At 39.4% G+C, this 72,089-nt stretch overlaps 2 protein-coding genes and 1 long non-coding RNA gene across 5 annotated transcripts; 1 reads left to right on the top strand and 2 right to left on the bottom strand.

Annotated features, from left to right (window-relative positions):
* Positions 1 to 1,307: 1,307 nt before the first annotated feature.
* Positions 1,308 to 3,003, bottom strand: LOC137223802 (growth-regulated alpha protein-like). The gene is made up of 4 exons (XM_067736260.1): positions 2,746 to 3,003; positions 2,528 to 2,651; positions 2,342 to 2,425; positions 1,308 to 1,604 (listed from the first exon to the last, which is right to left on the bottom strand). Exons 1-4 carry the CDS (start codon positions 2,834 to 2,836, stop codon positions 1,589 to 1,591), a joined length of 315 nt encoding a protein of 104 aa, XP_067592361.1. The 5' UTR covers positions 2,837 to 3,003; the 3' UTR covers positions 1,308 to 1,588.
* An 8,696-nt stretch (positions 3,004 to 11,699) lies between these two features.
* LOC137223801 (growth-regulated alpha protein-like) lies at positions 11,700 to 13,600 on the bottom strand. The gene is made up of 4 exons (XM_067736259.1): positions 13,361 to 13,600; positions 13,143 to 13,266; positions 12,957 to 13,040; positions 11,700 to 12,378 (listed from the first exon to the last, which is right to left on the bottom strand). Exons 1-4 carry the CDS (start codon positions 13,449 to 13,451, stop codon positions 12,363 to 12,365), a joined length of 315 nt encoding a protein of 104 aa, XP_067592360.1. The 5' UTR covers positions 13,452 to 13,600; the 3' UTR covers positions 11,700 to 12,362.
* A 17,864-nt stretch (positions 13,601 to 31,464) lies between these two features.
* Positions 31,465 to 60,806, top strand: LOC137223800 (uncharacterized). 3 transcript variants are annotated; one of them, XR_010943071.1, is made up of 7 exons: positions 31,465 to 31,564; positions 37,554 to 37,706; positions 54,124 to 54,205; positions 56,478 to 56,585; positions 57,954 to 58,012; positions 59,131 to 59,282; positions 60,513 to 60,806. It is a non-coding gene; the product is annotated as an uncharacterized lncRNA (long non-coding RNA). The 3 variants fall into 3 exon arrangements; XR_010943072.1 differs by lacking the exons at positions 31,465 to 31,564; positions 37,554 to 37,706 and adding exons at positions 42,992 to 43,120; positions 45,011 to 45,101; XR_010943073.1 differs by lacking the exons at positions 31,465 to 31,564; positions 37,554 to 37,706 and adding an exon at positions 53,125 to 53,198.
* Positions 60,807 to 72,089: the final 11,283 nt, after the last annotated feature.

Here is a 72,089-nt window from a genome sequence, read left to right as displayed (position 1 = left end):
TATTTGCTGGCCCAGGCAGAGACAATCGGGCACAAAGTAGACTCTGATTTTTAGGCCCTGCTTAAAGAGTTTCCCTCACCACCCCTGCCTCACATTGTTTATAGATATCTCTGGTGATACCTCTATTCTAGGAGCAGGTGCTTTATCTAAATTCTTTCAGGCAGTTAAGAGAGAGGTTACAAGAAAAACTTTTTGAATCTTCTGTTTGTTAAAAATAATCAGCAAAGAGACACATTTGTTGGGGTAGGGACAAAATTTGCTGCCCTAGAAAGAGATCTGAAGAGGTTAGGTTGATGGCTTTGCTATGTTGATGGCTTTGAAGACACAGGAAGATGGCCATGAGCTATGATATACAGATGCCCTCCGGAAGCTAAAAGGATCAAGGCAATGGCTTCTCCATTGACTCCAGAAGAACCTCCTAGGGCGTCCAGAAGGAGACAGCCCTGCGGACACCTTGACCTTAGTCCAGTGGAACTAATTTTGGTCTTCTGACTTCCAGAACTGTGAGAGAATAAGTTCGTATGCTTTTAAATTACTGAATTTGTAATAATTTGTTACAGCAGCAATAGAAAATCCAAGTGCTGGGTACGCAGGAGGGGAATAAAAGTTCAAGAAGTACAAAAGAGAGCTTCCCTGGTGGCGCAGTGGTTGAGAGTCCGCCTGCCGATGCAGGGGACACGGGTTCGTGCCCCGGTCCGGGAGGATCCCACATGCCGCAGAGCGGCTAGGTCCGTGAACCATGGCCGCTGGGCCTGTGCGTCTGGAGCCTATGCTCCGCAATGGGAGAGGCCACAGCAGTGAGAGGTCTGCGTACCGCAGGAAAAAAAAAAAAAGAAGCAGTACAAAAGAAACCTAAGCAAAAAATTTTTGTAAAGGGCTTTATTTTCATGATATTTATAAAAATACGTTAATAAATATTTAAACTTCTCTATTCCAAGACAAAGAAAAATACTGCATAATTAACACGAAACAACGCATTATGCCTAACAAGGAAGACATAAAATGTCCAAGGGATATTTAGAACATTGTCATTTTTAAAGTTTCAGCATCAGAAATGTTGACGGTGAAACGATTTCCGTAAATAGATCGTCAGCAACTGACCATCTTCTCATCAGTGCACAAAGTAAATGTACACATTCATTCCCCTACCTTAACAGTGATCTATTTATTTGGATCCCCCGCTACTGTCTCCAGCTTTTATCACCATGGATGGTACAGTGTGGTATCCGGCCAAAAATAAACCACAATAGTTTTATGAATGAAAAACATTTAAAACACATCACCTTCAAATAAATAATAGTCAGCACTGAATTAACTTTGATTTAATGTAAAAATGACCTTTTAAAATAACAGTACAGAGAATTGCCAAACACATTCATACCTTTTAGATAGAACAGTAATATACAGGCTTTGAAAAATAGATAAATAAATAAATACATATGTAAATAAATAGAAGAACTCTCATAAGAAACAGGCAAAAACATTAGACGCAGTCCAGGTGGCCCCAGGAGCTATTTGTTTTTCTTCTTTCACTTTGATTCCACTAAGGCTGCAGTAGTAGCCAGTAAGCTCTCTCCAGCTCTCTAGATCAGTTGGCACTGTCCCTGTGATGAGAAAATGGGTAGTTAGTAGGACCCAAAACGTTGACCTCACAGCCCTGCACCAAGTGGTTGCTACCTAAACCACTGCTGCCCTGTGTGGCAGAAAATGCCAGGCTCTTAGATGCTGTTTAATTAGGAATAAGGAGCCTGTGGTCACAATCTTATTATTATCTTCAAAACGCCACAACATAATGCCACATTGGGCTGAAAAAAGTACATGCATGACATCACTTAAGCCTCATAGCAAACTCCATGAAGTAGCTATTATTATTTTCCCCATGTTATTGAGACTTAAAGAGATTAAGTACTTTCCCCGAGGTTATAGGAATATAAAGGGTGGAATCTAGATTCGCATTGGGGAGGAAGGGGTTGGTCTCACTACAAATTCCCTGCTCTTCACCCTCAGAGGGCGCATTGTCCAAAACCAAGGGTTCTATTTTCAGGGCTGAAGGCCATGAGAGACTGAGGTAAACAATACCTGTTCCTTAACAGGTAGGAAGCTTTTTCGCATCGTTGGCTAAATCTACTTCATCTTTTAGGAACATACATTTACCCAGACTCATGACAGGCGGATGAGGATGGAAGGCACTAGAAATATCCTTCTGACCTTAACAGCAAATTTAATGGTGAAATTATAATGACTTTCAGTCCTGCAGCTAAACCGTGGGTTTCTCTGATAGAAAAAAAAGGAGGCAGATGACTGACTCTAGTCACACGTGTGAATAAAACCCATAACTCACTTGTTTAGCATCTTGTTGATGATTTTTTTAACCATGGGAGCTTCAGGGTTGAGACAAACTTCCTGACCAGCCTTGAGAGTGGCTCTGCAGAGAGAAGGGAGAATCCACGTGAGGTCGGGCTGGGGGTCGGGGTGGGGTCGTCGGGAAGGCGGGGGTGACAAGCACAGCAACAGCGGCGGCACTTACACGACTTCCGTTTGGCCGCAGTGGGGTCCCGGGGGCGTCACCTTCACGCTCTGGATGTTCTTGAAGTGAATCCCCTGCACGGTCTGCAGGCACCGGCAGCGCAGTTCGGTGACCACAGGCGCCCCTGCGGGGAGGACAGACTCGGTTAGGGGGCTGTCCCGGGATGGGCCCCCACCCGCCCCCGTCCCGCCCTGGGGGTGCCGGGCGCCGGGTCGCACCTGCTGCGTGCCGGCCGGCGGCCACCAGGACCAGAAGCAGTAGCGCGGCGCGGAGGAGCCGGGCGGCGGCGGGGTTCGCGGCGCGGGCCATGGGGTTCAGCTCGGAGGGTCGCTGCCTGCGGCGGGAAGGCGGGCTGGAGGGCTGGCGGAGCGGATTCTGTGGCTCCCCGAGCCGGGCGAAGCCCTTTTATGCCGATCGGACAGGGGCTGGCAGCCCAGGGCCAGGGAAATTCCCCGACGCACTGGCGTTCCCGGGTCCGGAAGGAGGGTGCGGCCCCGCGGGCCTCCCGCGTAATCCGCGCCCTCGAGGAGGACGTGGGGTGTCGTCTCTGCGCCGAAATCCCTGCAGGGGGAGTGAGTCGTCTTGCAGGTGGTGGTGTCACATCTTAGAGGAGAACAGGCATCATGAGGGAAGGTAGTTAAGACTGAGGGGATTAAGGCGACGGAGGAGGGAAGCTGAGAGAACTGGTTTTTCTTTTTTTTTTTTAAGTTATTTCTGAGATATACATTTCAAAGTCAGAACTGATTTTTCATGTGTTACGCATACGTATCTTGGGGCTTGATGATTTTATTTACGTCTGCATAAATACACTCTGTTAAAACACGTCATCTCAAATTATTCATAAGAATGTTCCCTTATTTCCTGGTATTTACACACAAATCAATCAAACTTGGTGTCATATCATCCCGCAGTGGTGAGGGGATGACCAGGATCAAAAGTTTAATTCAGTGTTTAAATTAGAACAAAGTGTCACAATGCTACAAAGCTGCTTTCCCCTGTGAAATTTTGGAACTTCCAGAGCTCGAGTAAATCCATGAATACCACCTTTTTTTGTGTAGAGGGTGTTAATTAATCCATGAAATAAGGAGCGGGTGGTCATTTGGAGCTGTTGCAGGGAGGGAAAGCTGCGTGGGGCTCACAGGTACACAGTTTCTAGTTTTATCCAAGAACAAAATAGGTCATAGGAATCAGGAGGGGATGCCTAGTGTGAGTCGCACCCTTTGCTCATCTAAGCACAAAAAACATGTGTTCCTGTGAAGTATCTAAGAGCTAGATCGTGAATTTAATACCATTTACTTGTTTTACGATCACAAATCTCATTTCATTTCCATGTTATATGGACTTTTCTGCTTCCAGCGATTTGATTTCCCTCTAGAGAAGTAATTGCTGTCATATTTTATTTTTTTCTAATTTCTAATAAGACATTTCAACCTGTTAACTGGAGAGTTTATTATTGTGTAGTTTATTTTTCACCCTTAGTTTTAATGCCCTTAAAGACATTTCAACCTGTTAACTGGAGAGTTTATTATTGTGTAGTTTATTTTTCACCCTTAGTTTTAATGCCCTTAGTTGGATTATACTCAGGTAGGTTTCATATGTGAGAGGTGTGGGGATACCCAGTGGGAAGCAAGAGCAGGGAGGGGATGCTCCAGGGGTGGGTAGAGGCACAGAGCAGAACTCTGCTCCAGACTGCCTGGTGCATGACATTTAAACTGCCTGTGCCTCAGTTTCTCATCTGTAAAATGGAGATTAAGGGTAGTATCTACTTCAGCGGGTTGTTATGAATAAATGTGTTAGCATTTGAACACACCAGTACATATTAAATGCTATAAATAATTTTTAAATAAATAAAATAGAAATTGCTTTTTCTGTATTACTAAGCTGAAACTAACCTAGGGATAAAATCTTTGTACAAAGAGAAAAGAATTATTGAAAAAAACAAAACAAAACAAAAACTCCTCCAATATAAAAGGTTGTTTTTTTCTTTTTGTTTTTCTTAAGAGAAAACTTAGAATGAATTTTTTTGTATCATCTAGTTTAATTGCTGGGTAATTTCATAATTCTAGTTTTAGTCATTTCAACTACAAAATGTGAATAAAAGTAAAGATGTCCCATCTTGATTATTAGAAAAGAATATGAACAAGTAGATTATAAATAAAGATTTGTCTTTACATTTATTTTTTGTCAGTAATCATCTGTACAGTCCTGAGAAAAAGGACAGGAAATTAAAAAAATTTTTTTTAAAGAGTAGGGAATGAAAGATGATCTAAAGTTTATAAAATATGAGTAACTCAACAATAATTGAGAATCTGTTTAGATATTATTGTTATTTTTTATTTTCTGAGATTCTAATTGGAATACAGTTGACGCTTGAACAACATGGGCTTGAACTGCACAAGTCCACTTATATGCAGATGTTTTTCAATAAATATATTGGAAACATTTTTGGAGATTTGTGACAATTTGAAAAAAACTTGCAGGCTAACCGCATAGCCTAGAAATGTCAAAAAAATTAAGAAAAAGTTTGGTATGTCAAGAAAGTATAGAATATATGTACATGTTAGTCTATTCCTACATAGGCATAAGGTGAGTGATATTTAATATAAAGTTAATGTGTTAGTTTTCTTCCTGTTTTATAACTTTGCTTTCATTACATTACCTTCATTGCATTACCATACAGTATGTCTTTCTCTTTCTTAATTGGGGAAACTATGTATAAGGCTATCATCACAGGTAAATTTTTTTTAATTTAACAATATTTCTAATACTATGTTATGAATATGACTGTAATACTGTAGGCCATAAGATTGTTATAATGGTTCATTCATTAGTGTATAGGCTAGGCAACTGTGAAGCAATTGTAACAATTACACTAGGCTACCACAAAGCAATCACATTGCTTCTTCATTATTAGTGAATTAATTATTATATCTGAAGTAAATATGAATTTCTTTTTTACATTATCTTTCATTTTTGATGAATCATGTTAGTAATACGTATAACATCTATAGTGTTTTGTATTAAATAAGGCAATATTGATGGAGGTACTGACAGATGATTCATCTTATAAACATGACTTAAACTTACAGTATCAATAAATACAGTACAATAATGTAAATGTATTTTCTCTTCATTACGATTTTCCTAGTAATATTTTCTTTACGGTAGCTTACTTTATTTTAAGATACAGTATATAATACATATACAAAATATGTGTTAATTGACTGTTACACACTTTCCGCACTTTCACTGCCAAGGGCGCGGGTTTGATCTCTGCTTGGGGAATTAAGATCCCACAAACAGCAGGCTGTGGCCAAAACAAAACAAAACAAAATTTAAAAATTAAAAAATAAAAAGCAATAGTGTTCTGAAACCTACTAAAATAATCCAGTTCTTTCTTGTTTTAACAAGCATCTTCCCTAACTACTTGTTTTATAAGCTGAATGGCAGATGTATATGCCCAAACTTTCAACTAATACAATCACCAATTTAAAAAATATAGAGCCAACCCTAAAATAAAAACACAGGTTGCTAAATTTTATTTTGAGCTACCGTATTTACCGCATCTTGCAGATTTGATTGGCAGTATATAATCTGCCTTTAAAATCCAGAGTTGCTGCTGTATCCCGAGATGGTGGAGCAGCAGGAATGGGCAGTACCGTCCTGCTCTCCCCACGCTGGCCTTGGGAAGTTGTGCCTACAACTGCTAACGCTATTTTGTCACAATTACTACTTTGAGTAGAATGAGTCTGGCTCCGAGGGGAGAAGAGGGAAGATGTTGGAGCAGTAAATCCCTGGATCCATCCCTTCTTCACTCCAGAGCGTTTCACCCAATGTCAATGTCATCCACCTGGTCCAGTCTCTAGTGCATTTGTCACTTCTGCCTGCCTTGAGCCCCTTCCCACTGCTCCTGGTTACAAAACCTTGGCTTTCCTGTGGGAAACATCTTTTCTTCCTCCCAATCTGGGTAGCTCAGGTAGGGTGACCCTGCTCCAAAGCTCCAGAAGTGAGCTGATGACTGAAAGTAGTATTGGTCAGTCCTTCCAGTTTGGGTCCAGCCCCCAGCCACTCTATAGGTGCAGGGGTGGGTGAGTGACCTAAGCCTAGTCAAGTCGGAAAAATCACTGGGGGATTTCCCTGGTGACACAGTGGTTAAGAATCTGCCTGCCAATGCAGGGGACACGGGTTCGAACCCTGGTCTGGAAAGATCCCACATGCCACAGAGCAACTAAGCCCGTGCGCCACAACTACTGAGCCTGTGCTCTAGAGCCCGCGAGCCACAACTACTGAGCCCATGTGCTGCAACTACTGAAGCCCCCACACCTAGAGCCCATGCTCCGCAACAAAGAGAAGCCAACGCAATGAGAAGCCCGCGCACCACAACGAAGAGTAGCCCCTGCTCGCCGCAACTAGAGAAAGCCCGTGCGCAGCAATGAAAACTCAACGCAGCCATAAATAAATAAATAAATTAGAAAAATCCCTGGGGTCCTTTTTGTCAAGAAATTGCTTTTAAAAAAAAAAAAGCGCTTGCTTCCTGTTGGGTTATATCTAGTAGAACAGAAGCTTAGAGCTTTGCCAGTGGTTGAGAACAGGTTGCCTAAAATGAAGCCAGCATAGAGAAAAGCAACCTAATCTGGAGTGAGATTGTTACTGAAGAGAATTTTTGAACTGCAACACCAAGCTTTATCGCATCTACTCATCAGTCTTTTAGTTTCATAGGTCAAATGCTTCTCCTCTTCATTAAGCTAATTTGAGTTAGGTTTTTGTTACTGACTCCACTTATGCTAGTTATCTTACTTATCTTACACCTAGGAGGGTGTTTCAACTCACATTTAATGTCTTTCTTTCTCCATTTGTTTCAGCATTTTCAACGATGATTTTCTCAGCATTTATAAGGTGGGAATGAAGTTTGGTGCTGGGAATATAAAGAGGAATAGGAGACTCTGCCACCCTCTAACTCTCAATGCAATAAGGGAAATGAATGTACAAATAGAATTTTTTTTTTTTTTTGGCCCCACAGCTTAGTTCCCTGGGAGAGGGATTGAATTCGTGCCCCCTGCAGTGGAAGTGCAGAGTCCTAACCACTGGACCACCAGGGAAGTCCCAACAGATAGAAAATTTTTAGGAAAGCTTGATAAATACCATGGCAAACCATTCCCAAGGTATCAGGAGTGAGGAGGGACACCCAGTGCAACTCTTATATAGAGTGGCTTTATGAGAGACATCAGACAAGTTTTCCTAAAAGAAGTGCTCATTCACATTAGTCTTAAGGATAAGGAATTTTCCAGGTAAAGGGGGAACACTGAGGGGTGGAAAACATTCCAGGACAGGGCCAAATGGGCAAAGGCATGGCTATTAAAAAGAGCATGGGAATACTGGGAGAGCAAGTGGCTCATGCAGATGGAGCTCACTCTGCGAGCAAGGAGAGGGGAGAGACTGAGGCAGGAGCAGGTGGGAGGGCTCAGACACTGGAGGCCACGTGCCCATAGGATTCTGCTTGTCCATCAAGACCCAGTTTGGTGTTGCCTCCATCGGGAAGTCTCTACATGCACCTCATAGCCCTCTTCCATAGCCCTCTTGCACGGACTACACCATGACCTTTATCAGCTCTCTACCACGGGGAGGGGGAAAGGCTAGGGTAACCTAAAGCTTCACAGAGTGTGTGGAAAATGAGGGGTGGTAGATACTGGAAAAGATTAATAAGCAGAAACCTCAGTTAAATAGAGTTGAGAGACCAGAAGGGGGAGCTCTCACACCCTGGGACAAGAGCAGAGCCCAAGAGGAAGAAAAAAGACTCCTTTCCTGGCAAGGACATGATCAATGACAATCCGTGGACTCTGTTTACCATAGCCCCCCAACTTCCTTCTCCTATCTATAAAAGTGTTCCTTTTTTTTTTTTTTTTTTTGCCGTACGCGGGCCTCTCACTGTTGCGGCCTCTCCCGTTGCGGAGCACAGGCTCCGGACGCGCAGGCTCAGCGGCCATGGCCCACGGGCCCAGCCGCTCCGCGGCATGTGGGATCCTCCTGGACCGGGACACGAATCGTGTCACCTGCATCGGCAGGTGGACTCTCAACCACTGCGCCACCAGGGAAGCCCAAAAGTGTTCTTCTTTTGCCACGTGGGGACTTGCACGCAGCTTGCCGTGGTTACAGATCCCCAATTTGCAGTTCTCTGCTAATCTCAAGTAAACCCATCTTAGCTGAAGAAATATCTGACAGTCTATTTGTTTGACGTCAAAAATATTAAATCAAAAGACATTTATGAAGCACACACAATATACAAGAGACTGTGGTCAGTTTTGCAAAAGACATGTAGTGGGTAAAGCTGAAACATGAACTTCTTCATGCATACTTTCTTCTGCAATAGAGCTAGTCTTACCTTCTGTTCCTATAGTAAAGACAGCCTGGTGGTTTCAAAGTCTATGATTATTTAAATTCATTTCAACTAACTCTGAATACCAACTAATATATTAGATTTGGGCGTTATTCCAAGGCTTCTAAAGAATCAATTTCAATATAAGCTTTGTATTTCCATTTTCTTAAGATTGCTTTTTAAACTTTTAGAGAAGTAATTAAATTACATTACATATAGTATAAGCCAAAGAAAGACAGAAATGCCAAAATTACCAAAGAATACGTCAAGAAATAGATATAGGAAATGAGGAAATGTCTCTGTGGAAATGTTTTTTATCACACTTGGCTGTGATGGGCATGAAACAGCATGATGACCCTGCTTTGATGCTTCCTGTATTGTGGAAGCAAAATTTAGGAAGTTGAGAAATTAGTTATAAACCACAGCACGCACATCAAGTACAGTGATATGTTACATATTTCAGCTAGGAAAGTTACAGTCTTCAAAAATCTTGATGATCGGAGAATATCTTCTGTAACCTTTCAGAATTTAAAAATCTGTTGATACATTCTTTATGGCTCATATATGCTCCCTTTTAGAAAATGTTATCTGTGTGTTGGAAAAACAAATGTGATTTATGCAATTGTTAGGTGAAGCATTCCTATGTGTTTTCTTCAGGCCAATTTGGTTGGTCATGTTGTTTAACTCTTCTATACTGTTACTGATTCTTTACTGCTTTGTCTATTAAGTATTGACAGAGGTTTGTTAGAATTTTTAACTATGACTGTGGTTTCATCTATTGCTTCTTTTAGTGTTTCTCTGTTTTGCTTTATATATTTTGATAATATGATATTAAGTTCATAAGATTTTAGAATTATTTTTGTCCCTTGTAAAATTGCCACCTTTTTATTTTATATTTTTGGCCATGCCACAAGGCATGTGGGATCTTACTTCCCCAACCAGGGATCAAACCTGTGTCCCCTGCTTTGGAAGCATGCAGTCTTAACCACTGGACCACCAGAGAAGTCCCACCATCTTTTTATTTTAAATCAGCCTTCTTTGTCTCTGACTACCTCTTTCCTTAAGTCTTAACGTATTAATTTGGTCTTAAGTATTCATTCATTAAGTATGTATTCATGCCAAGTTTCTTTCAGTTGGTTTTTACATGATATAATACTTTCAATTATTTTCATTTCAAGCAATCTGGGTCTTGATATTTAAAGTATGCCTCTTTTAAGCAACATAGATTTTTTTGTCTTAATTACACAGCCTGGTAATTTTTGACTTTTAATTGGAGTGTTTATTCCATTTAAATTTACTATAATTCTTAATATAGTTGGATTTAAGTCTACTATCTTGCTCTTCTAGTTGTCCTATCTTTTTAAAAATAAACTTTCAATTTGGAATAATTTTAGATTTACAAAATATTTGTATGGATAGTACAAGGAGTTCCTGTGGACCTTTTGCCCAGTATTTCCTAATGTTGATATCTTACATGATTATAGTACACTTGTCAAAACTAAGAAATTAACATTGGTACATTACTGTTGACTAAACTCCAGTCTTCCTTCAAATCTCGTCAATTTCCATTAGCGTCTTTTTCCTCTTCCTGGATCCAGTCCAGCACACCACGTTGCATTTAGTCCTCATGTCTCTTTTTTCTCCTCTGACCTGTGGCAGATTCTCAGTCTTGTCTTGTCTTTCATGACTTTGACGGTTTTGAAGAATACTCGTTATTTTGTAGAATGTTCCTCCATTTGGATTTTTAGGATGACTTTTTTCACGATTATACTGGGGTTGTGGGTTTGGGGTGAGAATATCATGGAGATGAAGTGCCCTTGTCATCAAATCATATGGGGGAGGGGTAACATGATATTCACATGACATAAGCGGTCATAATAACCTTGAGCTCTTGGTTAAGGTCTGTCTGCCAGATTCTCCACTGAAAGGATATTGTTTTTCCCTTTTCCTTATCTCTTTTTTGGAGGTAAGTCACAAAGTCCAGCCCAAACTCACGTGGGGAGGGGAATTAAACCCCACCTTCAAGAGGCTTTACTTATATTATTAGGCATTCTTCTGAAAGGAAGCCATCTCTCCCTGTGCCATCTGTTGTTTTGTTCCTTTATTCCTTAATTTTTGTCTACTTTTGTATTATTCAGGTATTTTCTTTTATCCCATTTTATCCCCTTTTCAGAGTTTTAATCCAAAATTTTGCATTCCCTTTTAATGGTTGCCCTAAAAAATTACTATATGCTTGCCACAGTATAATTTTCCTTAATACTTTCTCTAACAGTTGAAGAGATGTATCATATTCTAAATCCATTTATCTCCCTACCTATCATTTGTTATTTTTGTCATGTATTTTACTGTACAGTATGTATTTATCTCCATTGGTCATTATTATTGTTCAATAGCACAAACTGTTTGAGTTCTTAGGAAGAATCCATTTTTCTATCCTTTGCTCCCAGCTTCATTAAAAGGAAAAGAATTGCATAATTGTTTGAAAAACCACTACCATAACCATTTAATAGGAGCTCTTGTTGAAATATTGATAAAAATTCAACAGTTTATGAAGAAGTAGTTTTGAATAACAAATTGGTCAGTGTGAAAAACAGCAATATTTTATATAAAACTAGGATTCTCAAGGTGGTTGGGGAGGGTAGAGTGCCAAGTACTCTTTCCTGAGTAACAGAAAAGTAAGGGAAGTAACAGCCAGAAGCAGGCATAAAGTTAGGTAGAACCTAAGTCTAACTGTATAATACCTTGGGGGCACCTAGGAGGAACCAAAGATCAAGATGAATAAAACAAAACCTAAGCATGTTATTTTTTTTTGCAAAACCTTTATTTTCGTGGCATTTAAAAAAATTTAACAATAGTTTTAACTTCTCTGTTCCAAAACAAAGAGAAACACTATATAATGAACATTAAACAAGGCATTATGCCCTACAAGAAAGACATAAAATGTCCAAGGGAAGCTTCAACATAAAAATGTTGACCACATAAAGAGATCATTTCAATAAATAATAACTGACATTTGTTTTAAACAAGTACAAACATAGATGTGCACACACTTTCCCTGATTCTCATAGTGATCTCACTGTCCAATTGCGTGGATCCCCTCTTGCACCCACCCCCTCCACCTCTATCACAGTGCCTGGCACTTTATGGTCTCCCAATAAATATCAGTTTAATGAGACATTTAGAACCCGTCATCCTCATATTAAATAACAATCAGGACTGAGTTAAGTTTGATTAAACACATTGAAATCTTTAAATACTAACATGTAAAATATTAAAATGAGCTATAAAAATAAATAAATACATGTATAAATAAATAGAACTCATAATAAAAAATAGTCCAGCACATCAAGTCCCTTCTTGGTGTCCCCAGAAGCCAGCTGTTCTCTTCTTCATTTTCAGTTCCTACAAGAGCAGAGACCACTCTTCAGGAAATGCCCTATGAGCTTCTTACTTCTCTCTAGGTCAGTTGGTGCTGCCCCTGTGATGAGAAAAGGGTTAGTGTTCAGATGCTGAAGAAAGCTGCTTTTCTCTTTCAGGCCCTTGAGGCTCGAGGGACTTCTGCATGTAGACCCTGGCCCAGCTCTGCACTCAGAAAAGGTTCCTGCTCAAAGGGGTTAAAGACCTTTCACAGGTATCCTAGACTTGACCTCAGGGAGGTCTCACTGAAAAGTCCCTGCTCTTCACTAGTAAGCTTCGGAGGCCCATGTTGCCCAAAACCAGAGGTTCCACATTCAGGTAGAAACCATTGAGGAATGGAGGTAAACAATGTTTGTTCCTTAATGGGTCCGAAGCATTTTACCATCCCTGGCTAAATCTACTTTATCTTTTAGGAACATACCCACACTCATTTGAATAGGGATGGAGAGGGGGATAAGGACAGAGAGCCCTGGAAATACCCTTCTGACACAGAGCACATCAAATTTAATGGGGAAATAATAATGATTTTCAGTCCTGCAACTAAACCATACGTTTCTCTAATAATATTTTCAGGAGGTAGATGCCAGTATTTGTGACCAATGGCTCTAGTTGCAAGTGGGAATAAAATCCATAACTCACTTGTTTAGCATCTTGTTGATGATTTTTTTAACCATGGGAGCTTCAGGGTTGAGGCAAACTTCCTGACCAGCCTTGAGAGTGGCTCTGCAGAGAGAAGGGAGAATCCACGTGAGGTCGGGCTGGGGGTCGGGCTGGGGTCGTCGGGAAGGCGGGGGTGACAAGCACAGCAACAGCGGCGGCACTTACACGACTTCCGTTTGGCCGCAGTGGGGTCCCGGGGGCGTCATCTTCACGCTCTGGATGTTCTTGAGGTGAATCCCCTGCACGGTCTGCAGGCACTGGCAGCGCAGTTCGGTGACCACAGGCGCCCCTGCGGGGAGGACAGACTCGGTCAGGGGGCTGTCCCGGGATGGGCCCCCACCCGCCCCCGTCCCGCCCTGGGGATGCCGGGCGCCGGGTCGCACCTGCTGCGTGCCGGCCGGCGGCCACCAGGACCAGGAGCAGTAGCGCGGCGCGGAGGAGCCGGGCGGCGGCGGGGGTCGCGGCGCGGGCCATGGGGTTCAGCTCGGAGGGTCGCTGCCTGCGGCGGGAAGGCGGGCTGGAGGGCTGGCGGAGCGGATTCTGTGGCTCCCCGAGCCGGGCGAAGCCCTTTTATGCCGATCGGACAGGGGCTGGCAGCCCAGGGCCAGAGAAATTCCCCGACGCACGTGGAGTTCCCGGGTCCGGAAGGAGGGCGCGGCCCCGCGGGCCTCCCGCGTAATCCGTGCCCTCGGGGAGGGGGTGGGGTGTCGTCTCTGCGCCGAAATCCCCGCAGGGGGAGTGAGTCGCCAGCACCTCTGGGGTACCGCCTGCGAGGGCGGCCGTGGGCTCCTGGCCACCCCTGGTCGTGGGCGGTGAGTGTCAGACTGGTTAGACCAATATAGGAACTGCAGCACAACTTTAGGGCGAGAGTTAACTTCTTTTTTTTTCTAAATTTATTTGTTTATGGCTGTGTTGGGTCTTGGTTGCTGTGCACGGGCTTTCCCTAGTTGCGGCCAGCGGGGGCTACTCTTTGTTGCGGTGCGTGGGTTTCTCATTGCGGTGGCTTCTCTTGTTGAGGAGCATGGGCTCTAGGTGCGCGGGCTTCAGTAGTTGTGGCATGTGGACTCAGTAGTTGTGGCTCACGGGCTGTAGAGCGCAGGCTCAGTAGTTGTGGCGCACGGGCTTAGTTGCTCCGCGGCATGTGGGATCTTCCCGGACCAGGGCTCGAACCTGTGACCCCTGCATCCGCAGGCAGATTCTTAACCACTGTGCCACCAGGGAAGTCCAAGAGTTAACTTCTTCTAAAGACACTTCTGTTTTGGAGAGTGGAAGAGTTGACGCTGGAATGGCAGCCTTATTTTGTCTCTCTTCTTCCTCTTTAAGTTGGGTTTTGTAGATTTTATTTATCCCTGGAATAAACACACTCTTTAAAATTACATCTGTCATCTCAGTTTGTGTGTAAGAATGTTTGTCGAATTCTCGGAGTTTTAGGGTCTCAAATAAATCACACTTCATGCCATTGTTTTTACCAGGTTGGGCCTGGGGGTAGGCCATTGAACAGGTTAATTCACTGTTTATTTTAAGATACAGTGTTGTAATCTCTTATCTGCCCTCTCTTTGAATTTCTGGAATTTAGTCATTACAGGAGCGCCACTTTTTGTTCTAAAGGAGGCTGTGTTTTCACTCATGACAGTTACTCGGGTGTTGAAAGGGACTCAGGAGGTCCATTCCCCTTTTCTAGGCTTGTCCGTGGACAGAAAAGATCATAAACATCAGAAAGCTAGTACCTAGTGGTTCCTGACTTTACTATTGATGCAAGCAGCAAACAGATATGGTTTTCGACATACATAAGCACTAGCTTACTAGTATATTTCACTCCAGGTTGCCTGAATTTGCCTGTTTCCTGGGATTGATTCTCTCTTGAGTATCAGCTATCAATGTACTTACATTTCAGATTCTATGTAACTGAGGCCTTCTCACTTTCACCATCAGTTCCAATATCCCTTTTGGATTAAACAGCAGATGGTTTAAGTTGATCCTCCTGGATCAATGAGGACCTCGGGGATGTGTGTGACATTCTGTGGTTGCTGTGAGAAGGATTGGGGAGCTGAGGGAGTGGGTCTGCCTCAGGAAGAGCTGAGAGTTTGTCAGGCAGTCAGGGCTGAAGTCTCAGCTGTACACTTACTTGCCACATGGCCATGGGACCACGGGGAATTATTTAATCTCTCTCTGCTCTCGCTTTCCCTCTGTTTAAGAGAGCTAATGATAGTGCCTGCCTCACAGAGTTGTTATGAGTATTAAATGTGTTAACGTTTGTAGAAGAGTAGCACATACTAAATGCTGTATAAATATTTATTAAATAAACAAAATAGAAGTGTTTTACAACCTTAATGTTATAGACTAGATGTTTGGTTCCTCCAAAATTCATATGCTGAAGCACTATATTTCATTGTGATGGTACAAGAAGTTGGGGCCTTTGGGAGGTAATTCAGTTTATATGAGGCCATCAGGGTGGGGGAAGGTCAGAGTAAATAAAAGGTTCAGGATAAGACAGAAAATGAGGAGATAGTTGATATTCAATTCAGTAGACCTTTATTAACCACCTACTGTCTATAAGGTGCTAGGACAGGATTTATAAGAGATGCAGAATTGGATAGACTCCAAACTCTTAACTTGGCATTCATTAATATCTATCCAATATACTCCCCTCTGCATGTTAGGTAACTTCAGTTGTTGTTATATTTATAGTAAAGATTTGAATGATTTGAGCAATTTGCAACAATTTAAAATGATTTCAAGTTACACTAAGTACCCTTCAAAAATATTGGCTTTGGGCAATTTTTTAAAGATTTTAAAAAATTGCTTCAAATTAGGTTTTCATCTTTATTTTCTTAAAATTGTTTCCTAAATGTTTATGGAAGTAGTCCTGATTAAATAAATGCTACCATGTTCAGATAACGTAACATGAAGAAACAGTGCTATGACAACTTTAGAAAAGGGAACTCAGCACAGAGAAAAGGGAAACTTCTCCACGGAAATACATAGTTTATGTTATAAGATGTTTTTGGAGAATAAAATCATGATGACTATGGTTTTATGGAAGCAAAATTTAGGAAGTCAATAGATGAGTGTATAAATCACAAATAAAAGTATCACACACGTGGTGTCACAATATGGGTTTTAGCCAGAAGAATTATGAATAAAGAATCAAAAACTTGATTTTTAAATGTTGTCAATAGTATATTTTCCAATGATTTTTTTTACTGCATTCCACATATTTTTTTCATCAGAAATACTTTTATTTTTGATTTTAGTCTTCTTGATTCTGTCCATTTGTACATGCATTGTTTTCAAAGAGGCACACAGAACATATGTCACAAGTAACTGAAGCCTTATAAAAAAAAAATAAGCAAAATAAAAGCTCTGTGTGAGGGGATGGCAATGGTATTAGCATTTATTTGGTACTTGCAGAAGCCCAGGAAAGAAGACAATACATGGCCAGGGCAGGAAATAGCCACACTTATTACTTGAGGCTGGAATGGATAAATAGAAAATCAGGAATAGAACTTATTCTCTGTTTTTCCTGTACCATGTGATCTCTTGTTACAGCTTTTCTCATGGTATCTGCTTCATTTTTATCCATTCTGCGTTCCACCAGCTTATAGCCAACCTAAACATTTTTACTTCTTTCAAAGTCCTGAAAACAGTTCTCATATGATCATTATGAAAACCAAGTAAGTTCACATTTGCAAAATGTGCTTGAAAGTAAATTCTATATAAAATATTGTTAAATAAAGGAAAATAATAAAATAACAAAAATTAAGATAGCTTTTAAAAGCAAAAGGAAAATAAGTCATGCATGAATTTGTACTTCCATAGTTGAGGTTAAGTGATCAGTTTTATTGATTGCTTAAATTTAGCAAATGCGATCAGGCTGGGGTAATTATTTCTCAATATCAACAAAGTAAAAGGAGAAAAAGGGGAAGATACAGAGATTTTGAGGATGAAGGGAGGTGAGTTTAGATGTCATCACAGTAAAATAGGAGGACAGAGCAGGCTGAGTGATCAGGGCTAACAACAGAGCTGGGTGTTTGAGGGAAATTGTGAGGATTTGGAACAACAGTTTCTGAAAGTGCAAAGGTAGTTGATCTTTTAATTTTTTTCCATTTTTGACCACTATTTTATGTTTTTTTTTTCCTTAACATCTTTATTGGAGCATAATTGCTTTACAATGGTGTGTTACTTTCTGCTTTATAACAAAGTGAATCAGCTATACATATACATATGTTCCCATATCTCCTCCCTCTTGCATCTCCCTCCCACCATCCCTATCCCACCCCTCTAGGTGGTCACAAAGCACCCAGCTGATCTCGCTGTGCTATGCGGCTGCTTCCCACTAGCTACCTATTTTACATTTGATAGTGTATATATGTCCATGCCACTATCTCACTTCGTCCCAGTTTACCCCTCCCTCTCCCCGTGTCCTCAAGCCCATTTTCTACCTCTGTGACTTTATTCCTGTCCTGCCCCTAGGTTCTTCAGAACCTTTTTTTTTTTTTTTTTTTTTGGCTCCATATATATCTGTTAGCATAGGTATTTGTTTTTCTCTTTCTCACTTACTTCACTCTGTAGGACAGACTCCATGTCCATCCACCTCAGTACAAATAACTCAATTTCGTTTCTTTTTATGACTGAGTAATATTCCATTGTATATATGTGCCACATCTTCTTTATCCTTTCATCTGTTGATGGACACGTAGGTTGATTCCATGTCCTGGCTATTGTAAACAGAGTTGCAAAGAACATTGTGGTACATGACACTTTTTGAATTATGGTTTTCTCAGGGTATATGCCCAGGAGTGGGATTGCTGGGTAATATGGTCGTTTTATTTTTAGTTTTTTAAGGAACCTCCATACTGTTCTCCATAGTGGCTGTATCAATTTACATCCCCACCAACAGTGCAAGAGGATTCCCTTTTCTCCACACCCTCTCCAGCATTTATTGTTTGTAGACTTTTTGATGATGGCCATTCTGACTGGTGTGAGGTGACACCTCATTGCAGTTTTGATTTGCGTTTCTGTAATGATTAGTGATGTTGAGCATCATTTCATGGGTTTGTTGGCAATCTGTATATCTTCTTTGGAGAAATGTCTATTTAGGTCTTCTGCCCATTTTTGGATTGAGTTGTTTGTTTTTTTGATATTGAGCTGCATGAGCTGCTTGTAAATTTTGGAGATTAATCCTTTGTCAGTTGCTTCATTTGAAAATATTTTGTCCCATTCTGAGAGTTGTCTTTTCATCTTGTTTATGTTTTCCTTTGCTGTGCAAAAGCTTTTAAGTTTCATTAGGTCCCATTTGTTTATTTTTGTTTTCATTTCCATTTCTGTAAGAGGTGGGTCAAAAAGGATCTTGCTGTGACTTATGTCATAGAGTGTTCTGACTGTGTTTTCCTCTAAGAGTTTTATATAGTGTCTGGCCTTCAACTTAGGTCTTTAATCAACTTTGAGTTTATTTTTGTGTATGGTGTGAGGGAGTGTTCTAATTTCCTTCTTTTACATGTAGCTGTCCAGTTTTCCCAGCACCACTTATTGAAGAGGCTGTCTTTTCTCCACTGTATATTCTTGCCTCCTTTATCAAAGATAAGGTGACCATATATGTGTGGGTTTATCTCTGGGTTCTCTATCCTGTTTCATTGATCTATATTTGTTTTTGTGCCAGTACCATACTGTCTTGATTACTGTAGCTTTGTAGTATAGCCTGAAGTCAGGGAGCCTGATTCCTTCAGCTCCGTTTTTCTTTCTTAAGATTGCTTTGGCTTTTCGGGATCTTTTGTGTTTCCATACAAATTGTGAAATATTTTGTTCTAGTTCTGTGAAAAATGCCATTGGTAGTTTGATAGGGATTGCATTGAATCTATAGATTGCTTTGGATAGTAGAGTCCTTTTCACAATGTTGATTCTTCCAATCCAAGAACATGGTATATCTCTCCATCTGTTTATATCATCTTTAATTTCTTTCATCACTGTCTTATAGTTTTCTGCATACAGGTTTTGTGTCTCCTTAAGTAGGTTTATTCCTAGGTATTTTTTTCTTTTTGTTGCAGTGGTAAATGGGACTGTTTCCTTAATTTCTCATTCAGATTTTTCATCATTAGTGTATGGGAATGCAAGAGATTTCTGTGCATTACTTTTGTATCCTGCTACTTTATCAGATTCATTGATTAGATCTAGTAGTTTTCTGGTAGCATCTTTAGGATTCTCTATGTATAGTATCATGTCATCTGCAAACAGTGACAACTTTACTTCTTCTTTTCCAATTTGGATTCCTTTTGTTTCTTTTTCTTCTCTAATTGCTGTGGCTAAAACTTCCAAAACTATGTTGAGTAATAGTGGTGAGAGTAGACAACCTTGTCTTGTTCCTGATCTTAGAGGAAATGTTTTCAGTTTTTCACCATTGAGAACCATGTTGGCTGTGGGTTTGTCCTATATGGCCTTTATTATGTTGAGGTAAGTTCCCTCTATGCCTACTTTCTGGAGAGTTTTTATCATAAATGGGTGTTGAATTTTTTTGAAAGCGTTTTCTGCATCTATTGAGATGATCATATGGTTTTCTCCTTCAATTTGTTAATATAGTGTATCACCTTGACTGATTTGCATATATTGAAGAATCCTTGCATTCCTGTGATAAACCCCACTTGATCATGGTATATGATCCTTTTTAATGTGCTGTTCTATTATTTTTGCTAGTATTTGGTTGAGGATTTTTGCATCTATGTTCATCAATGATATTGGCCTGTAGTTTTCTTTCTTTGTGACACCTTTGTCTGGTTTTGGTATCAGGGTGATGGTGGCCTCCTAGAATGAGTTTGGGAGTGTTCCTCCCTCTGCTATATTTTGGAAGAGTTTGAGAAGTATAGGTGTTAGCTCTTCTCTAAATGTTTGATAGAATTCGCCTGTGAAGCCATCGGGTCCTGGGCTTTTGTTTGTTGGAAGATTTTTAATCACAGTCTCAATTTCAGTGCTTGTGATTGGTTCATATTTTCTATGTCTTCCTGGTTCAGTCTCAGAAGGTTGTGCTTTTCTAAGAATTTGTCCATCTCTTCCATTTTGTCCATTTTATTGCCATATACTTGTTTGTAGTAATCTCTCATGATCCTTTGTATTTCTGCAGTGTCAATTGTTACTTCTCCTTTTTCATTTCTAATTCTATTGATATGAGTCTTCTCCTTTTTTTTCTTGAAGAATCTGGCTAATGGTTTATCGATTTTCTTTATCTTCTCAAAGAACCAGGCTTTAGTTTTATTGATCTTTGCTATCATTTCCTTCATTTCTTTTTCATTTTTTTCTGATCTGATCTTTATGATTTCTTTCCTTCTGCTAACTTTGGGATCTTTTGTTCTTTCTCTAGTTCCTTTAGGTGTAAGGTTAGGTTGTTTATTTGAGATGTTTCTTGTTTCTTGAGGTAGGATTGTATTGCTATAAACTTCCCTCTTAGAACTGCTTTTGCTGCATCCCATAGGTTTTGGGTCATCGTGTTTTCATTGTCATTCGTTTCTAGGTATTTTTTTATTTCCTCTTTGATTTCTTCAGTGATCTCTTGGTTATTTAGAACTGTATTGTTTAGCTTCCATGTGTTTGTATTTTTTACAGATTTTTTCCTGTAATTGATACCTAGTCTCATAGCATTGTGGTCAGAAAAGACACTTGATATGATTTCAATTTTCCTAACTTTACCAAGGCTTGATTTGTGACCCAAGATATGGTCTATCTTGGAAAATGTTCCATGAGCACTCGAAAAGAAAGTGTATTCTGTTGTTTTTGGATGGAATGTCCTATAAATATCAATTAAGTTCATCTTGTTTAACGTGTCATTTAAAGCTTGTGTTTCCTTATTTATTTTCCTTTGGGATGATGTGTGCATTGGTGAAAGTGGGGTGTTAACGTCCCCTACTATGATTGTGTTACTGTCGATTTCCCCTTTTATGGCTGTTAGCATTTGCCTTATGTATTGAGATGCTCCTATGTTGGGTGCATAAATATTTACAATTTTTATATCTTCTTCTTGGATTGATCTGTACTCTCCAAGTACCTTGAAAGGCACTAATAAGGACATAGACCCTATCATGGACTGTCAAAGCTTGGCTCTGTCATGAGACACTAGAGCAATGCTTTTAGACTACAAGTTGTGATGCATTAGTAGATCATAAAATCAATTTTGTGGGTTATAACTATTATTTTATTATATAACAGAATCGAATACAATAGGATAGAATAAAAAAAGGAAAATACTATAATACATCACATATAATTAGTTATCTTGTGAAAAAAATTTTCTTATATACATGAGTAACTGTGTGAAATTAAGCCCTTGATGCACAAAATGTAGAAAACGAATTTCCATGGGCCAAAATATTCTTTCAGTGATTTTGTTTCATTGATCAAAGTTGTGACTATAAGTTCCTGGTTTGTAGACATTACCTGCTGAGAATTTCCAGTCAGAAAAAAACCTTGAAGTAATGCCATTTCAATTTCATCACTCCTTTAAACTTTGCACAACAGGTAACCACAGTGAATTACCGTACAACCTGTGCTTTTCCTGACAGGAATGCCTGCTTGTAATGTTCTTGCAGATAAGGGTGACAGCTTCACAATGTTCTCAGCAAAGTTAATCTAAAAGGTTAACATGGAGCAAAATTTGTTTTGGTTCTTTGACCTGTTGGGTCATATTTGCTAATTATTATATCCAACTAAGGAAATTGTTTGTGGCTGGCATAAAAAGGGAAATAAAGAAAAAAGTAAAACCATAAGATCTTACCACCTGCACTCCACTTTCTAATGTGTTAATTTTTCAAAAAAAAATTGAAGTACTTGTATTTCAGTTTCAACATTCTTTTTTTTCACCAAAACATCTCTGCTAAATGTCTGATTTGACTCACTATACTATGATAGCACAAAGAATAGCAATAATAATTATTATTATTAATAATAATCACTAACATTTAGTAAAAACATACCATTTTATATGTTATAAAAAACAGGGCTGAGACTGTATGTGTGTGTGTATAAAATCTCCTTATAGTAACTGAGGAAATAGATATTCAAAACATACCCATTTCAAAGATTAGAAAAACAAGGCGCATGTGCCATCAGTGCTAAGAAATATGGACCTTAAGCTGGAGAAAAAAAGAGAAACCTTAAATGCTTATACATAGGTGACTGACATCATTCTATTTTAGCAGGATAATTCTTCTGGCATTGAAGGTGAAATATGAGGGCGAAATTCAAAAAGGGAGCAAAACTCTTTGAGAAATGACTATCTACTCTCTGTCCAATGTATCTCTGCCCCACCCTTCTGTATTCTACTTGTTTAGAACAATAAACTCTTCTCTAAATGTGCAATGATCATTCTGGTTTTAATGTTTTTGTACCCATTTTTCCTTCTTTTTTCAGTTTAGGTCTTCCCTTGACCATTAGTAAATTCTCTTTTTTATTTTTCAAGATCAAGCTCATCTATTGGTACCTCTAGAAAGCAATTACTTACATGTTATTTCCCTTTGAAAATAGCATGATATGGTAGAAAAATCAAGGGGTTGGGAATCAGCCAGGTTTTCTCTGCCTCTTAACCTTGAGCAAGTTCCTTAAGGTTTTTGAGATTGTTTCAGTTGTAAAATGGGAATATTACCTGCCTTGAAGAGTTACTGGGAGGATTAGAAATGATCCTTGACATTTAGTAGGGACCTATGAGATGGTACCATTTAGAATTATGTTTTTTCCACAGTCCCCCAGACATCCTTTTCTACATCTTCTTATGGTACTTCATTTAATCTGTATAAACATTTGCTACATTAGATTGGAATTATCTTAGTTTGTGAGCAAGGGCAGAGACTCATTTTTGAATCCCAATAAATAACACAATTTCTGGCCCAAAGCAAGATGCCCTTCATAGAATATTTGTTGACATGAATGATGTGGGGCTATCCTGGGGGTAATGATAGAGAGAATATATATCTGAAAGTTATACAGGGAGAACTATGGGAGTTGATGATTGCAACACTCATTATCCAATCAGCAGTAAGTAGTCTGATGCTCAGAATGAAAATCAAACTGATGAGACACAGTACTGAGGTGGAGTGCCTATATTTAGTAATTGTTGATTGGATGTCAAATATGAATTTCATGTTGGTTATAAATGTAATTATATATTTTATATCACTTTAAATATTTTTTCATTTTGTTCTGGAATGCAGTTAGGTTATTTGGAATCAATTTGACTTTCGAGGCTTGATTTTAAACTTTCTTAGTGTGTGTTCAAAATACCCTTTAGGGGAATTCTCTGGCAGTCCAGTGGTTAGGACTGTGCTTTCACTGCAGTGGGCCTGGGTTCAATCCCTGGCAGAGGAGCTAAGACCCCGCAACCAATGCGGTTGAGCCAAAAACAAACAAACAAAAAACAAAAAACAAAAATTCCCTTTAGGCAAGGATTAATTTGACCCCACTACTGACGCAATACCCTCCTGAGAATTCTACCTTTTAGCTTGAAGTGTGCTTTGAACCAGGACAATTTTCAATCCCATAACAGATTGATGATACTCTTTATTTTTGTAGTAGAATTTGGTTAAATCCAATATAATTATACATTAGCTGGTCATTAAACAAATTGAAAAATCTTTAAATTGCAAAGAAATTTATATTTCTTAAATTGCAAAGAAATTTAAATTTATAAACATATAGTAATATATTTATCTAGGGTATAATCTTTTTGTCATAGTCTTTTTTTCTCTATCTTGCATAAATATCCATTATAAAAATAGATAAAAATAGGCAGAGCTTTATGAAAGAGGCAGTCAGCTCTGTTGTATGCCTTCTAATAGTTACAGTTAAAAGAAAAGCAAAGTCAGTGGCTATATTTTAAATCCTGAGCTTTCAACCTGCCCTTATAAAAGTTCAATCTCTACTGTCCTCCAGATCACTTTTTTGAGTCTTCCAACGTTGGGTGGTGAGTCTGAATTTGCTCCATACACTTGAGTGTGCAGGAAATTTTAAATTTCTCTGTTTTCTTTAAAACAGATTAAAGTTTGCTCCTCTTTCACCAAAAAGAAAATTATTCAATCTCAGTCATTATTGTGGTTCCCCGATCACACCCCTTGGTACTGCAAAGGTCCCAAGCGATTTATGCAGAGTGAAACATTCAGGAATGTCCCTCTGGACTTTGGCTTAAGCTTGTCTTCCTTAAAAGGATAAACATTGGCACGGTCATCTGAAATGCAGCACTGTGCAGATTTTCCTATTCTGTAGCACAGAAGTCATTTCTATTGTTGGTAATACCAGTGCTTACGAGTCTTCTAAGTACAGAATGCAGGCTTTCTTCCATAGTCATGTTACTTCCCTGGAAGGAGAGAGCTGAGGAAAAAACCAAAATTGTTCATCTTGGCAGTATGTATAACTCTGTGACAGCCCCCTTTCCCTTCCTACTTTTCCATCTCTGTGGTATCCAGCAGGGAACTAGGTGAAGATAAAGGGATGATCATGAGTTCAAAAAAAAAGGGGAGACCAAGAGAGCCGTGCGAAAAAGGGAATGAAAGAATGAAAGATCCTTGAGAGAGGGAAAAGAGAAGTAAGTCCAAGGGATATGAAGTTCTTTGGTCAACCTTGAGGCTTTGGCCAAATGGTGGTCCAAGATTCAGGAATCTTTGGAACAGAAAGTAAAATTAAGCGTAGCCAAAAGAACACAATGGAGACAGGAGCCACTTCTGTGTTCTAATGCCATTCTTGTTCTATTATTCTCTTCTTGCTTCTTTTGGATGTTTACCAAACTAACATTAGGACCATGTGGGACATGGATTACACTGTTTCTTCCTTTCCACAGTAGGAGTAGAGTTCTAAGGATACACATACATTAACCAATGAACTCATTGATTAAACAATGACCATGTTTCCAAGATTGGGCGAGGCACTGAGATCCACAAACCAAAATATCTGTTCCTTCCTCCACAAGAGTCACAATTTGGTTGAGCAGACAGGGTTGTCAACAGCTAATCCTAACACAGTATTTATGCCAGACTTTATCTACATAAGGAACTGGGAATAAAAATAGCAAGAGTGTGCCTGTTCTTGCAGGGCTTAAATTCTAAAAGATAGAATAGACGAATAAAGGGGGAAAAAGTGTATTGTGTTATGGCCAATTTCACATGAGGTCCAGTACTGACCTTAGTCTCAGAAAATAATGGCCCCCTGTTCTTAACCAAAGGCTCAGAAGGCCTTCCTCTCAGAAACAGGAAAAAGCAACGTACCAGAGAACACACTGCCACATAAGGAACCAGAGCCCAGTATGGGCATTGAATCACCTTTAACATCCTAAAAATCCTTAACCTTAAATGTCCACTCTTTTGACTAACAGACTTTAGTCCCAAAGCTGTGTTATCCCAGGATAGCACGGTGGGGAAGCTAATGAATAATAAAGGTGAGAGTCGGACCCCCTTCCATTTTCTTCTGCCCTGGAATGCCCATGAAGAGCTGGAGGTACGTTTGAAAAGACAGAATTTTCACAGAGGACTTGACCTAAAAATCTTGCGGGAACTCAAAAGGGCCACGTACCCTTATGACCAACAATTTCCCCATACTCTCAATAAACACAACCTGAAGGAATCTGTTCATTGTGTGTTTTCTCATTTATTCTGGAAGCTCAGTGTCTAGGTAATTTATTGTAAGCAACCCATTACAATGTGTGAACATGATATAAAATTCACAGTTCAGGGCTTCCCTGGTGGCACAGTGGTTGGGGGTCCGTCTGCCGATGCGGGGGACGCGGGTTCGTGCCCCGGTCCAGGAAGATCCCACATGCCGCGAAGCGGCTGGGCCCGTGAGCCATGCCTGCTGAGCCTGTGCGTCCAGAGCCTGTGCCCCGCAACGGGAGAGGCCACAACAGTGAGAGGCCCGCGTACCGCAAAAAAAAAAAAAAAAAAAAAATCATGGTTCATTTTTGAATCCAAGTAATACTTTAGAAATCTAATTGACCATTCAAGTCACTGCATTAGCAGAGTGAAACCTCTAATTAAAATTAATAACAAAGCTATCTAAAGATTATTAATTCAGGTAACATCTAATTTGGCATGACTGGGAACACAAACTATGTGAAAATTTCAATTATAAAAAGTTAAGAATTAATTTTGCTGAAATGTAGCCAAGAAAAATAAATTTTAAACCATTAATATAGCATAACTCATAAATTATGTATCTCTTTACTTTGCATGCATCCAAACATGGCCGTACAACAGAACACCCAGATTTGTGAAATAATTAAATCTGTTATCTTTGCTATTTTACTGACTCTCATCATGTAAAATCCATAAGCTTTATTTATTTTTAAAATGTTTTTGATATATATTTGTCAAAGTATATTTGTCAAGGTAGGAGGATAGAACTATTTCATTTAACATTCTGTTAGCTTGTTTAGAAAGTTTCAAATATTTAGGCAGGGGAATATGGGCCTCTCTTTGAACCTTCCCCCAAGACCCCACTATTATTAGAGATGGGCCTGAGGGCATAGATATTGGAGAAGTGTATTTCAGGATGGATTTCTGGAAAGCATCCTAGGACTAATGACTGAGGAGATGACTTTTGGAAAAGTTGAGTAATATAATAATGTATTTAAATTTCTGCTCATTTTGATACCCCCTCAGAGAACATATTGCTTTCTGGAAACAATAATTATTTATTTTCTACTTATGTTTTTATCTACACACAGGGTTCATGTTACAGTGCTTGGAATGCAACAGTGCTTAATGACTTGAAATAGGACATTCTTGGGAAGGAAGAGGAATGTAGAGTAGATAATAAGTTTTAATGGTTAAGACCTCAGATGGGAAAGCTATACTAAGGGATATAATAAGTGTTTTTCTTTCAAGTATAGTTTCTTGGCTAATTAACAAATGCTATTTTAACTATAATCAATTCTTGATGACATAATGCAATAAGGCATTATTAGGAAAAACAGAATTATTGTCTTCCTTTCAATGATTCCTCAAAGTATTCTTGAAAACTTGTGCAACGGGAGACAGGCCTATTTTTTAGTGGTTTAGAATATAACCTACTCTACACACTTATTCTAAGTTAATTTGGTCTGGTTTTAAGCAAATCTCTTTCATAATTAAATTTAACATGCTAATTTGTTCCATTTATTGAAGTACTCCAAGATGTAGAAATTTCAACCGCAGGAAGGAAGTTTATTTCTCAACTTGCACTTATTACACAAGAGGCATCAAATTGCTCATGAATTAACAGCAGGACAGCAATTGTCATTTCCTGGTGTGAGACTATCACAGTTAAGGCAGAAGTCTGACCTGGTCATCATGTGTCTTGGGATATGTTCTCAGAAGGCTAAGCCTCATGTTCAGTTTATACAAACAATGTGACTATTAAGTAGAGGGGAATCCAGATCTTAGAGCAAGAATGGTAAAGTCGGACGGCCTTGCCAAGTTCATCTTTGGAGCTTAACTTTGGACTACCGCTTCTCACGTACTGGCATTGCCACAGGAAATGCTGCTTTGTGGTTCAAAGAACTTGTTGGACTCATGACTCAACAAACTAACATATCAGCAGAAGGAAATAGTATTGTGCAATATGCATTACTTAGAGCACACACTATTGGGGGAAAAAAGTCAGCAGGACTCAGCCTGCAGCCTCAGATCTGCCAAACTTGAGTCCACTAAAAGAAGCAGAAATGAAACAAGAGGAGGAACAGTCTGATCTTGGTGGGAAAGGCAACAGGATGCCAGCAGACTCAAGGTCTTGCTGTTTTCCCTCTTCTATTGTAATGGTGAAACCAAGCATGACCCTGTGGGGCCCCTGGGCCTGGAAGTCTTTCTGTGTCCCCCATGGAGGCTGAAATAGACTTCAGCCTCCATGACCTTCCCTGAATTCCAAAGGGCAGGTTCAAACAGTTGCTAATCGGGGAAGGCAGGAGATGCAGAAATAAGGGAGAAGCAGTCAAGAAACAATAGTGCAGAATTCCCTAGAGGTCCAGCAGTTAGAACTCTGTGCTTTCACTACCCGAGGGCCTAGGTTCAATCCCTGGTCAGGGAACTAAGATCCCACAAGCTGTGAGGTGTGGCCAGAAAAAACAAACAAAACAAACAAACAAAACATTAGTGCAGCCTTGAGACAGGATCCTGGTTCTGCCTCAAGAGATACACATAACAATATCCCTGAGCTCTTCTGCAAAACTAAAACCCCCAACAAACGGAAGATGCTAACTACTTGATGAAGGATTCTTCATTCCAGAGAGAAGGTCACAATTTGACAACCTCAAGAACCACAGAAGCTCATCAGGAGACCACTTGAGGCCAGATTAAAGGAATGCAGGCCCTGCACACACCCTGGTCTTATCAGAAGCCCCGCCCTTGAACCATTGCTATAAAACTCCTCACCAAATCCCCCCTGGGTTGGACACACAGTTTTGAGGGCATTAGCCCACTGTGTCCCTCTTTGCCTGGCAAAGCAATAAAGCTATTTTTTCTACCCCGTCTCCAAGATTCAATTTGGCTGTGGTGCACAGAGGCTGAGTTTCGGCATCAATAGCAGGCCCATGACAAATGTATGCGAATGTAACATGGAAGATAATTTCTCGAAGATGACTTCTTTGTGCCAAACATTTCCCTGGTTTTCTTTGGCCTAGACTATGAATGATAATTAGCTTATTTTAGAGTTTAGCCCTTCCAGTTTTCCTCCAAGCTAGGGCCAAGGGTGTTTATCTCACAGAAAGATCAGGGCCTTACATGGAGGGCTAGGAGTGAGAGAGGCCAGAGGGCAGGGTGAGAACACAGGGACGTGTCCCTAATACTCCATTCCTTTCTCCCACTCCTCCTAGCATCTCAGAGTGGCTAGAGTTCACTCAAGGAATAGTGATTGTCATCTAAACTGGGGAGCAGAGATGCCTGTCATTTGTGAAACCACTTTACTTTATACAAGCCCCTGCTCAAAAATCTCCTCTTGAAGAACAGGACATGCACACTGACACCCTAGAGTAAAATATGGTCATAGTTTCATTAAAAGAAAAACTCAGAAGAAGTAACTTTTTGTAACTGGAAAGTTATCATCCCAAGGAGTCTGTAGGAGCTTATCCTTCAGTCAGTGAGTGTTTCCTCACATTGCTTACAGTCATTGCTGAGCTCAAACCAGCTCATCTCACTGCAAGAGCTGAGTGTTAGGTTAATAATTCTGTCAGCCAGTTAATAATTCTCGGCAGCATAAATTTGGCCGTGTGGAGAATGCTTATACCATGGAAATCAGCAAATGCTATAAATCTGGGCTTTTCCTTTTTTTTTTTTTCTTGAGAGTTGCATTACCAACATGCTACTAATACATATAATCTCTCTCAGATCTGCATGAACGTGATCCCCTATTGCCTCTCCCTTCTATAGCCTCTGTCATCTGCCCCACTGTCCTCTGCTCCAATCCTTTGGACATTTTTAATTTCCCTTAGCTGTCCTTTTCTCTTTCATTTTTAAATTTTTTTCCTGGGGTTTATCATTCAGGTAGCTTTCATGCATGGAAGATGCTTGGGAGTTCGTTCTCCTTGGACTGATCAGAGAAAACAACTTTGTCTGAGGGGAGGTGGGTTGGTGGGCACAAGCAAAACTCTAGAAATGAAATTCTAGAAGATGAAGGATTTATTCCACGGAGATCATTAACCCGAGCACCCCTGCCTGCATGTCCTGGGGCTGGTGAGGCATTCTGTTATCCCCAAATTACTATTAACAGACACCAAGTGGCAATTCTCAATGACTAGCTCCCCTAATCAGCCTCAATCCCAGAACATACTGTTTTATTCTAAGCAACAACTGAAGTCTGTATGTCCTAGGAATAAAGTGTGTATTTGTGGGTGGTTTAAATATTCCAAAATGAATGTGGAAAGAGATAGTGTGTTAGAATTGAAGGAACCTTAGAAATAATCTTGTCCAACTTGCTTTTTCATATGGTGAGTAAACAGAGGCACAGAAAGGTAGTGGTAGAGATCGTGGTAGAACCGAGACTGGGATTCAGAACCCTGACTCCTACTTCTGGGAACTTTCAAATTTGCAACCATGTCTATTTTTTTTTTTAATATTATAACTGGGGCCAAGATAACGTTCATTCAAATCAACAAATACTTTTTTTGACTATCAGATTTATATCTATGTGCACTTACCTATCCTAGGCACTGTACTAGGAGTTGAGGCTATAGACAAGTTCCCCACTTTCCTAGAGCTTTCTTTTGAGAACAAAGATTATTTGTGTTAGCATGACTTAATAACTCTGTGTTCCAAGAACTTCTAACCTGGAAAATAAAACTGTCATCCAACTGAGAACTTTATTGTTTGCTTCAGGAAATGTTTATAAGTCAGTTTATCTGGATCTGCAATCTGATCATCTTGGCTAACAGCCCTTGTATTAGACAATAGGTTGCTTATCGAGATTCCCATCCAGACACTTGTCATTCCTCACCTCACTTGTCGACCAATCCGAAATTATCGTGTCAGCTAACTTTGTCCAATTCCAGGCAATTTCCTGCCCTGAATGTCCTGTTTTAAATTTTTGATCCCAGTCCCCCTAATATCCTCTCTTCTGAGAAACTATGATTCTGTCAAAAATACTCTTCGCCATGTTAAATAAATCTAACACCTACCTTCTCCTGATCAAAAGATTTTTGTTGTTGGTATTTCTGAAGAGGTAACGGTGGATACATTCTACAGGAGAACTGGATGTAAGAATGAGGGATATATATTTATCATGACCTGTCTGGGTGTAGTAGGACCTTCACTTGCCACATTCTGTAGTGACGTAATTTGCCCTGGAAATGTTTGGCTGTATGTTGCTTTACAAACTTGGTAAGTACACAGAGGTTTTCTGTGAAATTCCAATTTAAAAAGTTCTACTCTTCAGTACATACTTAGGATTGGAAATTCTGCTCTCTGATTCTGGAAGTTTGGTGCCAAAATTCATAGGAGAATGCAGGAGTGGGTGACTGAATACAAGTCAAAGAAAGGCATCATGGGAGGAGCAACTCCAGGAAGCCACAGAACATTATCCCAAACTAGATGGGAAAGTTCTTGATTTAATGTAATTTTAAACATTATTGTTTTTATTTATTTTCCTTAGGGTTTAAGTCACTTTTTTCTCTAATTAGCCTTTTGTGTAAAATTCTCCGCCCCCTCCCCCATTGGAAATACTATACAGCATGAAATACAGTAACCACAAGCACCTAAATGACAAGGGCGGGACTGGGGGGGACCCTAAACTGGTCACAAGGAGGTGATCTCTGGGAGGCCTCATCATGGCCTGGATGGCACAGGCCTCAAAGCTACCTCCTTTGCCTTTAATCCCATCCAGTCTTTGATTATTCAGGCATTTAGCGGAAAGAACCTTCTGGTTAGAGGATAGCAACATACAGGTTAGGTTAAGACTAGGATTACAATTTGTAGAAATATCAATTTCTCAAAGAGGAATTATTTGTTTGTTTGCTTATTTATTTATCATGCACCTGCTGAGATTTATCACTGTGCTATGTACTCTTGTCCTCAGACACAAGGTCCAGCTTTTCTTCCAGAAGAGTTTACAGTGTAGGTGGGAGAGCACCTGACACCTCACCTGACACCTGACAGCAGTTCCAGGTAAACTGCCCTAAGTGCTTTAAGAATTCAGACTAAGGGCCACCTTCCAGCTGCCCAAAGTTCCCTTGTGAGGTCAGAAGTCAGAATCTCATTCTTGTTGAGTGGAATTCACTCATTCAACAAATATATATTGAGCACCTACTATGTTCCGGGTAGTATTATAGGAAGTTTGGACCCATGAGTGAATAAAATGGACAAAAATCCCTGCCTCATGGAGCTTTCATTCTGGTAGGAGCTTGGTTTATCTGCTTCTGTACTGGGTTTGTTTTACCATGCATGACCATGTCCCATGATGCTTTGCAGCACTCAAGATAAGCAGGATGGTTGAAGTTAACAAGATGATTCACCAGAACCCATTCTAAGAAAGTAAGGGACAGAACAAGGAAGCAGAAATGACTTCCTCGTGTAATTTTAAACCTTGCCTTAAGCATGTCCTTGAAAATTTGCAGTCCAAAGTAATAATTCATGGACCCAGCACACTTTCCCTTTCTATAAAGTCCTGCCTATTGGACGTACCAGCCTGAAAGCTGTGTAAAACTCTCTGTGGGGAGAGTGGAGAATGAAGGGTTCTGCTGGACCTGGAGTCTGGAAAACTGGTTCCACAGTCTCTGCTCTGTAACTAACTAGCTGTGTAACCACAGGAAGTGGGTTATTATCTCTGTTACCCATGACAGATCATTCCAAAAACTCCAAAGTGTTTCACAAATGCATGAGCTCATTAGTAGACATGTTAATGTCTAGGTTTATGGGGCTTGAGGCTATCTTAGAGGTCACAATAAAGAACAACAGCTGGGCAACGCTGCCAAGAGAGTGAGGGTTAAAATATGTTAAGTATCTGCTCAATACAGTGTGCCCCAGGATGCCGGTTTATTCCGTTGGAGTAGTTTGATTCTCACACCAGCCTTGAAGCTGAATCGGCCTCTCTACTCCAACACCGAATTAAATCTTGGAGACAGAGTTTTGGGTGAAGTAGAAAAGAATAGCTTTATTGCTTTGCCAGGCAAAGGGGGCCACAGCAGGATAATGCCCTCAAGGCTGTGTGACCCAACTGAGTGGGTAGTGAGGAATTTTATAATAATGGTTCAAAGAGGGTGTGATCAGCTCGTGAAACTTCTTCAATTGGTTGGTGGAGAGGTAAGTGGGAGCCAGCATCATAAACCTTCCGGTTCCAGCAGGTCTGGGGTCTATGTGTGTGTGGGTAGCATACTGTTAACTTCTCCCACCTGCTGGGGGTTTCAGCATCTGCAAAACAGCTCAAAGACATTGTTGTGTATATGCCTTGAGGGGGAACCAGGACCGTGCCCCAAGGCTGCACTGTTGTTTCTCTTGACTGTTCCTCCCTTGTCTCAGCATCCCCTCCCTTCCCTAATTAGCAACTGTTTGATCCCTTCCCTTGGAACTCAAGGAAGGTCCTGGAGGCTGAATGAAGCCTATTTCCTGTAATCAAGAAATGGGGGGCACAGAAAGGTTTTTGTGCTCAGGAGCCCCTCCTGCTTGGCATTAGCCTCACCAGGAAGGATTATCAGCCCTTCACCCACGAGTTGACTGGAACTCAGAGAGATTGTCCTTAGTCACACAGGCAGCAAGTGGGTGAGCTGGGATTCTAGGTTAGAGCAATATGACTGGACCAGGCAGCTGCCTTTTCCCAGTAAGTGGTACTATCACAGTGTTTGATTAAAATACCATTTCCCTGAAACAAAGAAATAATAGCTTTAAAATTTTTTTGGCCAGGGAAGACATTTTGAGCATATTTAAATATATGAGGACCATTTCTTTTCTTTAAAAAAATTTTAAAGCAATTTATTGGATTATGAGTATAATGACTTTTTTGCTTGTTTTTCAGCTTTATTGAGGTATAATTGACATATAAAATTGTAAGATATTTAAAGTATACATGGTGATGATTTGATATATGTATACATTGTGAAAGGATTCCTCCCATCTAGTTAATTAACACATCCATAACTTTACACACTTTTCCCTTTTTTTGTGTGTGAGAACGTTTAAGTTCTACTCTCCTAGCAAATTTCAGTTACACAAAACAGTATTATCAACTACAGTCACCACGTTATACATTAGATTCTCTGGACCATTTTTTTCTTTAAATATGCATCTGGTATGAAATGTCTGATATTTATCTGGTTCAGTTAGTTGAATTATTTTCTAACATTAAGAGAGACTACAGTAGCAATTTCATTAGTGGATTTGAGATTGAGTTTAGAGTATTCCTTTAAATAGATCTAAGTCTTTCAAAAATAATAAAGAACTCATGTAAGAAATAGAATTGAATTTCTGTGACACCTTGATAATGATACCTATCACTTATTGAGTATATATTCTGTGTTAGACACTGGTTGACAAAAATGTACCTTAATTGGCCCTCACCCCCTTCTGAGTTCCTTGGATCACCCTTGTATTAGAGGTAAGGAAATGGAGACCCAGAGAAAGAGCAGCAAAGTCACACAGAGAGTAAGTAAATTGTAGTGGTGGATTCAAACCCAGGGTGGACCGCCTTTTACAGATACTGCTCTTGAATGCCATGTGAATTCAAGTGAGGGGACAAAGGCCCCTCTGCTGAAGACACCAACAGAGCAGTATATACATGAAACTTTAAAAATATCTTAAGTTATGCATATCCTGACTTTGTAGGGTCATACAATTATGGGGCCACTCTAAACGAAAGAATACAAATTACAATGAAAAAGCGAACATTAATTTTAAATAAGAAAAAATGTATAGCAAATTACAAATTCATAAAGCTGAAAAACACCATAAACAGAAAAAAATAGTATGTGCTTATTAAATAACTGCTTGCAATATCTCTAAAATACTCTTACTCTTTGGTTTTGGTTACATACCGTTGATCTCCTCTTCACATAACAATGATTTTTTAAGATGATCTTCTATGCATAGAAAGATAGTTTATTCTTTCTGTTAGGATGGTTGATCAAAATTTGTTTTTATTATAGATAGCTGGATGCATAAAGCATAACATTTCATATACAGATGTACTTATTTGTTGTGCTATTGCAGGTGCATGCTCCACAAACATAGGATTCCAGTCAAATAGCAAAAAAAGTATGAAACAATTGTAGTTGTATTCCCTGAATTATTAACTATATTCCTGAAATGAGAAGGTTTGTTTTGTTGAGGGTTGATGTGAACTGAATCCTCTGCTCTTGACTTTACATTTTGATAACTGAAAGAGTTTTCCCCAGACTAGCTTCTGGCTCTGTGTATTTCAATCTTGTTTCTCCCATACCTACCTCATTTTATTGTTGTCTACCTTAAGACCCATTCTAATCCTCGTATCAGGAAGGTGGGTGAGTAGGCACAGTAAGTAGAGGGATATTCCTAGCAACTAGTCTCACACCAGGATGGCTAGTAAAAACAGAACCATTCATAACATGACTGTGAACCAGTAAAATATATATCATTAAATCTACATTTAAACATCTTCAACTCAACTTCTCCTCAACCAGATCTCAAAAGCACAGCTAGATCGACATCATCCAGTATAAGCCGAAGTGTAAGGAAGGAAAGTGAGAGTGAGAAAAATAAGCAGTCATAACAAATTTGGTTAAAATATGTGACTTCAGCAAATTTTATAAAAATATATGACTCTTGTTAGTAAACTAGTGAGGGTCCTGGAGCTTAAACTAATTAGCTTCGTGATATATCCACCTATGGCTGTGATGAAGTTCTCATCTATCTGAGAGGCATCATTGCTTAAAATATGTAAAAATGTTCATCCTTATGTTTAGGTTAGTAAATATGACCCTAGTAACTGGTAACAGTGACAAATATAAGAGGATTCTGTTGTATGGTCAAAACGGTGAATCAGATCTAGGTCACTGAAATATTTTTATGAAAAACTTACATTAGGGTAGGTTCAAAGAGATTTTTCTTTCCTTGGTTTAGTATTTTGAACTAGCCACAAAGATTTCTTTCTGCCTTTCTGATGTCCACCCAAACCACTCTCACATCTGCTATATTAAAGTTTGCATGTTAGGGCTTCCCTGGTGGCGCAGTGGTTGAGAGTCCGCCTGCCGATGCAGGGGACACGGGTTCGTGCCCCAGTCCGGGAAGATCCCACGTGCCGCGGAGTGGCTAGGCCTGTGAGCCATGGCCGCTGAGCCTGTGCGTCCGGAGCCTGTGCTCCACAATGGGAGAGGCCACAGCAGTGAGAGGCCCGCGTACTGCAAAAAAAAAAAAAAAAAAGAAAGAAAAAAAATTTGCACGTTAAATTTTAATTCATCAAATTTATAAACTAACTCTCACATGGTTTCCTCTTGTAACTCCTAAAAGCAAAGTTAATGTGGGAGATTTTTTCAGTGGTTGATTTATCCTCAGGGTAACAATGCCCTGTTACTCTTTTTCTCTGGGGGCACCTATGATAGAAATGTTGGGGGAAAGGGACTTTAGAGGGAGATTCTGAAATCGTTGGGAAATTCCACAACTGTTCTTCATAGCCATGTCAACAAATGACTTCATCCAGGATCCATGATTCATACATCAGGCATGCCGATGTTGGAATAGGGTCAACAGAAGGAAGCTGACCTCAGACACAGGGACTCACAGCTGCTGAGCCAGAATAACTTTGAAAGATGTCTTCTTTTTCGCAGATTTTTCTTGAATGTTCGCTCTGTGTGATGTGCTAGGGACTCAAATTCAACTCCTGTTGTTAAGGGAAAAGAAACCAAGAAGTCACTTAGGAAAGGGTACAGTGGGCTAGAGGAAGGCTCACAGACAGGAGAGGGCAAACCTTTTGATCCTCACTCTTATGGTGAGGTGGAGGCTGAAAGAATGAACTTTCAGGAAGTGCCCACACCGTGTTGCGACCTGGGCTGAATTTTAAAAGTTGCATTGGTTTTGTCATGTAGAAAAGAAGAAAGATACTCCAGACAGAGAAAATAGTATGAGCAAAAATTCAGAGGTGCAAGAATGTAAAAGACTAAAACTGAGGGTGGGAGGAGAGAGACATCTAGAGAGGAGGTTAGAGAGAACAGAAGGGGCCAAGCAGAGAAAAACTTTTATCAGGGCAAGAATGTAAACTATCCTGAAGGCCATGGCAAGGGGGTAGACACTGATGATTAAGGCTGGGAAAAGACATGGCCAGGTTCCTATTTTAGAGAGTTCACTTGGCAGACGTGAGTGAACGGTGGAGGGTGAAAGCTTGAGGTTAGACCATTTAGGAGATATTCTGTGGTGGTCTGGGGGAGAGAAAGGGGAGCTCAGTCCAGTGTAGTGGAGCTAGGAAGGGAGAAGAAATTCGCTAAGAAATTATTTTAAAAGACTAGGTAGTGTTACATGTTGGAATACTTCACAGATGCAAGTAGAAGTAGAAATACTGGCCAGACAATTGTGAACTAGAAGTACTGATTGATATTAAGAAATGCTAACAACACAATAGCAGCTGAAATAACCAAGACCTAAAGTTGTGGCATACACACAACACACAAGATTGAAAGGAAATATATCAAAGCCTTAATAGCCATAATCTCTGGATAGTGAGATGACAGATAACTTTTATTTTCTTTTTTATATTTTTATATAGTCAGATTGAATCATATTTGTAATGCAGAACTATGACGATAGTTAAGGAGAAAAGAAGGATGAAAGGAAGTGAAAAAAAGGAGGAAGGCCGAAAGGAGACATTTCAGAGATGTTAAGGAGATACACTCAGTGGTGTATGGGAAGTGGAAATGGTTTCATAAAGAGAGAGAGACTTATGATTCCTACAGAGGCCTCTTTAACTTAACCTATTCTAGAAGTTTCTACAAAGCAAGGATTATAGGCTATAGGACCCAGGTTGGCTATATAGTAGGTTGGGGAGTAAACATGAGATTGGAGCCAGGGTGGGAAAGTACTTAAGTTGTGTTCTTCTGACTGTCCATTAGTTTAGCTATGGCTGCTGAGGTATCTGGAGGGGAATGTGTAATGTGTTTTGTAGGAAAGCAGCAGACTTTGATTCTGGTTTCTTGAATAGAGGCTGCCCTGCTGAAGTCGGATCCCTGACTGGCTACGCAACTCTGCCCCGTCCCTGTCCAGCCCTAGGCTCTACTTTCCTGACTCAGAGCATTCAATGCCTTGGTGGTTTGTATATACTGAGAATTTGAATGTGTTGGAGCAGAATATTGTGGTAAGTACCCAGTCGTTATCTGCCCTGTCAGCTGCTTTTTCTTTTCTGAGCCCTTGGAAAATGAACCATAATACTCATAACTATATTAATAACAATAGTCACAATGATGACTAAAAAATAGGGACAATACAATACAATATATTTGACAAAAGACTTAGGAATAATAACAGCGGCTTCACTGAGTGTTCAAAGGTTCAAATTTGGGGGGGTCATTTTTTTTCCAAGAAGAGTCATCAAGTGGCCTGAAATTCTGCGCAATATCTTCCCTTATTAGAGCTGTCTCTATGAGCAAGCTCAGTGTCGCTGAAGGAGAGACCATGTAGGTGCTCCTTTCTTCCTAGGAGTGCCACTTCTCTCTCTGCGTACCACCTTGACCTTAAGAACTCTATGCTCAAACGCAGAGTTCAGTTCATAAATACATTCCCCCAACATGACTAAAAGGTCCTATCCATGTGCTCCCATGGCTTCTGCACTTATCTATATTATGACACTCCACCCATTGCATTTTTTTTTTTTTTTTTTTTTTTGCGGTACGCGGGCCTCTCACTGCTGTGGCCTCTCCCTTTGCGGAGCACAGGCTCCGGACGTGCAGGCTCAGCGGCCATAGCTCACGGGCCCAGCCGCTCCACGGCACATGGGATCCTCCCGGACCGGGGCACGAACCCGTGTCCCCTGCATCGGCAGGCGGACTCTCAACCACTGCGCCACCACGGAAGCCCCACCCATTGCATTTTACTTACCTGTCTGTACTCTCACTAGATTTTAACATCTATAAAGAAATTATACCTTATTCACTGTTGTATCCACAGCACCCACCACAAAGCCTGGCACATAACATGCTGAAGAGGTTTTGCTAAATAATTAATAACAGATTTTGTTAAGTGACATTGTTAAATTAATAAACAAAGGATTAAGTTCAGAAAAAATACAAAAGTTAAAAACAAGAAGACCCAAATACTTCTAACATTTGCTCCCATTCACTAACCAGCACTTTAATGTAGATTTCACCCCTCCCTCCCCCAAGACACACACATATGCCTTACTGTTGCTTTAAGCTCCTGAAAAGAGGAAAGGTGCTAGATCAAAATATTTACTAGTTGTAACTACTGCAAGACTCTTGGACAGTGCTTATTATAGCCAGAAACTGAAACTATTCTTACAAAATGAGAGGAAGAACAGTGGGAACAGAGCAAGGGAGTTTCACTAAGCAAGTCTTTTTTTCTAGGGCACAAACTGATACTTTAATGTCTATTTTGAGGGGGTGCAAAATTATTTTAACTATTATTTGTGCACATGGAAATAGGGATATATGTTCTTATATGAGGCAGCAAGAAGTACAAAACATCACCTTGGATATCGCTGCCCCAAATGAATCTAATCATGAAGAAATATGAGCCAAAACCAAGTTGAGGAAATTTTGTTTCGGAATAAAGAAAACTAAAGACATATGACAACTAAATGCAATATGTAATCCTAGATTTGGATCCTAGAATAGTTGTATCTTTCTCTGTCTCTGTCCACCAATCCATTTATCATTCATCTATGTATCCATCCATGTATCCATCTATCTATCCAACTATTCATCTATGTAAAGAATATCATTGGGACAATTGTCATAAACTGGATAAAGTTTGCAGATTAAATTGTATCACTCTTAATTTCCTAGTTTTGATCATCGTAACGCATTAGAGGAGAATTTTCTTGTTCTTAGGAAATACTGGGAAATCTGAGTGAAGTGTATTCTAGAATTCTTTATACTCTTCTTACAGCTTTTCTGTAAGTTTAAAGTTATTTCATATATAAAATAGATAACCAACAAGGACCTACTGTGTAGCACAGGGAACTATATTCAGTATTTTGTAATAACCTATATGGGAAAAGAATCTGAAAAAGAATACACACACACACACACACACACTCATATATATATGTAAAACCAAATCACTTTGCTGTACACCTGAAACTAACACAACATTTAAAGCAACTATACTTCAATTAAAAAATAAATGAATTAATTAAAAAAAAATCCTGCATGGGTTCCACGAGCTGCAGCATTTGATTAATGTGTGAACATATTTCTAAAAAGAAACTTGAATGAAATTTTCAAGACTGTGAAAAAGTTTTCAAGAATGGGAAAAGAAATTTAAAAAACAACAAAACAAGTGGTAGTTTCTTAAAATTGTGCCTAAATAAACCATATAAATAAATTTTTCATACTCTGTTCCATTAAAAAAAGTTATTTCAAAATAAAAATATTATAAAAATTAGGGTTATAAATACAAATAATCAGATTGAGAGATATGTACTGTGATGGACTGAATGCTTGTTTTCTCCCCCCAAAACTCATATGCTGAAACCTAATCCCCAATGTAATGGTATTTGGAGGTGGGGCCTTTGAGAGGTGATTAGGTCATGAGGGTGGAGCCTTCATGAATGGGATTACAGGCATACCTTGGAGATATGTGAGTTCTGTTCAAGAAACTCTCAATAAAGTGAATATCTCAACAAAGCAAGTCACACACTATTTTTGGTTTCCTAGTGCATATAAAAAGTATGTTCACACTGTACTGTAGTCTATTAAGTGTGCAACAGCATTATGTCTAAAAAAAAATGTACATACCTTATATTAAAAACACTTTATTGCTAAAAATGCTAATCTGAGCCTTCAGTGAGTCCTAATCGTTTTGCTGGTGGAGGGTCTTGCCTCGATGCTGATGGCTGCTCACTGATGAGGGTGGTGGTTGCTGAAGGTAGGGGTGGCCATGACAGCTTCATAAAATAACAATGAAGTCTGCATCATGAATTGACTCTTCCTTTAACAAACAATTTCTCTGTAGCATACAATGCTAGTTGACAGCATTTTACCCACAGTAGAACTTCTTTTCAAAATAGAAGTCAGTCTTTTCAAACCCTGTAGCTGCTTTATCAACTGAGTTTACATAATATTCTAAATGCTTAGTTGTCATTTCAACAATTTTCAGTGCATCTTCAGCAGGAGTAGATTCCATCTCAAGAAGCCATTTTCTTTGTTCATTCATAAGAAACAACTCCTCATTCATTAAAATTTTATCATGCAATTGCAGCGATTTAGTCACGTCTTCAGACTTTGCTTCTTATTCTAGTTCTCTTGCTATTTCCACCACACGTCCACTGAAGTCTTGAGCTCCTCGAAGTCATCCATGAGGGTTGGAATCAACTTCTAAACTTCTGTTAATGTTGATAGTTTGATCTCTTCCCATGAATTGTGAAAATTCTTAATGGCATCTAGAATGGTGAATTTTTTCCTGAAGGTTTTCAAATGACTTTACCCAAATCCACCAGAGGAATCACTGTCTATGACAGCTATAGCCTTATGAAATATATTTCTTATAGAATAAGACTTGAAAGTTGAAATAACTCCTTGATCCACGGGCTGCAGAATGTATATTGTGTTAGCAGGCATGAAAAACAACCTTAATCATAATCATACATGTCCATCAGAGCTCTCAGGTGACTGGGTGCATTGTCGATGAGCATTAATATTTTGAAAAGAATCTTTTTTCCTGAGCAGTGTGTCTCAACAGTGGGCTTAAAATATTCAGTAAACCATGTTGGTAAATGGATGTGTTGTCATCCAGGCTTTCTTGTTCCATTTATAGAGCATAGGCAGAGTAGATTTAGCATAATTCTTAAGGGCCCTAGGATTTTCAGAATGGTACAAGAGCATTGGCTTCAAGTTAGAGTCACGAGCTGATTAGCCCTGAGAGTCAAAAGAGTCAGCCTCTCCTTTGAAAGTTTGAAGCCAGGCATTGACTTCTCTCTAGCTGTAAAGGTCTTAGATGGCATCTTCTTCCAATAGAAAGCTGTCTCATCTACTTTGAAAAATCTGTTGTTTAGTGTAACCACCTTCGTTAATTATCTTAGATGGATCTTCTGGATAAGTTGCTGCAGCTTCTACGTCAGCACTTGCTGCTTTACTTTGCAATTTTATCCTATGGAGATGGCTTCTTTCGTTAGACTTCATGAACAAACCTCTGCTAGCTTCAGACCTTTCCTCTATAGCTTCTTCACCTCTCTCAGCTTTCACAGAAGTGAGAAGAGTTAGAGCCTTGCTCTGTATAAGCTTTGGCTTAAGGGAATGTTGTAGCAGGTTTGATCATCTATCCAGACCACTAAAACTTTCTCCATATCAGCAACAAAGCTGTTTCGCTTTCTTATCATTTGTGTGTTCACTGGAGGAGCACTTTTAATTTCCTTCAAGAACTTTTTCTTTATGTTCACAATTGGGCTAAGAGTTTGGCACAAGAGGCCCAGCTTTCAAGCTACCTGGGCTTTCAACACGCCTTCTTCACTAAGCTTAATCATGCCTAGTTTATGATTTAAAGTAAGAGATGTGAGACTCTTCACTTGATGGCTTAAAGGTCATTGCAGGATTATTAATTGACCTAATTTCAAAGTTGTTGTGTCAATAGGGAGGCCCAGGAGAGGGAGAGAGATGGGGGAATAGCTGGTCGGTGGAGCAGTCAGAACACACACATTTATTGATTAAGCTCACCATTTTATATGTACATGGTTTGTGGTGCCCCCAAACAACTACAATAATTACATCAAAGATCACTGATCACAGATCACCATAACAAATCGAATAATAATGAAAAAGTTGGAGGTATTACCAGAATTACCAAAATATGGTACAGAGACACAAAGTGAGCAAATGCTGTTGGAAAAATGGCATCAGAAGACTTGCTTGATACAGGGTCGCCCCAGACCTTTGATTTGTAAAAAAACGCAATGTCTGCAAAACGCAATAAAGCAAAACACAATAAAATGAGGTATGCCTGTAGAACCCTTATAAAAGAGACCCTAGAGACTCTCTCACCCATTCTGCCATATGAGGACACAGTGAGAAGAAGGCTGCCTATAACCAGGAAGTGGGTTCTCACCAGACACCCAATCTGCTGGCACCTTGGTCTCAGACTTCCCAGCCTCCAGAACTCTGAGAAATAAATGTTTCTTGTTTAAGCCACCCAGCCTATGGTATTTTTGTTACAGCAGCCCTAACAGATTAAGACATGTACATTAAACAAAATAGTTTTATACCAAATCAGTTAAACTTTAAGCAAGCTGAAAATTTTTTGAGACCTAGGAGTGTTTGTTTGGGTTAGTTTCAAAGTGCAGGGGGACATACTGGATTTTGTGTGATTTCCAGTGACATAGTGCAAAGATGAGGTCCCACACACCTTTAGTGTTGCAATAATATAAAAAACCTCAGGAGCACTCCAACCAACACAATTCCTCAGAGACAGCCAAGCACACCAGTGTCTGGGGCTGCAGGACACTGGAAAGAAAGGATCCAGGGTAAACATGACTTCCAAGCTGACCATAGCTCTATTGCTTTCTTGGCAGTTCCATGCTTTCTGTAGCACCGTGTGAAGGTAGGCACATTCTTCTGATCACCAGAGCTTTCTTTTGTATAACTATGATCCTCAGAAAGCAAGGGGCTTTAAATCTGATCAAAATTGCTTTAAGAACAAACATTTATTTTTATTCAAACAAACAAAAAAAATTCTTTTAACGTTGACAGGGCTGCAAAATGACTTCCATGGACCCTAGACAATTTTACCTTTGTGGGGTTCTCCCATCATAATATCAATATTAAAAATTGCTTTTGACATAACTTTAAATACTTCACCTTTTTTTCTGCTTCAGGGAAAATTTAGTAGATTTTTGTGGGTCCAAAAAATTTCACCTTTTTCTGTTGTGAGAAAAAAATAACACTTTTTTTGACTCTAAATCTTTGTTTCTTTTTTGATTTTAAAAGAAATCAAAATATTTTCAAAGGACCCTAAAATTATTGTGGGCCCTAGGCACTGTGTCTACTATGCTTAATGTACAAGTCAGCTCTGATTGAATTAGATTTTGACATATTTAGGCTGTATCTCTATTCTTCTAAGGAAGGTGTAATATTTGAATTGATATAAGCATTTGGTTGCTAAAAATATATGTCTGAATATTAGTTGAATTTTATAGACCTATGTATCACTATATATACCTAAATCCATTTATAATTTATATTATATTCCACTGGGAGCCAGAGTTGATAAATATTGTCCATTAACATCAAACCAGGTAACCCATATATTTTTACTTAGCATTCTGTTAACAAAGGTTCAGACAACTATCATTTCCTATCTGTTTTGAAGACCCCATGATGGATCCTAGACCCTTCTGAGATCCTGTTCCATAACAAATAATATCTTGTTTTTAACATGTGGTTTCTGCACTTGAATTTTTTCTTTTATTAGCATTAAAGAATTTTTCTTAAACATAACACATCTCTGTGAAATAGTATATGCTTCTATTAATTCTTTCTAAAGGTGATTTCTTTGTTGATGAGATCATAGCTGACCTCCTGTAAATACCATTATGGTGTCACAGAGGATTCTGCAAAATCAAGTAGAAGAAAAATTGTCATATGGAGGTTCAACATTAATTTTGAAAACTACAAATATTAATCTTCATATAGAAAGTTATTCAAAGTAGTCAGTGAAAATCATTTTTTAAAAAAGGAAATGGATGTCAAGGCCTGGCCAAAAAGTAATCTTTTATTTGTAGCAATCTGTTTCTTAAAATTAAGACTTTTTTTGTGGACCTCGAAATCATCATATTAGAGTTTAAAGAGTATGTAGCAGAGTTATGACTTTTAATGAAACCAGTACCTGTTCCCTTATTGTTTTCACTGCTTCCATTGTGTCAAGTATGAGTGCAGTGTTTCAGTGCCAGTGGGTGATGACACATTCCACTCCTTTCTATCCAAAATGTATCAAAGAATGAAGAATGATTCAGAATAGATCACACTATAAAAGTTGAGAAATCATGTATTTAAAAGTGCTGAGTTATTTTGCATCTGCAAATGTAGAATATCTAGGTGCTGGGTGTTCAGTGGTAAACAAAAATGAGAAATATCTCTGTCCTGATGACACTTAATGTGGTACTGATGTCTGTTTAGTTTTGGCTCCAGTGTTGCCTTACTTCTGAATCCTAGAGCAGTAGTTTCATTTATTTGATATAAGCAGATTCCAAAACACAGCCTGGGGAGCAGGTTAACCTCCATCCTGTAGAGTTAAAGTAATTGGAGAAGCAGGACAAAATTTCTGAAATAATTATTAAGTTTGAATTGGGAATTAGTGTGATCAAAGCAACTCTAGGTGCATGCTGGCTAACCCTAGCGATCTGACTCCGGGTAATCCGGGAATTCCTTTCCCTGTGACTGCTGGGTCCAATGGCCTTTGGCAATGTAAGTGAAGTGCTGCCGTGGCTTCCAGAAAATTGTGAAGAAATCCTGTTGGCACCATTTCAGTTCACCGCTGAACTCAAAGGACCGTGATTTCAATAACAAAGGAATATCTAAACCAGGTAAATAATTCATCCTCCAAATCTTTTTTTTTAAGCTCATTCACAAAGACCTGTATCTCTGCCTAGACCTTCAGCAAAAGTGGGTGCAGACAGTTATACAGATAGTTTTGAGGAGGTGAGCTGATTTTTCTCAATTAAAATTCTTTATCATGCAACTAAGGAAAATTCAGAAAACTCAGCTCCTCAATTACCTGATGGAATCTTACTAACTCCACCCCCCCTTTTTTTGCTGCTGCTTAAAAGTTTTCGTTCATGTATTTGCCTCTTCAATAATAGGAAAAAAATAGCAGCAATAGCAATTTTGCTTTTTTAATAACTGAAAATGTAGAGCAAATCAGTAAACCTAAAACTATTTATTTCTCAAAATAAAGAAAAAAGCACAACAAAAAATTCCTTTACCCTTTTAAAAAAATTAATTAACTTATTTATATATTTTTGGCTGTGTTGGGTCTTCGTTGCTGCGCGTGGACTTTCTAGTTACAGGGAGCGGAGGCTACTCTTTGTTGCGGTGCACGGGCTTCTCATTGCGGTGGCTTCTCTGTTGCGGAGCACCGGCTCTAGGCGCACGGGCTTCAGTAGTTGTGGCACGCGGACTCAGTAGTTGTGGCGCACAGGCTTAGTTGCCCTGAGGCATGTGGGATCTTCCCAGACCAGGGCTCGAACTCGTGTCCCCTCCATTGGCAGGAGGATTCTTAACCACTGCGCCACCAGGCAAGTCTAAGTTCCTTTACTCTTAATTCATTGTTTGCTGTTGATAGCTTTGAGGAATGAGAAAAAAATGATAAAAAAATTAAAGGATAATTCTTCCATGGTTTCCAAAAATTTCTCAGTGAATATGCTCATGAAATTCAAGTAAATAAAATCAGAGCTCTAGCCAATTCTGTTCAATCCCCACCCATATCACCCTATCCTCACTACTTCAGTACTCACTGTATTTAGTCCTTCAGGGCTTTCTCTGGCCACTGGAGTCCGCTGTAACAGCAGAACCAAAGGCTGGAAATATTGGGAAATTAATGCCCCTGGAAGCAGCCTTTAACTAATGACTCACTAGAGTAGTGTGTAAATAGCCCAGCTCCCTCACTCCTCAGGTGGGATAACTCTGAAACATGCTGTACGTGGTTTCCAGTGAAGTTCCAATTAACCCACAGCAGTAACTGACACTTTATTGGTTGCCTTCTCTTTCCTTTGCTATTATCCCCCTCACCCACCGCTCTTGTTTACTGGGATCACTTCCAAAATAAACTATTGATACTTGAATCCATACCTGAGTGACAGCTTTTAGGGATAACCAGACTGAGACATTAGCTTTCAATGCTCTGCAGGGCTGGAAACCAACCACTGTGTTTAGTTTCTCCTGAATTTCTAAAGTGGGATAAAAATATGCCACTTTGTATCACACAAGAGAATTGTGAGGACGTGTAAAAATTCTTTAAGTTTTTAAATAGTCATATAAAATATTATTTTCAAATGTAACTTAGTTCAAATATAATATAACATATGTACTTAGATTGTAGGGTTAACCAAAGGTAATATAGACAATTATAAAGAAAAAATATTAGTAGGATAATATAATGGCCTAGAAGAACATTTATATTTCTTTTAGATTCTTAATGATGTTCCATTAGAGAGCTTGTGACGCTGCTGCTCTCATCTTTTCTCTGCTGGTACCCTGCTTATCCTGCTTTCATTTTTACTCAGTTATAGCTTGAACCATGAGACTCTTGTTTTAGAGCAGTACCCCTATAATAGTTTCATTATATTGAAACACAAAATAGCAAGGATTCACTTGACATTGTGTTCAGTGTCATTGTTTATTGGTCAAAATTATTTATTCTCTACCATAGGTTGTCATTATTTTATTCAGATAAATGTCATTTGTCAACATCAAGTTTTATTTTTTTATTACCATTTTTTTTTTTTTTTTTTTTTTTTTTTTGCGGTACGCGGGTCTCTCACTGCTGTGGCCTCTCCCGTTGCGGAGCACAGGCTCCGGACTCGCAGGCTCAGCGGCCATGGCTCATGGGCCCAGTCGCTCCGTGTCATGTGGGATCCTCCCGGACCGGGGCAGGAACCCGTGTCCCCTGCATCAGCAGGCGGACTCTCAACCATTGCGCCACCAGGGAAGCCCCAAGTATTCTTATATATCTACAGACATACAGATATATAGAACTACATGTATATCAAGGCATATTAGAGTTGATGGGAGTAGTTTGGTGCAACAGTTAGGAGAAAGACTGGAAACTGTGAATAAAGGTAAAGCAGATTGAAAAGTATATCTGTTAAGACTTAGTACAGTCAGAGATACTTTGAGTACGTCTGAAATGTGTCTCCAACAGGTTAATTTAAAACACTATGAAAATTTCATTTTTCCACAATGAGTTTTCAGCTTATTCAGTTAATAACGATAACAAAGCAAGAAGAAAAAGACAATCTACTACAAAATGTGGGAGAACAAATATTGGCAATTCACAGGGAAGTAAAACTTAATGTAAGCCAATATGCATGTGAGAAGATGTTAAAGCTCATTGCCCATCATGGAAATGCAAATTAAACCACAATGAAGTACTAAAAAATAATATATCGAATAACTCTGAGCATTAGTATATGGAGAAATGGGAACTCATACATTGCCCAAAGGGGAGTGTAACGTTATATAACCACTTTGGAGATGATGAAGTAGCTTTCTAAATTACTTTCTATCTGCAACAGAGCATCTGGATATATAGACAGGCTATAGCTGATGGAGAGTGAGGTGTACTGGGTTTCAGGGGAACTGTCCAAGGCGGTAAGAAGGGGGTCATCGGAACTAATCTGTAAGTAAGTGCCTATGAATACCTACTTTCAAAGCACTTTTAAAAAGATTGTATTATCCTGAGGCTAGAAGCTAGAACTTACAATTGGGAGTGTGATAATGTCCCTGGTAGAAGTTTTGAGGTCTCCAAAACAAGGTATACTTTGGAGAAGATAAAATTCCTTGAATAAATTGTAGGATTAAAGAAAGAGATAGACTTGGTTACTCTGGTCATATAGATCTAAAATTTATAGTAGGAAGAAGGGGCATTGACAAGACTATTTTTATTCTCTTTAAAGTCCAGGTATATTAGTGCCACAGCATGCCAATTAAAACTAATTACGTCATAGAATATAGAGATGGGGAAAAAAACAAAGCATACTCCTTTTCTCTCCTGGGCATCATTATAGAAAACCCCATGAGTTGGATCTAAATAGTTTTTATTTAAGAGAAGCTCAAGTAATTGGGAAATAGAAGGATAAACTAGAGGGGAAGAGTTGTGCTAGGGTTGAGGTATATTCTCTAGATGGAAAGAATACTGGATATATATATATATATGGGAAGCAAGAAACGGTAACATTGAGTAACTGAAGGCTATTAAACAATCTTGGAGAATCATTTTTGGTAGAGACCAATGGTCTAAGAACATCTATTAATGAACAGTTGACCAATATAATTATTACGGTATCTCATCATGAGAATACCTTTCAAGTTGTCATAGTGCAAAAGAATCCTGGGAAAAAATGTGGCTGACTGTGGGTGTCCATACTTCTATTGGTCAGCTAAGGCTGGCTGACAAATACTTAGTTTCCATACCCTGTTATGAACTGTTCAGCTTGTTGTGAAGCCAGGGTTTCACAGTTAGATTGCAAGATGATAATACCAGGTACCAAAAGCTGTTAAAAATAAGAAAGAAACCACTTTTTCCCTTTCAAAAAGATTTTTATGAATTTTAATAGATGCTTCTGGGCTTATCTGAGAAGTCCCAGTAGGATTTAGTACCTAAAGAGAAGATGGTCTGTGTTGAAACTCACCGGGAAGAGCTAGCTTAACTCTGGCATTGGGTGGTAGCAGAGGCAGCTGATGCCTTCCTTTTCAGATGCAGCACCAGAAACAAACACTTTCATGAAAGCAATCACTTTTTAGGAGTCCAGGGGTCAATGATGCAATCTGTGGTGTCCCTGTCCAATAAGGAAGAGCTGTATTTTCTTTGTCAGCCTCATTCTGTTGTGGAATTCAGGTGAGTTTTTTTTCCAGCTATGGGTCCTCTGTACCAGACTTTCTGGCATCTGAGGAAATTCTCTGAGCTAATCAATCTCTCTCTCTCTCTTTCTCCAGCTTTGATGAGGCATACTTTTCCTACAAAAACTGCACATATTTAAAACATATAATTTGATGATCTTTGATATACATGTATGTCTATGAAACCAGATTGTTGCATTACCAGAAACCATTCATCTTGGTAATAAATATATCCATTAACCCTCAAAAGTTTCATCACCCTCCTGCCACTTGTAATCTCTCCCTCCAATCTTACCTCTCAAGTCCCTGGGAAAACACTGGTCTGTTCAGAGACTCCCAGGAAGAGTGGTCCTAGGGATTAAGGTGAAGCTGCAAGCCTTTATCTGTTCTAGCTCAAAAGTCATGTCATATCACTTGTACCACATCCTATGTGTTAAGCAAGTCACTAACATCAACTCAGTTTCAGAGGAGGGCAATTAGATTCTACCTTTCAATGGAAGGAGTAGCAAAAAATTCTCAGCCATCTTTAAATTATCACAATAGGATTGAAAACCACTGTGAATAACCTAGCCTTCTCATTTTATAGATAGAGATACCGAAGCATGGAGTTTTGATGTGACATCAATTTTGAGTAAACACAATTAACTCTAAAACTCGAATTTTGAGTGAACACAATTAACTCTAAAACTCCAAATGTGATTCTCAGGACTGAAAACTTTATGTAAAAACTTTGTTAGATACCTGCCACATTGCTTTTGGCCTCTCAATAAAAAATACCTTTAGCTGTCTGCTTACAACTTCGCAGGAGAAAGCCTTCCAATTCCTATCTACTTCTCATGTGGGCTAGAAAAAAGAATGTGAATGAAAAACATTCACAGACCACATTTTAAAAAAATGAGGTGTGATCATTGCAAATACTCTGCATTCGGTGGTTTCTGCCATCTTTCAATCTCACAATTTCATATTGCAAAACTGTTCAGGGTATTACCAAGAAAGAAGAGCTGCACTTCAAAACATCCAAAAAAGATTTAGATCAGTAGAGAAAGTGTGATCACAGACTGACTTTTCAGGAAGCAGATTCTGATGAAAAAGTTTTGGAGATCTATTGAACAGCAAAACACATACAGTTAACACTACTGTAAGGTACACTTAAACATGGTTAAGGTAGTAAATTTGATGTCATGTGCTTTTTATCACAATTAAAAAAAAACAGGAGGCAAATTCTGAGATGATTTTGGAGTTCAAGACATTTATTAAAGATCAAAACCTAAGAAAAGAAGTGTGAGGAAGTGGAATTGGGCAGAGGAGAATAGTCGAATTGCTTTGCAAACCTTACATAGACTTAGATAACTCAGCCGGGCAAGCCCCAGAGCAAATATTGTCATCCCACCTAGAACTGAAATGACCCACCTTTGCACTCTCAGTGAGCTACTGGATGCAGGCTGCTCCAGGAAGGCCACGACCTTGGTCAAAGCAGCTCCCTGCAACAGAAACAGCAAGTTCTTTTCTGAAGGGGCATCTGAGCAGTGGAATTCCATGTCTACTGCCATCGCTGGAGATAGGAAGTTCAGACAACATAGGGGGAAATTAATAATTCTACTTTTGAAGATGTTGTCTGCAATTCCTGAAGAAAAAATATAGGACACATGATTCAATGACAATTCCAGTACACTGAAAATAGAATTCAAGAGTATTTAGTACTAATTTTAACTAGAAAATATGTGCTCCTTTGTTTCACACACACACAGACACACACACACACACATAGACACACAAATCATCTTTTAGCATGACAGGAAGGGCAAAAATAGGATCATAGGGGTATAAGTATAGGACATGTAATTATTTATGCTTTTTAATTTCTATTCTGTTGAGTTTATTCATAATATTATCAGTTCTTTGGTTTTCTTCCAGGATTTTTGCATTTTTCTGTTATTTTGTGCATTTATAAATACAGAGCCTGTAATCCAAAATATGCTAATTAAATGCAATTTGAAGCTTTAAAACGTTCCTAAAGGGTACTATGTTGATTTACCTCTTAATATTTTTATGTCATTTTTGCACTTTCATACAGTACAACTTTTTTTCCCACATCTTCAGCCAGAGCATTTTGAGGCTTCCTAAGATCTCTCTTGCTCTCCGCAAGAACTTACGCAAATTGTTTATTCTCTCTAAACCTCAGTTGCATCAGCTGTAAGATGGAGATACGACGGCGCTTACTTCATACGATTGTTGTGAGCATAAAATGATATAATATATGTAGATGGCTTATGGCAGTGGCTGGCACATAGAAACAAGTCAATATGTGTAACTGACTATAGCATAACACTGGTAATCATCCTTTCATTAGTAAAAATCAGCCATTACCATACGAAACCCTTTTGCAAAATATATGTGTTGAAAGGTAACAATTTAGTAATAGAAACCAAGATTCCGATCCCAGGGTTCGGTCTCAAGGACTTTTTCTAAATCTGTCACAAGGTGGCCCCAAATCCATACCCTTCATGGCTCTGCGTTCATGGAACATGAATCAAACAGCAAGAAGATATTGTAGCAAAAATCCGTGGTAATAATAATCCAAAGTGTAGGTGGTCCACCTAATAATCAATTGTCCATTGTCTGGAAGAAGATAGAAAAGCAAGCCTTATATGTTTGAAATGGGCAAGAAGTTTGTTAAATGCGTCTAGATGATTTTTTTCAAGGTTAGTCTCAATAAAAGTGGTTAATATATCATCCTTGACATTGAACACTTCAAGTAGTATATGGCCTAGTGTGCTTGGTTGAGAAAAATCTCTAATCTTTACCTTTTTCCTCTTTTATAAATTGGTTAGTTAGCAATTATTCTTTTTTTATCTGAACACTTGTAAAGCAGTTTCAGAACCATTTCCTCTTTATTTTCTTCTACCTGAAACAGAGAGAAAACTGTAAATCATATAAGATCCTGTCAGAAAAGCCTCAGATTAAATGTTTTATAAGATCATGACTAATTCATTACTTCTTCCTCTTATTTCCAAATCCTTGAAGTCTCAAAACCTTCCTTCCAGGCAGTGAAAAATGCTTTCCAGGCTAGGTAATGTAATTCTAGAAGAAATGCTTGGCAATTGATTGCAACTGGTAGATAATACTTGAATAAATGGTAAAAGAATTAATACCGGGGCTTCCCTGGTGGCGCAGTGATTGAGAGTCCGCCTGCCGATGCAGGGGACACGGGTTCGTGCCCCGGTCTGGGAAGATCCCACATGCAGCGGAGCAGCTGGGCCCGTGGGCCATGGCCGCTGAGCCTGCGCGTCCGGAGCCTGTGCTCCGCAACGCGAGAGGCCACAATAGCGGGAGGCCACAACAGGGAGAGGCCCGCGTACCGCAAAAAAAAAAAAGAATTAATACCATGGGACTGAGCATTTAAGAACTACCATATTGTAGTATAGTGGTTACGAGTCTTAGCATAAGAGTCAGAAGTTTGGTATTCCAGTTTAACTTAATAGTGGAGTAGCTTGGATAAGTCACTTCAAGATTATCAAACTTTTTTCATGGAGGTTTTTGTGAGAATTGAATGTGTGTGTAAATTGCTGAATATTCGGCTTGGAGCACAGTAAGGACATAATAGTACCTTTTATTACCATCACTGCTTTCGCTCATGATACCATTGGATAAAGGAAAGAATTAATTTAATCTTCAATGGAAAGATCCAAACACATCCCTGCTGACATTTTCTAGCTGATTCTGAACTGAGCTTCAAAACCCATCTCTAACTGACACACCATCTTCCATGTTGGTTGGTTTGTTTTTGCAGAGCAAGAGGGGGTCAGCACTAGGGGCAGCCCAGCATTGCTTGGAAGACTGCAGCCTGGAATTTAGTAAGGTCTCCTGAGTATACACTTTAGCCAAAAATACAGAAAATTATATTTTTTGAGTGAGCTCATAGACTTTTCAAAGTAACTGAGAGAGACTTGACTTGATGTGCACACTCTACTACATATTTGATTTTTATCTCAGGAAAAGAAGCAGAAATAAGATAAAATTGTTGAACTTAGTAATCTACAGACGTCTTTCCTGCATCTGTCTTTGTAAGTAAGAAGATAATTTAGACAGTCTAATTATAGTGTAGATAAATTACAATTCGTAATCAAACATGACTCACTGTATGCCCAGAATTTCCAACTAAATGTTTTATGTGAATTGTTAAAATTCTATTTTTACTTGCCTTATGGCAAGGGCTTGCAGGTAGCCATCAATACCAAGACCTTAGGCAGCATTTGTAACACCAGATGGAGGACACACGTTTGATATTCTTCCTACACTTTAGAGAAAGCTGTTCAGCGCTTGTTTCCCAAGATAAATGTGTTAAGACATGGCCACTTTCATCAAGAATGTACTTGTAATAGATAATTAATAAGATCCTGCTGTATAGCACAGGGAACTCTACTTCACTGTACAGTAGAAACTAACACAACATTGTAAAACAACTATACCCCAATTAAAAAAAAAAAGAAAACAATGCAAATTCATTCTTCATTGTGCATTGTATTAAATTAAAAGCAAATCAAGAAAAAAAACTGTACTCCTAAAACATTTCAAGATGGATTCAAATGCAATATTCATACATAATCTTTTGAAACTTACCAAAAATTAAATTACACTTTTGAAGACCAATTTAAAAATTGGAACAAAGATTAGCATAACTAGCTATATAAAGTATACACACACATCAGGCACTCTGTTGCATATTTCATCCAATTTTAACAACAATTTTATAAGTATTATCCCCATTTGTTCTGAACCATCAATTTCTTCTGTGCATTTCTTAATGTATTGCATGATAATTACAAAAGATTAATATTTGGGGATATGTATCCTAATGTTTTTAATATACTGGTAATTAAGGATGGGAAGAGGGATATGCTTAAACACTCGTGTGTGTGCGTGCGTCGTAATATATAGAGTTTTATTTTTACAGCTCTTTTTAATTAACCTCTTTCTCTCTTTTTGCAGGTGGGGACCAAACTCGACGGGGAAAACTGGGATGAGTTGATAGGGAGGAGTTTTGTTGCCTTCGTACTAACCTGGACATATTGTAAGTTCACTAGGCAAAATTACCAAGGCATGATTGTTAAACAATTTTTCTTTTTGTCACCTTCCTACCTTCATTCCCAAGCCTTTTTGCTTCCTCCTTCTCCTTGCATCTTGGCACCTAGAACTTTGTCAGAGCTCTCCAGCAAACCAGAGCCTGCTCTCCAGAGCCTCTGCCTCTCCTTCCAAATAAAGATAACCCCTGCCACCCCCCTCCCCATTTCCACCCCCGCCTCAGTGTTGCAGATAAAATAAGTCACTGATGTGGTTATAGTGCTTGATCCTAAGATAACTGAACGGGCCATAGCCTTTATCAACGAGCTTTAAAGAATCTGCAGAACTAAAAGCCATCTCTAATAGAAAAATACATGGGGGTTAATTTTCATTGCAGACTACCTCTTTTTTTTTTTAATTTTTGGCTGCGGTGGGTCTTCATTGCTGCGCGCGGGTTTTCTCTAGTTGCGGCGAGCGGGGGGTGGGGGCTACTCTTAATTGTGGTGCGCCAGCTTCTCGTTACGGTGGTTGCGGAGCACGGGCGCTAGCATGAGCTTCAGTAGTTGTAGCACGTGGTCTCAGTAGTTGTGGCACACAGGCTTAGCTGCTCCACGGCATGTGAGATCTTCCCCGACCAGGGCTCGAACCCGTGTCCCCTGCATTGGCAGGTGGATTCTTAACCACTACACCACCAGGAAACTCCCTGCAGACTACCTCTTAAGAACAACTTAACAATGCACAAACAGAAGCCGTCTCCCACCCCACACGCACACTCCCTTGCTGAGAGTAAAATGACAGGAAAGGAACTTTTCCAACACGTAAAATCCTTTGCTTCCACACGTCTACTCTCTTGCCCACTCTATATTTTCATACGCAGAGCTTTAGTGCTGGAGAGGTTTATATGTATGTTCTAACAGTGCACTCTTTTTTTTTTATTGTTAAGAAGATGTTGGGGGTAGGAGTTTATTAATTAATTAATTTTTGCCGTGTTGGGTCTTCGTTTCTGTGCGAGGGCTTTCTCTAGTGTGGCAAGCGGGGGCTACTTTTCATCGCGGTTCGTGGGCCTCTCACTATCGCGGCCTCTGTTGTTGCAGAGCACAGGCTCCAGACGCGCAGGCTCAGTAGTTGTGGCTCACGGGCCTGGTTGCTCCGCGGCATGTGGGATATTCCCAGACCAGGGCTCGAACCCGTGTCCCCTGCATTAGCAGACAGATTCTCAACCACTGCGCCACCAGGGAAGCCCTAACAGTGCACTCTTGAATACTCTGCTTCACTTCCTAGAAATGTCCTGTAGATTGATGCATTGTTTTATCCAAAGGAATGCATCCTTGCTGTTAGAAAGCAATCTGGTGTTGATTGGTCAGGATGAGGTTCAGAAAGCCGTGTAAAGAGCTAACATGCTATTCAGTATTTTAAATGATTTTGTTTCTCTCAGTTATAAATAATTTAATCTCCCTGCATCAGAATTCAACTGTTAATAGAAGGATGAAAGATCACTCTTACTTCTTTTGTAGCCAAAGTATATTTCCAACCACATCAAATTAAAACAACTAATAGAAACACTTTAGATTTTAAACACAGGAAAGTGCGGTGGAATTAGGACCATTTCTAATTTAAGCTTCTAAGAGGCTCCTAGAACTACTATTAATTCTGTTTCTTTTAGTCTGAGATACAGGTAAGAGCTGGGTAGCTCCATTACAGATGGAAAAACGGCCCAGAGAGGGTAGGAGGTTTCTCAACATAATAAATAGAATCATAAAAAGGAATCAAGGCCCTCTGACTCAACAGTCCAGTGTTTTCTAAAGGCAGACCACACGTAGATGTTTAGATTCATTGCCAAATACATACAAACACAACTAACCACAGGGACTGTGAGATCAGGCCACTTGGGAAAAATACATCAGTACTGTAACCTCTTGAGCAAGTGTAAAACATAGCCCAGAAGTATGCTGGTGTCTCAGCTTTGTTCAGTGTAACATAAAATCAGGGGAGGTGAGGGACAGAACATCGGGGGCTGCACTATCACCATCCTGTGACCAAACTAGGATCAGTGTCTGGGGGTAACTGGCTATTTCCAAAAAGAGAAGACAACATAGGATCAAAGAAAGGCAAACCAAAGAACTTTAATGTGGATAACTGGGTAATGGAAAGCTAAATATTTTTACAATCCATAGAACTCCCAGAAAGAGATGTATTTCTGTAGACAAAAGAATTTTTTTCCATCTCTCTCTTTTTTTAAAAAAAAAAATGGATTGCCATAATTTTTGTTTTCCTGAAATCAGAATCTGAGACGAGGCCTTGGGTGCTGGTAGTTCATCTATGAAGGGATCCAGGACACCAGAATAAGGAAGTAGAGAAGTGGAACAGGGAATGGTGGAAAGCCAGTGTAAGTAAGTATGCCTCACTGAATTGCTGCTATGGGCAACAGGGAGGGTCTCCATTCCCCTGGAACTTCCAGGAAGTAGACAGAATGCCTCCTAGAATATTCTCCCTTAAAGGCGTGGAGTCTGGAGTATGTAACATCAGTTCTCCTCACCCAGTGGTTGAGGATAGCCCTCAGGGGCATTAACTCCTACCCCCTACTTGTAGCTCTTCTTGCGCACTAGTCAGGCACACTCCCACTACCTTGGGGAAAGCTGTGAAAGCAGAATGCAGAAAGATGCCTGCTCTTGAGGTGGGAAGCTACCAGTGCAAGGTGCAGCTGAGATTATTGTATAGAACTCTTCCCCACTGTTGTGACTGAAATCAGAAGAACTTTCAGGGGTATGTGATGTGGAGAACAATAAATGCATGTTGAAGGCTGCCTCTTGTACTACTCAGATGCAGTGGAGCTCCAAACTGAGTTCACTTAGTCAACTGAGTCTTATTGGAATAAGCTACACTCCCCATGACTGCCCCTGGTCCTAGGTAATTATTGATATTAGTCATCTCCTTCCTTCACATTCATTCTAGATTTTCATTATCCTTGGTCTGAAATTGAGCTGATTTCATTTGCTTACCTGGTGGAGGAAACTAGACCTTCATCCCTGAGGGGTTTGAGCTTTTGGTTGCCTTTGCCTTATCTGGCCAGTTTTTGAAATTGCCCATTTCCCATTTTCCCATGGCATAGAGACACCACAAGTCCCCATAAGTGTCCTAACTCCTCATGATAATCAGGGTCAATTATTTCAATCAGGAAGGTAACCCCTCTATTTATCTGCTGGTCCACAAGCCCAAAGTGACCAGGCAGCAGTTGTAGTTTTAGATTCAGTGGAACACAATTTTTGTGCCTTGGTACCAACATTTTTCTCCTTGGAAGCAGAATCTTTGAGTTGTCAGAGTTTAGCATCATGAGTTCTGGAAGCACAAAACCTGCAGGTGGGTAGCTGAGCATGGTGGTTAGAGACATCGGTACTACTGCTACCCTTTGTTTCCCGATCTGCATATATATTCTAGCACCATTTATAATGGCCATTATTTGATCCTTTTCTGAACGTTCTGAGTTGCTTCTGTCCCACAATGTCTTTGCAGAAATGTCTATTTCCTGTTTTGGACCCCATATTATTAAACCATGATAATTCTTATACTAGAGCTTACACATTTATTTTTAAAAAATCAAACTTCAATTATTGAGTTGTCTTTATTCCATATCCTTTGAAGGTTTTGCTGTCCTTCAGTATGATCTGCAAAATACTGCACAATGCCTATTATCTTGGAAAACAGTTGTGATTTTGCATCTCTTTCTCTAACACAAGCTCTCTGTGTTCTCTTTGGAGAAGGCGGCCTCTGCCACAGGGAGAATTCTCAGCATTGTGTGACAATGTAAGGAATGGCAACAGTAAGTGTCAATTCCTATTTGGAGTACAAGCTGGAAGCACATCTTCATTTCACAGTGTCACATTCTTTCTGTGGGTTACCATTAAACACCCCCTCAAAGCATTACTTAGGGTTGTTACTATTTGTTCTCTTTCATGTCTCAAAAAACGTGGGCTACACTAACGCAGAGTCTGTGCATTTATATTCTTCAGAAACTTATCACTTTACTGACAGCAGATAAAAACATGTAATTATTATTTGACAGTATTTCTTATCTTATAAAAACATGTATGGGACTGACTATTTATAAATTTATAGACAGCACATTTAAGCTTAGTTTAAAGCCACAATATGAAGAAGTTTTTGTATTTTATTACAAAGAACAAAGTGATTGATATTGTGGGAAAGCAATGGGAAGGGAGAAAGTAGAGACAGAATTGAAGGTATGTGCCCCTCGGCTCTCCACCTAAGAGGTTTTGTTCCTTTTGAGGGGCAGCTGGAATAATGGGGGAAAGAGGTTGTAAACAAGATCAGGAGAATGGGACTGAGATTGACTTGATCTCAAAGAAACGTCTGGCTATTTGAGCAGCTATTTTCATTTGTTATTCTCTGTTTTATCAGAACATTACTAGATTTTCACTTTGAACAAGCCAAAGCTCATTATCCTAATTCTCTCTGAACATTTTTTCTATTTTGCAAATTTCTACTGCCAGTAGCCAGGTTCAAAGCATTGAATATTGGAGTAGCTCTATAGGTCACCATGTTTGTCCAACAGAAAGAACTTCCATGTGATTGTATACCTTTCATCATCAAATTCAAAATAAGGGCTACCTCTGGAGGTGCAATCAGGGAGAGTCCACAGGGGCTTCAACTACAGTAGTAATTTTTTAGTTCCCAAAGGGGAACAACTATTTACTAGATTATTTTTACACTGTTCTTAATTTCCAAACTATTTTACAATAGCAATTTTTAAGGTACTCAATTAAAAAAAAGGATTATATGCTTCTTCATGGGTATTTACCTGTCAATACTGAGAATGTCTTATTAGCTCTACATCCACCGATAAATGGTAATCAGTAAAATGACACAATAGTTCTTGCAGAGATTTCATGCAAGTTCTTTTGTTTATTTACTTAACAGGAAAGAATAACTACATGATCGAGAACAGGTGATGAATATTCTTCCAAAAGAAGCCTTTACAGAATATATGACCTCTCTTTAAGCTTCTGCCTGGCTAAGACGCTACACCATATTTTTCTTCACAGAATAGATGTACACATCTTCCTTCCAGAGTATGTCATTAACCTACCTTTGGCTTACCCTCGGTATTTTACTTTTTTCTTCTCCTTATTTATTAGTAGTTGGATTTGTATTTTTAGATTGCCAGGAAACTGGTGTTTATATTCAATATGATATTGTCTTTATTAATATACTTATAAACTTAACAGTCAACTCGACTTGCCACCAGTCATGTCCTATAAATCATAATCCTTTGCTCAAATGTGTAGGGCTGTCTAATTCCATTATCTCTGAGCGTTCACTTTAGAAAGTGAAACTGATGCTCTATAATGTGTACTATTCCTTCCTACCTACTTAGCTGCTTCTTTTGAAGTTCTCAGGAGGGTGATGCATTAATTTTGGAGCATTCTAACATACACTGTGTAACAGATATGTTATATAATATCACTCCCAGCATCCTCAATCTTTCTATTATAGTGTTGAAATCAATATTTGACTAACATTTATTTAAAAGTTACGTAAGGCCCTTAAAACAGTTAAAGAGATAAAAACATTAACAGTTCCTGCAAACAGCAATCAAAATTGCTCTCTAAAAAAGGTTGCATGATTATTTCCAAGGACATGTTTATTAGTAACCATTAGCATAGGTAGTTGCATCTTTAAATAAGTGTCATCTTGTATTACTGGAGAGTAAAATTTAAAGGAAATTATGGGCTTTTCAAACTACTCCATGTCCCTGTTGGAATATAAAAACACATTCCTGAACAACCATAGCATTTCCATAAGCCAATAAAATGATGACTCAGAAGGCGAAATACTCTAGACCACAAACCACTTACATATGAATATTTTAAAATTATGTAAAAGTCCTATTTTAAAAGCATTCATATAATCAAGAAAATAAATGTATTGTGCAAAAGTCATTTAACCCCTGACTCTTCCCTGAAATGTCTGAAGGCAATTCATTGATTTCATGAAATACTGTGCTAAAGGAGATTTTTAGTTTTCCGACAGATTTATTATAATTACTTTAAACATTCTTTGGGGTTCACTTTCTTTGATGTCTTAATGCAGAAAAGAATTATATATAAGGACTTTTTGCTAGTATGCATTCTATGACATTGCTTGCAGTTCTCTGATGAGCAAATAGTGTATCTCACTTCAGCCATGTTAGTGGCCACTTAACAAGGCTCTGAAGATTGTGGCCTTGTCCCCAGTTATTTCTATGGTCTAATATCTGGTCCAAATTTTTATACATTTGATTCTGTTAATTACGTGGACAGAGGACTTGAGTGAAGAGCAACACCAGATGAAAAGAATGGACTATGTTGCGGTTGATTCGGTGGACTCAGCAGAAGGTGATGAAAACACTGAAATGGCAGCAGAGGTCCAAAAACAGCAGTCTACAGCACTCCATGTAACTATCTCTATTGAGTTGTTACTCAATACAAACTGATGAATGATCTTGGTAATTACAATAAAACTGTGATCTTCGAGTGTGAAAATATGTATTGTGGATGACAAAGATACACTTAGTTCATTCTTTTGTAGCCACTGAAATCTTAAATAAAATTAATTTCTGCATTGAACACGGTACTGATTTTCATCCATGGAGGAAGATAGCTTCACTTTAGAATATATATATTTTATGTTTTCTATAAACCAGGCAAAAACTGGGAATACAAAGATCTAGTTTTTGTCCTTGAAGAGTTCACAGTCTAGAGCGAGAGAAACACTTTATAAGACAAATACTAATAGAGTTGCATGGAGCTCCAAAGCATATTTCATTCTTCAAACTACATTTTATACTTAGTAACCTCACTATCTAAAACAGAGAAAAGTTAATATTGTGTAAACTAATTTTGGGTAAAATAATATTATCCAACTCTAAAGGCTGTTGTGAGGATTGACTGTGTTATTGTAGGTAAAGTGCTCAAAATAGTACTCGGCACCTGTTAAATATTGGCAATTATTTGTACTTGTTGTCATTATGGAAACTCCACATTTCCTTTTGTTCTTCAGTTCCTGTACAGTAGTAGCTACCACTTAATGCACGCCTACTATATACCACATATCTTACCCCAAGTAATTTTTTTTTTTTGCTGTACACGGGCCTCTCACTGTTGTGAGCACAGGCTCTCACCGTTGCGGAGCACAGGCTCCGGACGCACAGGATCAGCGGCCATGGCTTACGGGCCTAGCCGCTCCGCGGCATGTGGGATCTTCCCGGACCGGGGCACGAACCTGTGTCCCCTGCATCGGCAGGCAGACTCTCAACCACTGCGCCACCAGGGAAGCCCCCCCAAGTAATATTTTGTTAATCCTTTCAATAACTCTCTGAAATAACTGCTATAGCTTCTCATTTATAAATGGAAAATTCAACATTCAGAAATTAAATAATTTTCCCAATTTCAGCTCTAGTAAGTCCAGAGCTAAAATTCAGTCTATAATTTTCTATTAAACCACACAGTCCCATGGATAGAGATCGTTAATGAAGAATTGGGATTAAATTGCTTAGTTCTCTGAGAGATTGGCTCTTTCAATCCACCCTTTGTTCCCTTTGGAGCAAAGACAGACACTGAGAGAACTATTATAACTTATAGGGAACTAGAAAAATATACAAAGTCAATCCAATGCATTTTTCTAACGTTTCCTCCCTTTTTACAGCTGGCCTGTAGAGAAGATGGAGTTTGTGGTCCTTGATGAGGGGAGAAAAAGTGTTTGAGCATTATACTTCCCACATTCAATGGTTTGTAGAAAAATCTATATTTCTAGGTCTATCATGTCATATTCATAAAACATTATTAATAATCCCAAATCACTCCAAAGCAGTGAGCAATCAGGAGAGAACTGGACGAATATGATCCATGAGGAACGGGGATGAATGAAGCTATAGGGAAGAGGCATGCTTTGCTTCGGCAGGACCTACACCTACGGCCCTGACCAGCCTAGTCTTTGCCTGGTTCCTCCCTATGTCCTTCTCAAAGTAAACTAAGTAAGCAAGGTAACTAAGTGTGCTTAAATTGGGTTTTTAACAGTACTCAACTCTCTTATTGAATGGGCATCTTGATTATTTTCTTTGTTTTAAAACTTAAATATGTGTGTGTGCATATGGACATACTCTTTTTTTTTTAAGGTAATAAATGGTTAAAATTTATTAGATGGTTAATTATGTGCCCGGACTGTTCTATACACTTTACACTATTTCATTTAATCCTTAAAACATTTCTATGAGTTAGGTATTATTATTAACCCATTTTCACAGATGAGGAAACTGAGGCCCAGGATAACAAGGCTGGTAGAATATACAAGATCATAAAGCTGGTAAAAATTAGAAGCCAGACAGCCAAATGCAGACCTTGAGTTTTTATGTGTTATGTTAGACTGCTTTCCATGTTCCTTAGAAAATTTGGAAAATAATTGAGAAATAAATGTCACTCATAATTGCATTGCCAAAAGATAGCCATTATCTATATTTTTACAGTTTTGTGCGCATAAAAATATTATGCCAAAGGTTTCATATTTTCACTTGATGTATCATAATGCACAACTTAAGATATTTTAAATTGTTTGAACATTATGACTTTTTTATTTTCCATGGTATATCATCATTTAGTTAACAATTTCCATGTTTTTAAGAATTTATATGGCTCTTTTTTTTTTTTTTTTTTTTGTGGTACACGGGCCTGTCACTGTTGTGGCCTCTCCCGTTGTGGAGCACAGGCTCCGGACGCGCAGGCTTAGCGGCCATGGCTCATGGGCCCAGCCTCTCGGCGGCATGTGGGATCCTCCCAGCCCGGGGCACGAACCCATGTCTCCTGCATCGGCAGGTGGACTCTCAACCACTGCGCCACCGGGGAAGCCCTATATGGCTCATTTTTAATCATAAAAGTATTACATTGACATCTTTGTGTTTAAAGTTTTTTTATGTAATTATTTAAGATTATCTTTTAGGATACATTCCTAGAAGTCTAATTCCTATTCCAAAGACACAATTTTGTTTTAATGCTCGAGATTTTTTTTGAATAAAAATTTATTTAGAACTTCCCATGAGACTTTCTGTCTATTCTTTCTGTTGAGCCCTTATTTGCCCCTTTGTAATGGCTTCAACTCCCAAAGAATTCTGAATTTCCAGTCATTTAGAGTTAGAGGACAAGTTAATTTTTAAATGGAGGTCACTATTTACTTTAGCTAATATTAGTATAACAAGTTAGTGTTTTCAATTCTCCCACTGTGCTTTCTCCCAAGTCATTTTGCTCCTTTAATGCAGGCTTTGGATTCTTGAGTGCTTCTGGATTGAGTTCTGTCTGTGCTGCCACTTACCCAGAAAGTCTGGCTCTTCTTGAATTCTTTCCAGTCTCTCCCTTCCAGGCTTTCACATTCTGCCTGTCTCACAATATTATTGAAATGTGTCTTCAACCTCCAGGTTCAAGCTAGATCTACTGCTTTCCTAGCTTCTTTGGTGGCTGAAGGCCTGCTTTTTTGGGGGGGCGGGGGGTCTGGGCAAACAGACCTTCCATCTGAGGACACCTGCTTGTCTTCCCAAGTCCCCCGACTTCTGCTGGAGGCTGGGCTCTATGGCCAGGTTTTTACTTGGAGTTGTTGTGGAACATACATGTCTAGGAGGGAGGGAAAGGAAAACATGTTTCAACCGACAAAATGTCTCATAAACATGACCTGAGAATAATTCAGAATCCTGGAGATAAGTGGGACTGTAATTATTCTCGACACCATAACTCAATACTTTAAAAATTCACCATGAAGAGAGAAGCTTTTCAATTGCACACTTAGTGCTAAATCCACATTGCAAACAAAAGGTAGAATAACACCAATTAGTTAGCGGGCAAATAAATTTCAACTTTTTTTTTTTTTTTTTTTTGCGGTACGCGGGGCTTTCACTGCTGTGGCCTCTCCCGTTGCGGAGCACAGGCTCCGGACGCACAGGCTCAGCGGTCATGGTTCACAGGCCCAGCCGCTCAGCGGCATGTGGGATCTTCCCGGACCGGAACACGAACCCGTGTCCCTTGCATCGGCAGGCGGACTCCCAACCACTGCGCCACCAGGGAAGCCCAAATTTCAACTTTTAATGAACGGACTGGGAAGAGCTTTGCAATGAGTTGCAAAGATGATGGCCATGGGAGCCTGCAGAAGATCATTAGCGACCAATTGTATTGTCCATGACAGCTTTCTGTTTAGATGAGATATTAGTACCAGCCTTATAGAAATAGAGATCAGAAGGAGAGAATCCTGTGAATCAAGCTGAGGACTAGGAGATAAGAACCAGAAAACCTGGGGTCTAATCCTAGCCTTGACAGTGACTTTATATATTTGGACAAGTTACTTTAACTTTTGTTTCTTAATAGCAAGTGCTAACTATGAGGGAACTTACATTGCAATAACAAATACTAACTACAAGAAAAATGACAAAGCAATGCATTCAGGTAAAATTCTTTACCTGAAGAAGATGTGGGAATAGAAGTCACTGTTCACCTTGCAGTCCATATCATCTTTTAAGTGTGTGTGTGTTTTAGTATTAATATTTACAATTTTTTATGAAATAATGGAAAAATAGTTGCTATATTCCAGCATGTAACAATTGAAATCATTCTAAAATGTTGGCCAAGTGGTGGCAGCATTAACAGAGATCAAAGCCTCATAAAGATATTAATTGGCCAGATTGCATCTCTTAGATTATTCATTTCCCAAAAGAAGGAAAATGCAGACTCATTTTGTTAATCACACGTTGAGAGATTTTTGGAACCATAGGAAAGGGAATAGCCAGTCTTATTCAAAACACTTTTAAATATTTATCTCTAATCCTGAGAGACATTTCTTAACAAAGAAAGTATACTGGCTGAGGCACAAGTGGTCAGGGAACACAGTAGAGAAGTAATGGGATATTCTAGGGACAGACAGCCAAGAGCTTAGAAGATTTACAAATTCACTGAAACAAATATGGCTTGATTGTCTATGACTAAAAACTTGAACTTAGATAGGAAAAACTAGAAAATAAAATGGAATAAAGTGTGGAATGTATTTTAAAGCCACACAGACTAAATAAAATATAAACCCCATTTTGTAATGAGATTTGATAGCAGGAAGTTCCTTGGAAACTACTGCATTATGCAACTTGCCAAAGAAACATGTTATTATTGATAGAGGGGATCTGCTCACTTCTAGCATGGTAATTAATTATTTATTCTAATGTGAGAGAGAAAAATAGACCTATGTTAATAGATTTCCAGGGATCTAGTAAATCAGTACTTGAAAAACTATACGGAAAAGGAAATCTACATCTTTTTGCTTGGCAGAAAAACAAGGTAATAAAATATTAGGCGGCGGGCCCAGATTTGCATTTTCTGTCGTCAGTTTAAAATTTATAAGTGGGTTATATTCTAAAATTTTTAATCCAAGTTAGTTGGTTAGTATTTGAAACGTTTTTCCTCTAGAAATAAGGTTCTGGATGATAGATTACTTCACAGAATTACCCTGGTCCTGACACACCCTCAACACACACACACACACACACACACACACACACACACACACACACACTTCTATCAATTTCATTTTACTCATTTGAAGATGGAAATAATAACTTCCCATTAGGGTAGTTTGTTGTCAGCCTTAAGTAAGGTAAGCTAAAATTCTTTTGCATTGCAAAATCCTACAAAATATTAATTATTAATATACTCTAGTACTATATGTTTAGCTTCTCTTTGGATTAAATCACCCTTTGTAAACAAGGTCGATAACTAAATGCTACTTATAAGGTTTCTCTAGAGGAAAGTGCATTGTGTGTCAAGAAAAGGCTGCAGCAGATCAAGAAATGTGGAGTCCCCAGCTGTGGTGCTGCCAGCCAGCCATCTGGCCAACAGAAATACTTCTTCACTGCTTCCCCTCCCTTTCCCAGCCGTAGTGATAGCTATTTCCCAGAAAGCAAGGAACAGCTATTCTCATTCCTCTGGTGGGCCCATATCCTCTGTTTACCATATTATCCTCCCTTTTTTCATAACTGCCTTGCCTCTATTCTCTGGTTGTTTCATGCATAAGAGATTTGTTTCTTTTATTAGATTCTAAACTGTTGGGAAGCCAGACCTGTATTTTGCACCTGTAGACTCAGGGCACGTAGCACAACTATAGGCACAAAATTGGCACTTGACAAATGCTAAGTAGAGAACAGGAGGGCACTTTTCCAGGTAAAGTTAATGCTATTACAAAGCTAGAAGGTGAAAATAGCCTTGTTGCCTCCAAGAAGTATTATATAGATTGAAGGAAAGGCAGTAAGATCCAAACCACACGGAGGAGTGGTAATGACCACATAAAAGATTTATGAGCCATGGCCAAGCCTGAAGATATTTGAGAAGAAAATCACTTGATAAAAATGTTTAATAAAAGCAGTTTCTCAAGAAACAGAGAAGTTCTATATATCAGAAGTTTCGAAACATAATTTTATTTATTTATTTGGTTGTGCTGGGTCTTAGTTGCTGCATGGGGGCTCCTTAGTTGGGGCATGCGAACTCTTAGTTGCAGCATGCACGTGGGATCTAGTTCACTGACCAAGGATCGAACCCTGACCCCCTGCATTGGGAACGCGGAGTCTTAGCCACTGTGCCACTAGGGAAGCCTCTAGAAAAACAATTTTTTAACAGGAAAAGAAGATGGCATCTATTAAGAAAGGCATTTTCAGGAGAGTAAATTTAGGTTAATGCTATACTGAGTAAATCTAAGAAATTATATCATTCAGGCTGCAAGGTAGATGTCTAACTCATCTTCCTTGTCATCTGCACCACCTACAATAGATAGATAATTACCTCTACTTTCCTTATTTTGAGCTGTGTTGACTTAGCTAAAAGCTGAAATCACAATTACAATAGTTAACATTTTAAACACTCACTATGTGCCAAGACTATTTCACCTGCTTTGGATGGATTATAACATTGAATCATTGCATTAATGTGATGATTTAGGAACCACTGAGGAAACTGCTGCTCAGAAATTTTAATCACCTTGCCAAGGCTATACTGCTCACAAGTCGTGGAGCCAGGGTTGGAACTCAACAATCATTATTTCTAAACCACATTTCTCAACCAATATGCCATAACACCTTCCAAATATGAAGAAAACTTATTCACTTAGATGGTCTAAATCTGTGTTTTGATGTGAAAACAAAAACCCCACCTCCCTCTAAGTTAATGTATATGCTGTCCTGTGCTCTAGATCCATTATAATCATTGCTTATACTTTCGATCCCCAACTGCTCTGTCTGTTGGCCCTTCCTTCTTTCCTTATTTTCCACACTTTATCCAGTTGAAAACACTGCACAATGGCTAACCCACTCATTGGCGGTCTGTGGCTAACTTTGGTTATGTGTTAGTGGGAGACAGACAGCAAGAGGGCTGGCAAGTGAAGGGGTTGGGTTGGTTTCATCCTTCTTTTGTCCTTCTCTGAAACCCGTAACTCATTATGATCCCAAACAGTGTCTATCTTCTGCCTGGCTTCTCACCAAGACTGGCTTTGAGGCTAGACATACCTAGGTTGAGGTCAGGGTGTGTGATTTTTCATCTTTTGCAGCAGATGTAAGAAGCAGCTCAAAAACAATGGGGAATGCAACTTCTACTATGTGCTTACTCTGCACCAGTCTCACTACTCTATGTAAATTGTTTCCTATGATCTTCACAACAACCTTTGGAGGAGGAAAGTACTCTAATTATTTCAGGAGGAAACAGGGTGGTCCTAGTTTTAGAAAAATGCCCACATTCACACCACTTTAAATGACAGAACAAGCATCAGGTTTAACTGATTCCAAAGCCTGTGCTCTTTGCATCCCAGGGGCTGGGAGTTATCCAAGAGTAAAGAGTTATGGGGTTACCAGCTCCCTGCATGAATACTTCTTGATAATAAAAACTATCCTTTTGGGAGACCTTCAAGATGGCGGAGGAGTAAGACATGGAGATCACCTTCCTCCCCACAAATACATCAGGAATACATCTACGTGTGGAACGATTCCTAAAGAACACCTACTGAATGCTGGCAGAAGACCTCAGACTTCCAAAAAGGCAAGAAAATCCCCATGTACCTGGGTAGGGAAAGAGAAAAAAGAAAAAAAGAGTCAAAGGAATAGGAATGGGTCCTGTGCCTCTGGGAGGGAGCTGTGAAGGGGGAAAAGTTTCCACACGGTAGGAAGTCCCCTCACTGGTGGGGACGGGGGGTGGGGAGCCTCAGAGCCATGGAGGAGGGCGCAGCAACAGGGATGCAGAGGTCAAAGTGCAGAGATTCCCGCACAGAGGATTGGTGCCGACCAGCACTCACCAGGCTGAGACGCTTGTCTGCTCACCCGCCAGGGTGGGCGGGGCTGGGAGCTGAGGCTCGGGCTTTGGAGGTCAGACCCCAGGGAGAGGACTGGGGTTGGCTGCATGAACACAGCCTGAAGGGGGCTAGTGTGACACAGCTAGCTGGGAGGTAGTCCAGGAAAAAGTCTGGACCTTCCAGAGAGACAAGAGACCATTGTTTCAGGGTGAGTGAAGAGAGCAGCTTCCTGCTCCGTGTACCCACAGACAGCAGAGCACTGCCTGAGCGAGCTCCAGATACGGGGGTGAGCTGCAGCTATCATCTTGGACCCCAGAGGCAGACACGGCCCGCTACCACTGCTGCCTCTGCCACCAAGGGTCCTGTGTGCAAACACGGGTCAATACCCACACCCTCCCGGGAGCCTGTGCAGCATGCCACTGCCAGGATCCCATGACCCAGGGCCAACTTCCTTGGGAGAATGCATGACGTGTCTCAGGCTGTTGCAACTACACGCTGGCCTCTGCCGCTTCAGGCACTCCCCTCATACAGTTATGACTACCGTACCCCTCCCTATCCCCAGCCTGAGTGATCAAGAGAGCTGTTATCAGCCACTGCTTTGACCCCCTCCTGTCTGGGTGGGGAACAGATGCCTGAGGGCAGTCTACATGCAGAGGTGGGACCAAAACCAAAGCTGAGCCTGGGGAGCTGTGTGAACAAAGAAGAGAAAGGGAAATCTCTCTGAGCAGCCTCAGGAACAGCAGATTAAATCCCCAAAACCAGCTTGGTAAACCCTGCATCTGTGGAATACCTGAATAGACAACGAGGGTTCCCAAAATTAAGGCGGTAGACTTTGGGGGCAACTGTGAACTTAGGGTTTGCTTTCTGTGTTTGATTTGCTTTTGGTTTTATGTTTCTCTTAGTTTAGTTTTTAGTGTTTGTTTTCATTTGTGGTTTTGTTTATTGGTTTGATTGCTCTCTTCCTTTATTTAAAAAACATTTTTTTCCCTCTTTTTGTGACTCTGTGTGTGTTTCTTTGTATGATTTTGTCTGTTTAGTTTTGTTTTTACCATTTGTTTTGGGGCTCTGCCTGTTAATTTTTTCTTGTTTGTTTTCTTCCTTTTCTTCTGTGACATGCGGCTGGCAGGGTCTTGGTGCTCTGGCCAGGTGTTGGGCCTGAGCCTCTGAGGTGGGAAAGCTGAGTCCAGGACGTTGAATCACCAGAGACCTCCTGGTCCCAAGTAATATTAATCGGTGAGAGCTCTCCCAGAGATCTCCGTCTCAACACTAAGACTCAGCTTAACCCAACGGCCAGCAAGCTACAGTGCTGGACACCTAATGCCAAACAAGACAGGAACACAACACCACCTATTAGCAGACAGGCTGCCTAAAGTCATACTAAGTTCACAGACACCCTAAAACACACCACCAGACATGACTCTGCCCACCCGAGGGACAACATCCAGCCCCACCCACTAGAACACAGGCACTAGTGCCCCTCAACAGGAAGCATACACAAGCCACTGAACCAACCTCACTCACTGGGGGCAGACACCAGACATAAGAGGAACTACGAACCTGCAGCCTATGAAAAGGAGACCCCAAACACAGTAAGTTCAACAAAATGAGAAGACAGAGAACTATGCAACAGGTGAAGGAGCAAGGTAAAAACCCACTACACCAAACAAGTGAAGAGGAAATAGGCAATCTATCTGAAAAAGAATTCAGAGTAATGAGAGTAAAGATGATCCAAAATCTCAGAAATAGAATGTAGAAAATACAAAAAACGTTTAACAAGGATCTAGAAGAACTAAAGAGCAATGATGAACAACACAATAAATGAAATTACAAATACTCTAGAAGGAATCAGTAGAAGAATAACTGAGGCAGAAGAATGGATAAGTGACCTGGAAGATAGAATAGTGGAAATAAGTACCACAGAGCAGAAAAAGAAAAAAGAATAAAAAGAACTGAGGACAGTTTCAGAGACTTCTGGGACAACATTAAATGCAACAACATTCGAATTATAGGGGTCCTAGAAGAAGAAGAGAAAAAGAAAAGTCTGAGAAAATATTTGAAGAGATTATACTGGAAAACTTCCCTAACATGGGAAAGGAAATAGTCAATCAAGTCCAGGAATCACAGAGAGTCCCATACAGGATAAACCCAAGGAAAAACAGAAGACAGATATTAATCAAACTATCAAAAATTGAATACAAAGAAAAACTATTAAAAGCAGCAAGGGAAAAGCAACAAATAACATACAAGGGAATCCCCAAAATGTTAACAGCTGATCTTTCAGCCGAAACTCTGCAAGACAGAAGGGAATGGCAAGACATATTTAAAGTGATGAAAGGGAAATACCTACAACCAAGGTTACTCTACCCAGCAAGGATCTCATTCAGATTCAATGGAGAAATTGAAAACTTTATAGAGAAGCAAAGTTAAGAGAATTCATCACCACCAAACCAGCTTTAAAACAAATGCTAAAGGAACTTCTCTAGACAGGAAACACAGGAGAAGGAAAAGACCTACAAAAACAAACCCAAAACAATTAAGAAAAAGGTAATAGGAACATACATACTGATAATTACCTTATATGTAAATGGATTAACTGCTCCAACCAAAAGACACAGACTGGCTGGATGGATACAGAAACAAGACCCATATATATGCTGTCTACAAGAGACCCACTTCAGACTTAGGAACACATACCGACTGAAAGTCAGTGGATGGAAAAAGATGTTTCATACAAATGGAAATCAAAAGAAAGCTGGAGCAACAATACTCGTAACAGACAAAATAGACTTTAAACTAAAGACTGTAACAGAGACAAAGAAGGACACTACATAATGATCAAGGGATCAATCCAAGAAGAAGATATAACAATTGTAAATATTTATGCACACAACATAGGAGCACCTCAATACATAAGGCAAATGCTAACAGCCATAAAAGGGGAAATCAACAGTAACACAATCATTGTAGGGGACATTAACACCCCTCTTACACCAATGGACAGATCATGGAAAGTGAAAATAAATAAGGAAACACAAGCTTTAAATGACACTTTAGAGCAGATGGACTTAATTGATATTTATAGGACATTCCATCGAAAAACAACAGAATACACTTTCTTCTCAGGTGCTCGTGGAACATTCTCCAGGATAGATCATACCTTGGGTCACAAATCAAGCCTCAGTAAATTTAAAGAAATTGAAACTACATCAAGTATCTTTTCCAACCACAATGCTATGAGACTAGATATCAATTACAGGACAAAAACGTAAAAAATACAAATATATGGAGGCAAAACAATACACTACTAAATAACCAAGATATCACTGAGGAAATCAAAATATACCTAGAAATAAATGACAATGAAAACATGATGACCCAAAACCTATGGGATGCAGCAAAAGCAGTTCTACGAGGGAAGTTTATACCAATACAATCCTACCTCAAGAAACAAGAAACATCTCAAATAAACAACCTAACCTTACACCTAAAGCAATTAAAGAAGAACAAAAAACCCAAAGGTACCAAAAGAAAGAAATCATAAAGATCAGATC

The sequence above is a fragment of the Pseudorca crassidens genome, chromosome 4 (assembly GCF_039906515.1).
Source record: "Pseudorca crassidens isolate mPseCra1 chromosome 4, mPseCra1.hap1, whole genome shotgun sequence".
NCBI lineage: Eukaryota > Metazoa > Chordata > Mammalia > Artiodactyla > Delphinidae > Pseudorca > Pseudorca crassidens.
This window is presented reverse-complemented; position numbering and strand designations above follow the sequence as displayed.

Bases quoted from the DNA above. Each gene is read 5' to 3' on its own strand.
- LOC137223801 (XM_067736259.1), bottom strand. From the start codon at position 13,451: ATGGCCCGCGCCGCGACCCCCGCCGCCGCCCGGCTCCTCCGCGCCGCG. The intron at 13,267-13,360 runs GTGCGACCCGGC...TCCTCCCCGCAG, and splicing joins CGCCGGCCGGCACGCAGCAG to GGGCGCCTGTGGTCACCGAA. The intron at 13,041-13,142 runs GTAAGTGCCGCC...TTCTCTCTGCAG, and splicing joins TGCGGCCAAACGGAAGTCGT to AGCCACTCTCAAGGCTGGTC.
- LOC137223802 (XM_067736260.1), bottom strand. From the start codon at position 2,836: ATGGCCCGCGCCGCGAACCCCGCCGCCGCCCGGCTCCTCCGCGCCGCG. The intron at 2,652-2,745 runs GTGCGACCCGGC...TCCTCCCCGCAG, and splicing joins CGCCGGCCGGCACGCAGCAG to GGGCGCCTGTGGTCACCGAA. The intron at 2,426-2,527 runs GTAAGTGCCGCC...TTCTCTCTGCAG, and splicing joins TGCGGCCAAACGGAAGTCGT to AGCCACTCTCAAGGCTGGTC.